Below are 58,616 nucleotides of genomic sequence, written 5' to 3'. Positions count from 1 at the left end.
CTCCAGGAACAGACTGTGTTTGCCTAATCACCCCACTCTGCCTAGGAACGCAGCGGAGGGAACTGCTTTGCCAAAGTGACCCCTTTGGGTGGGTGTTGGGTTACAAATCACTTTAGAGGGGAGTGCAGGGGAATAGCATGTTGTCACCCTGACTGTGTGAGGACAGGGCAGCAGAACTGTGCTTAGCCTGCCCTGATTGACGCTCACTCGCTAAGCAGGTGGGTAGGGATGCCAAATCCCCTTGAGAGTGAGAGAGAAAGAGGGTCGGGACAGGTGTTTAATGGCAGAGCTGATTAGATACACTGGAGAATCTTTGTTTTATTAAGAATTTGACGGTGCACCTCATAAGGCTTTAAGGAAATATGCTTATGAATGTATATATGACGTAACTGGAATATGTTTTATATGACATACGCCATGTAACATATCTCTGCAAGGGTCATGGTCTACTGAATCTATTCATCCTATTTATATGCCTATATCATTTTTTTATTCGAAGTTATGAATATTGGCTGTGTACTTGCTTGATTTCTAAGTAGCCTTAGTAAAGCATTTGGTCAGCTTCCTGAGAAAGGAACGTGCAAGTTAAGTACCAAATCAAGAAGCACTTAATGGGCAATGGATCTTGGAAGGCTCCAATCCACACATAAAGTCTACCTGAGGACGTTCAAGGCAGCATGTGAACCATGGCTCCTACCTGTAAGTTCTTAGTCATGCATGGACTTGTGACTCCAAAACTCCATCTTGGAGCTGGACTTTGCATAGGAGAGAGGAGGGGGTCTCCACCCACAAGAGAAACTCTATTTAAACCCCGGGAGACTCCTCCATTTTGTCTTCAGCTGGCTCAAGCTCTCCACCCCCAAGAATATCTGAAAGAAACTGGAAAAATGGACAGTAACTACAGGGGGTGTGAGTGATTGCTGGACCCAGACTAGAAGGAGACTAGTCTGTAAAAGGAAGCTTATTGGAACACCACTGAGGGTGAGATTTTATCTGTATTAGTTTTCTTACTGTATTAGGTTTAGACTTGCGTGTTTTGTTTTATTTTGTTTGGTAATTTACTTTGTTCTGTCTGCTATTACTTGGAACCACTTAAATCCTACTTTTTGTATTTAATAAAATCACTTTTTACTTATTAATTAACCTAGAGTATGTATTAATACCGGGGGGCAGGGGGGCTAACAGCTGTGCATATCTCTCTATCAGTGTTATAGAGGGCAAACAATTTATGAGTTTACCCTGTATAAGCTTTATACAGGGTAAAATGGATTTATTTGGGGTTTGGACCCATTGGGAGTTGGACATCTGAGTGTTAAAGACAGGAACACTTCTTATGTTACTTTCAGTTAAGTCTGAAGATTTGGGGCAGGCGGTCTGTGTTGGAGCAGACTGGTGTGTCTGGCTCAACTGGGTCTGTGTTGGAGCAGACTGGTGTGTCTGGCTCAACTAGACAGGGTGCTGGAGTCCCAAGCTGGCAGGGAAAGCAGGAGCATAAGTAGTCTTGGCACATCAGTTGGCAGCCCCAAGGGTGTTTCTGTGATCCAACCCATCACAAAGTGATCGCTAGAGCTGAAATCACTGAGAACCAGGTCTAGCCGCTGAGCCTTAGGGCATGTCTGCGCTTAACACACTGCATCTGTACAGCTGCACTGAGGCAATTGTGCCGCTGTGGCACTTTAATGGAGATGCTCTAAGCTGATGGGAGAGAGCTTCTTCCATCGGTGTAGTTAATCCACCTCCCCGAGAGGCGGTTGCTGTGTCAATGGGAGAAACTCTTCTGTCAACACAGCAGTTGTGACGTTCCCCTCTGGTGTTATCCGGACCGGTGATCTGCTAGGCCTCTCCAATCCTCGACTCTGGGAGCCAGCCTTATCCCGCTCTGCTGTGAGAACCCCCACTCCTGGGCTGTTCATGCACAGCCTCTGGCATGTAAGCTGCTCGAAGCTACTTGCAAGCGAATGACACTAGCCAATATCTCTAGTTCCAGACACAACCCTAGGAACCTCCGTCTTGCAGTATCCAGTAATGCCCGCTGGACTCTGCAAGCTTATATGAGTTCATCAATTTAACAAAGAAATTGATATGTACCAGGCTTGTTATCCCAAGAGGAGCCTCTGACACATTTCAAACCAAACGCACTGCTTCAGGTAGAATAAACAAACAGATTTATTAGCTACGAAGATAGATTTTAAGTGATTATAAGTCAAAGCACAAGTCAGAGTGGTTACCAAAATAAAATAAAGTATAAGCACACGGTCTAAACTCTCAACACTATTAGACTGGGCAGCAACTAGATGAAGCAGGTTTTCTCACCCCACTGGATATTGTCGTCCGTAGTATACAGGTTTCTTCCTTAATCCTGGGCCAATCTCCTGTGTTGGAGTCTTGTCTTATTCTCAGTGTCCTGGTTGCTTGCAGCAGAGGTGGGGGCAGGAGAAGGGCCCGTATGTGTCCACTCTGCCCATTTTATACTCTCAGTCCATGTGCTTGTAGAACGCAAGTCCAGGCATGTCTGGGGGGCATTGCTGACTCTCTCCAAGCAAGGTTGAGCAATTCCCCTGGTGTGGCCTCATGTAGATGAGTTGTTACATACATCACATTGTACATCGCATACATCGCATTATACATCTCATACATCACATTGTAGCTCCCTTGCTGGTCAATGGCTGTTGATGGGTTGATTGACACCCTGCCCGGGTGTTGGCTACTTTCCTTGCTGTTGCCTCTGGGGAGCTAATATCTGGCTGATTCCCCCACTTACAGCATGTTTTAGTGACAGCCATACAACACGATTCTCATAACTTCATATGCATTAATGATACACATATATGGATAGAGAAATCACTTTCATCAGAATATAACCTTTCCCCTGATACCTTACAAGGCCTGCTTTATTTGTTAGATTACCATTATATGAAAATGAGGAATACGTGGGTTACACTACTCTCCCCCAAGGTATAGCATGTCACACGTCCCCCCTTAGTTCACTGCAAGAGGGTTAGTCATTGACTAGCTCAAAGGCAGTTTGTTGTTATGGTTCTCTTGGCATCTAGCCATTAAGGCCATGAGGCAGCGTGGCTTAGTTTCCCCATTCACACAGAGCAAACCAGGTTTTTTATGGTTTCTCTGCTGTGATAAGATTTAAATGTGTTTACAAGTAGTAATTGAAAAGTAGCATTGTCATACGGTTTAACATCAGTAACAAAATTTTTATCCCGAAACTTAACATTAATACCAATTTTTTTATCTCAGCTGTGCGTTTACAAGTATCATTATGATACCACACCCTGTGTTCAGATATTCTAGTTTGAGGTTAGTTTGTTCATTGGGGGGGAGGGATAGCTCAGTGGTTTGAGCATTGGCCTGCTAAACCCAGGGTTGTGAGTTCAATCCTTGAGGGGGCCACTTGGGGATCTGGGGCAAAATCAGTACTTGGTCCTGCTAAGGAAGGCAGGGGGCTGGACTCAATGACCTTTCAAGGTCCCTTCCAGTTCTAGGAGATGGGATATCTCCATTAGCCATGGTGTCCTTTGACTCTCTCCCATGTAATCAGTTACTGCCTTTTCCTTCCCTCCAGTGTTTCCCTGTCTGTGGGCTCTTTATTTAATCATGTTTCTGGAATTTTGTTGCCTCAGGTGCTGGCAAGATAGGTGTTCGGGGGATCCTGGCCCTTTGGGGAGTGGTCTCCCAATCCCAGGACTGTACATATGCAGAAAATCCAGCTCCCCTTTTGGGGTTACCCTGTGTTTCCCTCTCCCAGCACTGAGTCCTTCCCTGCCCCCTAGAGGGCTGTGATCTGTGCTCTCTGGGCTAGGTATGTTTACCCTTTCATTAGATTCACTTTTCCCCAGCAGCTTTCCCATAACTGCTCTCAGTGTCTCACCAGCCTGGGGAAAAACATCCCCCTCTCTGTCAGTTTGGTCATTTGTGTTCTCACAAACTACCACCTGACAATTTCCTGGTCTCAACTCCTTTGCTGTCACAGGCTTTGGCGCTGCATCTTGATTTAAAGATAAACAGTTACTTTCCAAAAGCTTATCAGGAACAGCATCCTGAAAAATTCAAATCTGGATTGGGGTACCCTCCGCCACCCCTTTCTCTGTCCCTGAGAAGTCAGCTGTGTGACTGCTCCCCTCCAGGAGGTCAGGTACACAGTTCCTTCTCAAAACCTGGGTCACAGGCTGAGTGCCTGCGTGCACAGATGCTGACCCAGCCATCCTCCTAGTGTCCCGGGCATCCTGCCCTAAATGACAAGTGAGGAGACATTCCTGTACCCCAACTATTCCTTCCCCAGTTTCCTCCTCAGGGTCCCCTCCTAAGACACATTTCTCTGTGCTCCCTAGGAAAGGTTCGGTCTTCTCTTCAGCTGCAGAACTCTGCCAGCTAACAACTGGGACAGTTTCCTTAATCATTGACAACACCTCTCCTGCCCCTGTGCCTGATGGCATGTTGTCTTCTGCTGGAAAGGAGCTAGTCTCAGCCCCTCCCATACTTGGAAGCACCCTGCTTCCCTGTGTTACAGAGTCATGGGAATTCTCACCCACCTCAGTGGTTTCTGAGATCCCTGCCCCTTCTCTGGGCTCTCCTCTGGGACCCATTTCTCTCTCCTCCCTAGAGCCGGGTTCGCCTCTGGTTCAACTGTGACCTGCTGGCAGCTAACAACCTGGACAATTCCCTCCCGAGCAGGCATTACACCCCTACCCCTTCCAGATGTGGTTTTGCCTCCATCTGTAGAAGAATCAGGGAGACTATCTCCCATTCTCTCAGCAATTCCTGAGACCTTACCCTTTCCCTCGGCGGGTCCCAGCATAACACTCCCTCCTGCTGCAGGCAAATACTTTAACCTGTGCTACACACCAAAAAAAAAAAATCATTACCAAAGAGCAGGTTGAATAGGACGTGTTCCATTACCCCCCTACAAAACACTTTCCAAACCTTCCCAGACCCATGGATTTTAGCTAGTGGTACAAGGAATCTGCTTTCGCCCAGCCCCACAATCTCTGCCATTTGGCCAGGCAACATACTGACCTTTGGGACCACATTCTACCACAGGACATTTATTCCTCAGGTGATCAGTGGAATTCCACTGATAGCACCTTTTGGGCTCTTCTACTTTTACAGGAGATTTGGGATCGGAGTTACCGGTAGAGGGATGTTTTGGGGTAAGAGACTGTTTAGGCTCCCAGCCCCCTTCTCTCTTCCCAGGGGCAAAATGGGATCCTCCCTTCCCACCAGTTCTAAACCCCTCTTTCTGTGGCCTGCCCTCAACAGACACTTGAGTCTCCTCAAAGGCATCAGCAAACAAAGCCGTCTCATCCACAGACTTTACATCTTTGTCCCGTAGACACTGCTTGACATCAGCCTGACACATGCCTAGGAAATGCGCTTGAGCAACAAGACCCAAGATTCCCTCAGAACTTGCCACCTCTTTGCCCCTCACCCATTTCCCCAACAAGTCTTTCATTTTGTTTACATATTCCCCATTACTCCTGCCAATAGCCCTCCTAAGATTCCGAAATTTAACTCTATATCTTTCAGGGGTAATCTGAAAACTCCACAAAATGGTATCTTTAAATTTACAATAGTCTAGAGTATCTTCAACAGGCATTCCATTGAATACATTTCGAGCTTTACCAGTTAATTTTGCAATCAGGGTAGGAACTCTCTTATCATCAGGGATTTCATGTATCACACACAGCCTTTCACAGGTAGTCAGATATTCAGCAATATCATCACTGTATGGAGGACATAAGTGTTCCCACTTGTGGATTTTTGGAGTGATTTGAGTCGTTGAGATCGGGGGGTTCTGGTTCTGCTTCTCTGGCAGGTCCAGTTGGTGTTTTCACTCTCTCTCTCTCTCTCTCTCTCTCTCTCTCTCTCTCCCTCTTTTATCTCCAGTTCTTTCAGTTGCAGTAATCTCTGGTGCTCCCTCTCTTTTTCTGCAGACTTAAGCCTAAAAAACTCCAACTTCTCAATCGCTTTCCTGCTTTGCTGCTCTTACTTCCCTTTTCCAAAATAAGCAAACCGAAAATAACAAAACTGTGACCTCCTCCTGACTGTCCTTAGCCACTGCACTTAAGACTCACTTAAAATCACAAATATCAGTGCTTAAAGTGGGAACTTCACTTGGAGTAACAAGCCGTACATACACCCTGCTCGCTGCGCCACTGTAATGTTCCCCTCTGGTGTTATCCGGACCGGTGATCTGCTAGGCCACTCCAATCCTCGACTCTGGGAGCCAGCCTTACCCCGCTCTGCTGTGAGAACCCCACTCCTGGGCTGTTCACTCACAGCCTCTGGCATGTAAGCTGCTCCCAGCTACTTGCAAGCGAATGACACTAGCCAATATCTCTGGTCCCAGACACAACCCTAGGAACCTCCGTCTTGCAGTATCCAGTAATGCCCACTGGACTCTGCAAGCTTATATGAGTTCACCAATTTAACAAAGAAATTGATATGTACCAGGCTTGTTATCCCAAGGGGAGCCGTTGACACACTTCAAACCAAATGCACTGCTTCAGGTAGAATAAACAAACAGATTTATTAACTATAAAGGTAGATTTTAAGAGATTATAAATCAAAGCAGAACAAGTCCAAGTGGTTACCAAAAGAAAAGGAAGTATAAGCACGCTGTCTAAACTCTCAACCCTATTAGACTGGGCAGCAACTAGATTAATCAGTTTTTCTCACCCCACTGGATATTGTCATCCTTAGTATACAAGTTTGTTCCTTAATCCTGGGCCAATCTCCTGTGTTGGAGTCTTGTCTTATTCTCAGTGTCTTGGTTGCTTGCAGCAGAGGTGAGGGCAGGAGAAGGGGCCGTATGTGTCCACTCTGCCCATTTTATACTCTCAGTCCATGTGCTTGTAGAACGCAAGTCCAGGCATGTCTGGGGGTCATTGCTGTCTCTCTCCAACAAAGGAACAAGGAGTCTGGTGGCACCTGTAAGACTAACAGATTTATTTGGGCATAAGCTTTCATGGGTAAAAACCTCACTTCTTCAGATGCATAGAATGAAAGTTACAGATGCAGGCATTATATACTGACACATGGAGAGCAGGGAATTACTTCGCAAGTGTAGAACCAGTGTTGACAGGGCCAATTCAATCAGGATGGATGTAGTCCACTTCTGCGGTCTCCAAGAAAGGGTGAGCAATTCCCCTGGTGTGGCCTCATGCACATGAGTCATCGCATTGCAGCTCCCTTGCTGGACAATGGCTGTTGATGGGTTGATTGACACCCTGCACGGGTGTTGGCTACTTTCCTTGCCGTTACCTCTGGGGCGCTAATATCTGCCTGATTCCCCAACTTACAGCATGTTTTAGTGACAGCCATACAACACAATTCTCATAACTTCATATGCGTTAATTATATACATATATGGATAGAGAAATGACTTTCAGCAGATCATGACCTTTCCCCTGATACCTTACAAAGCCTGCTTTCTATGGAAGATCACGATTATATGAAAATGAGTAATATGGGGGTTATAATACGCTCCCCCAAGGTACAGAATGTCACGGCCCCACAAACACACACCACAGGGAAATGCGGCTAGTGAACATGGGGGTTGGGAAGAGATAAAAGTGGGCGGGAGAGTGTTGGGAACAGAGCCAGAATACAGTACAGCATTTTGCTGAGCTGCTGGTAAATTTAACCCTGGCTCAGATTTCCCCCGGATCTTGAGTTTGTGCAACATGCCAGGAAACCCAAGGAAAACGGAAGCACTTGTTTTCAAGTAAAGCTCTGTGGGGTGTGTGTGTGTGTGTGTGTGTCACTTGACTTCTATCGAAGAAACCCGGGTTCTATTTCTCTGCTGCTGGGTAACCCTGGGCCAGTCCTGCCATCTCCCCGTGCTTCAGTTTCCCCAAGTGTAAAATGGCGTGAGTGATACTCGTCTCCTTTGCAATGTGCTCTAAGTGCTAATTATTGTGCTGCACAAACACCTACTGAGACCCGGTCCCGACCCTGACGAGCTCCCAGGCTAACCAGACTAGCCCAGAATGAGAGGGGGAAGATAAGGTACAATGCGGGGTGGGGACTCAGCCAGCGTCAGTGGCCAAGCCTGAAAGAGACTCCAGGTCTGTGGAGTGCGATGCTGTAACCATTGGACCAACCTACCTGTTAATCGGAGAGGCTGGGCTGCCATTTATCCCTGCGGGAGTTGGCCAGGTGCCCTTTCCCATCCTCCCTCAATCCCCCCCATCGTGTCTTTGGGGCTTTACACAATGAAAATGACATTATCCAGCTGGACCCAGCTTGGTGCACGTTCACCAATGCGTGAAGCCCGGTACGCACCCCCGGCTGCTCTGGCGGCATCTAAACCAGAACACGGGGAGCACTAAGCGAGGGCTCACGTTATTTAAAGGGATACTGCCCTATTCATGTACACTGCCAGCCCCCCTTCCCCCCGCAGCCCCGCTCCCACCCGAGCCCTGTTCCCCAGGTGTAACATCCTGAGCAGATGTCTCCTTGGCCTGAAAAACAAAATGCTTAAACAAGCCCCACCAGGCCAGAAACGTCGCTAGTCTCCTTGCATCCCCCAGGGCTTCCTGCTCCCAAGCAGCCCATCTCTGACACTGGCATCTCCATGCCACGCACAGGGCAGCTCCGAGGGAATGCTGGCACGGCTGCAGCAGGAATTAATATTAACCAGCCTTGATAACTCCTAGCATGCACATGACACTTATTATTTCAAAGGAAGTCAGTCTCATTAGCCCCCATTTTACAGATGGGGAAACTGAGGCACGGACATGCCAAAGGTCACGCAGCAGTGCCAGGAATAAAACCCCAGTGTCCTCCGGCTCGAGGCTGCGGTTGAGCCACCACCCATCCTGCCCCTTGGGCAAGCCCCTTCCGTTCCCCTCCTCTGAGAGCGGCTCTGGGGAAATACTCTGCCCGTGCCTGATTCAGCACTTTTCCCAAGTGAAACTCCCCACGTTTTCTCAGTTTCCCCAGTCGCATGGGCACGAGCCGGCTTGTTCCTCCAGCAGCGATGTCATCCTGGTCCCCTCCCAGCTTTGCATACAGGGCGGTCTCAGAATTGGTTCCCCCCTCCACGCTCCTGCGAATCTCAGGGCTCCCGGCGGAACAGCAGAGGAAAACTGGGACAACCGTGTGCCCCAGGGAAGCACGGAGGGCCCGACCCGGCTTCCAGATCTGAACCCCTCTGCAGGCCGGACGGCTGAACCAGTGGCAACAGACACCTACCTCGCTGCATGTATATCTCCATGGACTGCCTCCATCATCCTGTCAGCTGCCCTCTTGCAGCCCCACAAAGATCTCCTTGAGCTCTCCCTACTCAGCACTCTGTCCAGCCCTCCCGGGCACGCAGAGTATGGAATGTCACAGCGGTGTCTACACAAGGGGTCAGGTTGACCACTGCTGGCAAAGGAAATAAAGTCCCTATTGTGTTGAATCCATTCATTCTCTACTTATTTAAAAAAAAAGTGAGATCACTAACCAGGTAGCCCGGGTGGGGTGGGGAAGGAGGGAAGGACAAGGCCACATTGCTTATTGTAGCCACATTACACATCAAAGCTGTTTGAATGACAGCTTTCTGTTGCTTGGGCCATCCTCTGAAGCGGAGTGGCTGGGTGCCCGGAGCCTCCCCCCCCCACCCGCCCTGCCCTGCCCCGTTCAATCTTGGGCATCTGGGTGAGGAGGCTATCGGACTTGGTGAGGAGGGCAGGCGGTTATACAATGGATGCAGCGGCGGTCTGTGCTTTTGTTGCCTTTCCTGCAGCTCCACCAGACACTTGATCATGTCCATTTGCTCCCCCATTAGCCTCAGCATCTTCTCCTGCATGTTATGATCATGCTCACTGAACGCTTTCCTGGCCTCTGCCACTGAATGCCTTCATGCATTCAGCTGGGCCCTGTCAGTGCAGGAGGACTGCATGAGCTCAGAAAATGTGTCATCGCAAGTGCGTTTTTTTCACCTTCGAATCTGCGATAACCTCAGACGGAGATGTTACAGGGAGCATAGAAACATTTGCACCTGCAGGGGGGATAAAAAGGAAGAGTAGAATTTAAGAAGATACATTTCTGAGAACAAAAGAGAGACTCTTTCACAGTGAATCAAGCGATTCACAGCAGACAGCAATTGTGCTTTAAATATAAGGTCGCATTTTGCCTTTTATATTGAGCATCTGCCGGTATGGTGACACATCACACACGGCTGGGCAACTAAATTCGGTTTCCAGGCAGCCATGGTAAGCCAAAGGGTACATGGGGTTGGCTTCTTCCGCCTTCATGACATGTGGGAATGGTTTCAAACTGCAGCGCCCTCCTTTCTCATAGTAAGCAATGCCGGTTGGGTTTACCGTTTAAAAGGAGGGGCTGCGGTTTTGGGGTGGATGTGCATCACACCCCTCCTCCTCACACCCCTCCCCGAGAGGTGGTAGCTGTGTCGGTGGGAAAAGTTCTCCTGCCAACACAGCGGTGTCTACACAGGAGGTCAGGTTGGTATAACTACTTCGCACAGGGGGTTGGTTTGTGTGGATTTTTCACCCCCCCTGAGCGATATAGTTATACCAATATAGGTCTGCAAAAAGAACAGGAGTACTTCTGGCACCTTAGAGACTAACACATTTATTTCAGCATAAGCTTTCGTGGGCTAAGGTCTGTAGTTCAGACCAGACCTCAGTTGTATACGTGGTGGTGGCAGCATCAGCAGCCGAGGAATTTCTCGATGCCATCTCCCCACCTCCCAGCCCTCCGGTGGGAGTTGAACTCACATGAATGCTCTGAACTCTGGGCCTTCGCCGACCAAGGACAGCAGCTGTGAGTGGGGTGCAGGGGAGGGAAAGGGCAAAGGCAGGAATCCCCACCTCAGAAATGACCAGGGGGTGGGGAGCTCCATAGCCTGATGGGGCAGAAAGGCCATAGGGCACCCCTCCCCCCAGACGCTTGCTCTGGGCCCTACCTGGTGAGGGCCCGCAGCCTGGGCCCATCTCCTCCCTGCAGAGCTTGGCCGCAATGCTTGTCTTCTTGATGCTGTGGAAGGAGGCAGTGTGGGGCATGGTGGCATGGATGAGGAAGGCCATCTCCACCACCAAGGGTCCCCAGCTCCCCTGCGGCAGGTGGTGGGGGACCCTCTGCAGTTGCCCAGCCATGGCAGGAAGAGGGGGGAACTGCTCAGAGCTCTCAGCTGCTGTAGGGAGTGAGGGGACCCTGCAGCAGCCGAGCCCCCCATTGGCAATGGGGGACCCTAGACATCCCACTTGCTGCAGGTGATGGGGAACTGGAGCTCCCTGCTGCTGCAGGGGGTGGGACCCCTCCCCACACAACTGCTCAGCTGCCATGGGGAGCAGGAGACTTTGAAGTGGGGCAGCGGCAGTGGGGGAGCCGGAGCTCCTGCAGCAGTGGGCACTGAGCTGAACCCGCCTCTCCATTTTGTCAGTATATTTTTAGTGAAAGTCAGGACAGGTCACAGGCTTCCGTGAATTGCCCGCGACCTGTCCATGACTTTTACTAAAAATATCTTTGCCTTACTCATGGGCACAAGCTTTCGAATCGTGGTTTTCCTATTTCCCAAATTAATGCCAGATTTCTTTTCCCTTTTTATTAAAAGTTCTCTTTGTTACACACAGACTCAGTGCTTGTGAGAGGGGATGTATTGCCTCTTAGAGGCACCTGGGGTGGTCTGAAGTTTTCCCAGATTACAGGGTTGGAGTGTGTCGGGTTTGGTCACAGAAATCCCCTTGGGACTGTCACCTGATGTGCTGAAATTACCTTTGAGCCTGTTTTCCTTGCCAACTTGGGACTCCAGAACCCTGCCTTGTTGAGCCGGACACGCTAGCCTGCTGCAACACAGACCATGGGACTGGGCCACACCCCCATAGCTGCAGACTTTAATTAAAAACAGCTCAGCAGTTTACCTGTCTCCAGCAACCAGACACCCAGCTCCCAATGGGATCCAAACCGAAAATAAATCTGTTTTACTCTGTATAAAGCTTATACAGGATAAATTCATAAATTTTTCACCATTTATACCACTGATAGAGAGATATGCACAGCTGTTTGCTCCTCCATGTATTAATCACTTACTCTGGGTTTATTAATAATCAAAAATGATTTTATTAATTATAAAGAGTAGTATTTAAGTGGTTTCAAGTAATAACAGCCAGAACAAAGTAAGTCACGAAGCAAAATAAAACAAAACATGCAAGTCTAAGCCTAATACATTAAGAAACTAATTACAGGTAATATCTCACCCTCAAAGATGTTCCAATACGTTTCTTTCACAGACTCCTTCCTAGTCTGGGCCCAATCCTTTCCCCTGGTACGGTCTTTGTTAGTTCCAGCAGACATCTCAGGTGGTAAGTAGGGGTTTTCTCATGACCGGCAGCGCTTTGTCCTGCTCCACCCCCTTTTATAGCTTTGGCATAAGGTGGGAAGCTCTTATCTCTCTGAGTCCCCACCCCTCCTTCTAAATGGAAAAGTACCAGGTTTAAGATGGATTTCATTATCAGGTGACATGGGTACATGTCACTCTAAGACCCCTAGTCTCCATTCCCCATGGGCTGGCCCACACGTACACAGGGAGGATTTCAAGTAACTAAGGCTGTTTACAACTGAGTGTTTCTGGAGCACCCTTAATGGCCTCCACTTAATATGTTTTTCATCAGTGATACAAGGTTATATCTTATTCTCCTAACTCCGAATACAGCAATAATACATGCAAACAAATAGGATGAACACACTTAGTAGATTACAAACTTTCTAAAGACACAATGCAAGGGGTGTTTAGAGTAAAGTATATTCCAGTTATATCATATTCATAAGCATATTTCCATAAAGCATATGAAGTGCAATGTCACAGGGGGCTCCAGCCGGTTCGGTTTTGTATTGGAACCCCTAGGTATTGAACCCGGCCCTGGTGGCTGCCGACTCCGCCTGGCAGAAGGGTTAGTCCTGGCAAGAAAAGCAGAAAAATGACAATAGGTTCCAAGGCCACTGAGAGCGTAATGTGCAAACTGGTGGGTTGTCTCTGGGAGGAGACACACAAAGCCCCTGGTTCCTGACCCATAGGGATAATGGAGCCAAGGGAAATTCTTCACGGTGCTGACTGCTCATTGGGGATGATCCGTCTGCACTGACAAGGATTCAATCCCAGGGGACAATCTGATCTATTCAGATCATTACACTGCAAGAGCCAATGCCTGTCTAGTCCACAGTGAGTGACCCCTGGAGCTCCCAGGAGAGCCAAGGGAAGGGAACACGGAGGTGCCAGGACAGGGCATTCTGTTCTGGTGCCCAAGACATCTAGGATACTCCTCAATAGTGACCGACTCTCACTGACACTTGCAGTGATGTTCCCAGCTGACTCATAACCAATCCTGAGTCATTCGGGGGGCAAAGCACCTTTACAGCAGTGATGAGACCCAGCTAGAGAGGACTGTGTCACAGGCTGATACTGGAACAGAGCACAGAACCTCTTACCGTCTTGGTGCTGGTGGTGGGGACAGCAGACATGGATAGATCGTATGTCTGAGATTTCGTGCTGAACATTCGGAATCCCTTGATCCATCTCCTGTACTCCTCTCTCACCTGGAGAGTGAGGGATACGGTCACTGCACTATGTAACTAACGCTGAGAAGATCAGACATGGCCACCGCGAGGCCGGTGAAGGTGCTGGGTGGGCACATATGGGCCGGGGGCATTACCTGGCGATTGAGGAGACAGTGCACCAGGAAGATGAAGGCTCCCTGCAGGCTGTTGACGATGGTGAATAAATACGCCATGACCGTGGCTGCTGGGCCGACTTGGAGGAGACCAAGGCTCCATGTGCAGCCCAGAATGAAGAGCTGGGCGATGGCTTTAAAGGTCAGTAACCTGGGTAAAGGCAGATGGCGAGATCCCGTTACAATAAGCCTATGGAGAGCGATTGGGTCAGGAGGATCTGGGCAGAGTGGGGTGGAGCTACCGTCCCTGGCTTTCCTGTGTGGGACAGGGTTACTGTCAATGCAAACACACTGGGAATTTGTTCCCATGGATCCTAGATATGTTGTTCCCCTCCTGCAATCCCTCACACCCTCCCAGTGCCAAGGACCCTCCAAACCAAGGCATCTGACCCTCCAGGATTGTTTTGTTGCCGTCTCACCTGTGGTCTCTGAGGGTGGACACATCTGCATTGAGGGAGGAGAGACTGTTTCTCAGGATCCACAGGGTCAGGGCAAAGAACGTTATATTTATCTGTGGGAACAGTGGGAAATATTTCCTGTAAAACATCCCATCTGGGGCCGGTGACTCCAGCAGAGGCAGAGAACGATCCCAGGGGACCGAGCCGAACACTGCAGAACCGGGGACTGCTCATTTCTGGTGGGAATCATCCCCTCTCCTGTAATATCCCCTGGCAGCTCTCGGAGCCTCCCCATGCGTGGAGCTAACAGCACAGCCAGGGCTGAGATGGATCAATGGGATCACAGAGGTCAGATGCTGCTCCAGTGGAGTCAGGAGTTATTTTGGGTTTACACTGGTAACTGAGAGCAGGATGAGGCTCAGAGATTCTAGATTCTGTCTCTAGAATACTTCCTGCCACTTTCAGGCTGTAACAAATTCCCTGCCCCCCAAACTTCCCCAGGTGGTTGGGAGAAATATGTAGGGACATTTGTTCCCCCCCTCCTACAAAAACCACTGCAGAGTTCAGCCCTCTCCCATCCTTGTTCCTTGGGTCATTACCTAGACTAGATCACACTCTTGTTGTCTTTACTTTGCAAAACTCCTGAAGTCCATGGGAGCTGTGCCCGAGTAAAGGCTGTAGGCCTGGGGATACAGCACAGGGATTAATCCCGGGACTGACCACAGCAGTTGAGCCAGGTGGGACCTAACTGGGTCTTTCCTTGTGTTTATGGCCACGTTCTCCTCCCTGCTTCACTGAAATCAATGGGGTGGCAGAGGTGAGAGGAGAATGGGGCCCTGTGGTTCTGGGAGGTACCCACCAGGATTATGACACAGACTGGACCCAGGAAGCTCCAAAGAAAGCCTCTCTCCGGGCTGAGCCAGCAGCTAGCGGGAGGGAGGAAGAAGAAGGTGACGTTAATGGGATTACTGCCCTTTTTCAGCCCCGGGGCAGAGAGGGGGTGTCACAGGGCAGCTGGCTCTCAAAAGGGAGATGGATCTCAGCCTGCCTGGGACATGGCTGACTCTCTTGGCCTCGCTGCACAGAAGGAAGTGGAGCTACCCTGATTTACACCAGCTGAGGATCTGGCCTGGGGTGTCTAGAACACGCCACGCCCTGTTTTAGTGAGTCCCTCACTTTAGAGAGGGGATCCTCAGGGATCTGCACACAGGAAGAAGGTGCATTTGTTTCCTACCCACCAGCCCCACAAACCCAGCCTGGGAGCTGGGAGTCAATCTGGGATCTTTCCCACTTATTCTTCTGCATCATCAGTGGGGTGAGGAGTGCAGATGTCTGACAGGTGGGCAACTCAACTACAGCACTCGGGGCAGCTTAGTGTCCCTGGGGATGGGAAGGGTCCCAGGGGGACATTCAGCTCCCAGGCAGGGTGAGCAGGGAAATCTTGCTCCTATCTCGGGGACTCTCCTTTTGCCCCAGCACCCCCACGAACATGATACAGTTCTGTGGTGATCTGGAAGCCTACTTTCGCCGCCTCCGACTCAAAGAATACTTTCATGATAACACTGAACAGCGCACTGATACACAGATACCCTCCCACCAACAACACAGGAAGAAGAACTCCACATGGACTCCTCCTGAGGGTCGAAATGACAGTCTGGACCTATACATAGAATGCTTCCGCCGACGTGCACAGGCAGAAATTGTGGAAAAACAACATCGCTTTCCTCATAACCTAAGTCGTGTAGAACGCAATGCCATCCACAGCCTCAGAAACCACCCTGACATTATCATCAAAGAGGCTGATAAAGGAGGTGCTGTTGTCATCATGAACAGGTCTGACTACCAGAAGGAGGCTGCCAGACAACTCTCCAATACCCAATTCTACAGGCCACTTTCCTCAGATCCCACTGAGGAATACACTAAGAAACTGCACCATCTACTCAGGACACTCCCTACACTAACACAGGAACAAATCAACATACCCTTAGAGCCCCGACCGGGGTTATTCTATCTACTACCTAAGATCCACAAACCTGGAAATCCTGGACGCCCCATCATCTCGGGCATTGGCACTCTCACTGAAGGACTGTCTGGATATGTGGACTCCCTACTCAGACCCTACGCCACCAGCACTCCCAGCTATCTCCGTGACACCACAGATTTCCTGAGGAAACTACAATGCATTGGTGACCTCCCAGAAAACACCATCCTAGCCACCATGGATGTAGAGGCTCTCTACACTAACATCCCACATACAGATGGAATACAAGCTGTCAGGAACAGTATCCCTGATGATGACACAGCACAACTTATTGCTAAGCTCTGTGACTTTATCCTCACGCACAATTATTTCAAATTTGGTGACAATATATACCTCCAGACCAGTGGCACCGCTATGGGCACCCCCATGGCCCCACAATATGCCAACATTTTTATGGCTGACCTGGAACAACGCTTCCTCAGCTCCCGTCCACTCATGCCCCTTCTCTACCTATGCTATATTGATGACATCTTCATCATCTGGACCCATGGGAAGGAGGCCCTGGAAGAATTCCACCATGCTTTCAACAGCTTCCACCCCACCATCAACCTCAGCCTGGACCAATCTACACAGGAGGTCCACTTCCTGGACACCACCGTACAAATAAGCGATGGCCACATTAACACCACCCTATACCGAAAACCAACCGACCGCTACGCCTACCTTCATGCCTCCAGCTTCCACCCCGGTCACACCACACGATCCATCGTCTACAGCCAAGCACTGAGGTACAATCGCATCTGCTCCAACCCCTCAGACAGAGACCAACACCTACAAGATCTTCACCAAGCATTCTCAAAACTACGATACGCACACAAGGAAATAAAGAAACAAATCAACAGAGCCAGACGTGTACCCAGAAGCCTCCTGCTACAAGACAGGCCCAGAAGAGAAACCAACAGAACTCCACTGGCCACCACCTACAGTCCTCAGCTTAAACCTCTCCAACGCATCATCAGTGATCTATAACCCATCCTGGACAATGATCCCTCACTTTCACAGACCTTGGGAGGCAGGCCAGTCCTCGCCCACAGACAACCTGCCAACCTTAAGCATATTCTCACCAGCAACCACGCACCGCACCATAACAACTCTAACTCAGGAACCAACCCATGCAACAAACCTCGATGCCAACTCTGCCCACATATCTACACCAGCAACACCATCACTGGACCTAACCAGATCAGCTACAACATCACCGGCTCATTCACCTGCACGTCCACTAATGTTATATATGCCATCATATGCCAGCAATGCCCCTCTGCTATGTACATTGGCCAAACTGGACAGTCACTACGCAAGAGGATAAATGGACACAAGTCTGATATCAGGAATGGCAATATACAAGAACCTGTAGGAGAACACTTCAACCTCCCTGGCCACACAATAGCAGATGTAAAGGTAGCCATCTTACAGCAAAAAAACTTCAGGACCAGACTCCAAAGAGAAACTGCTGAGCTCCAGTTCATTTGCAAATTTGACACCATCAGATCAGGATTAAACAAAGACTGTGAATGGCTATCCAACTACAGAAGCAGTTTCTCCTCCCTTGGTGTTCACACCTCAACTGCTAGCAGAGCACCTCACCCTCCCTGATTGAACTAACCTCGTTATCTCCACACTGATATATACCTGCCTCTAGAGATTTCCATTACTTGCATCTGAAGAAGTGAGGTTCTTACCCACTAAAGCTTATGCTCCCAATACTTCTGTTAGTCTCAAAGGTGCCACAGGACCCTCTGTTGCTTTTTACAGATTCAGACTAACACGGCTACCCCTCTGATACAGGGAAATCTTGGTTCAAGTCAGACCCGGGGTGAGCCGGACAAGCGCATGGAAGCCACATCCCAGCTCCCCTTCGGGATGGGCGCTGCACGTACTGTTTGGAAGTTCCATAGCCGTCAGGATTCACCGCTGCAGAAATAGCCACCACCAGGGCTGGGAATCCATAGCCAAACGGGTACATGAATCTCTTCTTGAACCGGCAGGCGCTGGTGTAATTCACGACCTTCATGTTCCTGACGGTGAGGAAGAGAAACAGCCCCTCCAGGAACATCCAGCTGAAGCAGGCCAGGAAGAGGTAGTGTAGGAGGCCAGCAATGACAGCACACGCCACCTGGGGGAGACAGAGAGCCCAGGGACACTGCGGTGGGGAAGGGAAATGCTGAGTGTGGGGGAGACCCGAGATTAGTGGTTAGAGCAGGGGAGCAGGGCTCAGGGAATCCAGGTTCTGTTCCCAGCCCTGCCACAGAGTCCCTGGGTCACCATGGGCAAGTCACTTAGGAGAGGAGTCGAGGGACAGAGAGACTGTGACATAAGGATGGAACTGGCTGAACTCCAGGGGTTGGGGACACTCAGACCACTATGCCCAGGGTGAAGGGGCCTAATGGGATGGAAACATCTCCCCGGGAATCCCCCCTGTGCCCTGCACAGCCCAGAATCCAGGGATCACAAAGGGGTTCAAACCACACACCCCAGCCCTGCCCTGAGGAACAGAGCAAGGGAGAATCAGGCCGTACCTGACTGCCGGTGGGAGTCACCGGGATGAGGAAGAGCAGGTCGGCCAGGAAGAGGCAGAGGCAGAGCTGCAGGTGGAGGGAGGTGCTGACGTTGCAGATGGAGCGGCACAGGAGGAAGGTGAGGATGGCGAGGAAGAGGCACAGCAGGGAGAGGGTCAGTCCCACGTAGGTGATGATGGTCAGTGGGTAACTCTCCTGTAACACAGCAAAGGGACAATCACCAGTGACCCCAGCCCAGCCCCCTCGGTTCCGACTCAGCCTTTTCCCCAACAAAGCCTCCAGTCGCTCCTGGGAGAGCTTTGCCCACGGCTGAGTGCGGAGCTCAGGGTCCAGCCCCATGATCGAGTCTCACGGTGAGATACCGTCACTGTGGTGGGAGCCATTAGGACGGCGAAGCTGGAGAGATGGTCACAGCTGCAGGTGGTGTGAGTGCTGTTCGTGTGCACGCCGGTGCAGCCATCTGGAGACCAACTGCCGCTTTGGGCCTCTACTTTCCAGTAGACGCAGAGAGCCTCTTCCTCCTCTTTTTTGGCCTGGAAACACAACAGAATCATCCTCATCCTCACAGGACCACAGAACGTCATTTCTGTTATCACAAGTCTATAGCAAACCTGGGGTCACCTACAGCTCCACGGCTCTCCCCACGCAGCCCCCAGTGCCCACTGGGGCCATCCCAGTGACAGTAGAGAGAGAACGGAGAACCCACTGCTCCAAAAGCACAGGCCCTGCTATTGGAGCAAAAGGGAAATAAATCCTTGCTAGCTGTTAGCACTATAAGGAACGTGGCACATGGCTGAGCAGTTCTGACTGCATCCAGCAGAGGGCAGTGCTGTGTGCACACATACACATATGCACCCTCACCACTTCATTACTGTATCAAAGTGTTTCATGCTGATTCCCTGAACCCCAATATCTATAGAAAGCGGCTTTCCAGTTATTCCAGCTCAGGGGAGAGCTAGGCGGAGTTGTTACCCTACAGCACTTTGCACGGCCATGTGTCATGATGTGACCCCCGGTAACCTCCTCTCTTAAAACAGCCCCAACGAGTCAGGAATAAGGAGGCCTCCTCTTCTCAGGACCATTGGGAGCCAGAAAGGCAGCACGGTCCAAATGCCCGGCAGGAGATGGTGCCGTCTATAGGCCCCTCTGGAGCCCCAGATATGGAGCAAAGCGAGAGGCTCTTCCTTCACGCACCTGTCTGTGGCGCAGGGTGAAGTTTGCGGGTCTGGAGAGGTGAATGGGTCTCCCATCTCCAACAGCCCCACTCACCACCCTGGAGTTGAGATGACTCTTCTCCAGCTTCCCACCAGCCGGTAGATTTCCCTCGCTGAGACGTCTCGCACTGATGATGGAGTCCAGGTTGGAGTAGGAAATAAAAGCAGCAGCCCCCAAACCTGCTGGGAGAGGAGATGATCCCTCGTTAGGGAGCTGGGGACGCTATGGCAAAGAAGGAGCCGGCCGGGTGCCCAGGGGTCACAGTGAGTCTGTGGCAGATCTGGGAATGGAACCCAGGATCCTGGCCACAACTCTTAAGGTTTAGCCACTGGACTGTGCTACCTCCTCCCTCGGAGCCCCCAGGAACGCGCCCGGCTGGAAACGTCGAGCTGCAGGATGCAGAGATGAAGATACAGATTTTCTCAGTGAGACCAGGAGAGGGGCTGGCCAGGGATGAGCTTCCCCTGGTGCTGGAGGATTCGGGGCCCTGAATATGGCAGCTGAGGTACACGTTACCCTGGTCCCCACATCTCCATTTGGGGGTCTGGCTAGACTAGGGCGTCCCTGCCCTTTCCATTCTCTGGGCCCACTTCATACCAGAGACTCTCTCATGAGCCGTCTCCCCTCTGCCCCCAACTCCTCACTGCTCGGGGCTCAAGCTGTGGGACAGGCAGGAACGAAGGTGTCAGCTCCATGGCCACAGCCTGAGAACCACTGGCTCAGCCAGCAAGGAGCCCTCCAGGGCTAGAGACAGAGGCCAGGGCCCGGCCTGGGGATCCAAGGGGAGGGAGGGAGGAACGGGGGAACCCAGACTGGGGTTCAGTGCCCAGGAACCGCTCTGTGCAGTGGTTTGGGCCCTGGGAGTCTCCATCCCCAGGATGGTACCTTGTGTGGCTGCCCTGGTGACTGTATCACAGGGCACGTCCATCGTCTCCTCGTGAGCTCTCAGTGTGAAGACCTCACTGTCCCGGCTGCAGTTCCCTGTGACGAGCCGCGTCTGGACAGCTGCGGGGGGTGGGGGTGAGGAATGACAGAGCCCCTCGCTGTGAAACCACTTCCCTGGGAATCTGTCCATTCTGGGCCAGATCCACCCCCCTCCCACTCCACTTGGAGCCGGGGGGCTTCAGGGCTCTTCCACACTGTTGGAGGGGGAAGTTTGGAGCTCCCTGCCCGAGTTCCATTGATCACCCCCAATATCCCCTCCCCACATCCTGGCTGTGTCTCCATTGGGATGCTGCGTCCCCAGCAGGGGGAGGAGTGGGAGTGGGGGGAGGTGACTGGCTCAGTGTGGCAGCCACTAGTGGTCGAATGCCAAATATTACATTTAAAGCCTTCTCGGCCATTGCTGTTGCTCCGGGGGCACTGGCGGGACTGGGTTATATTTCCTGGGGCAGGGGCAGTGCTGGTCTGTGTCTGTACTGAACACAGGCTCACATCCACAATGGTATATAGGCTCTAACTTCCAGTGGATTTGGGGCACAGTGTATAACCCCATATCTCACGGCAGCCAGCAGGTGGCGCTGAGAGCCACACGTCCCCCCTCACCCATAGACTCTGTCGTCATATTCTGTGTTCTCCTCTCCGGAGACAGGAGCGCAGTGGCCAGCGCGGCCAGTTCTACGCTCTGCAGCAGGACTGTCAGGGCCAACCCCATGTCCCCCTTGTCTCCGCCATCCGAGAGGGAGGTGCTGTTCAGGAGGGCACTGAAACGGAGAGTTGCTTCCTGCGGACAGGAAAGTAAAAGCTCTGGGAGTGAGGAGCCTGGGGGTTCAGATGCCAAGTCCCGTGTGTTCCCAGGGGGCATCAGGCATCACAGCCTCTCCCAGTTCAGGGGGCTGTAGTGCTCTCAGAGGGGGAGCCCTTTACAAAGGGGGTCCACTGAGGCTGACTCAGGACCCCACTGGGACCTGAAGCCAACTGGGGTAGAACCCTTTGTCCTTCCTTCTTCACTCCCACTCCCCCATTCCTCCATTACAGATGCCAGGGAACAACATTGTCACAAGCCCACGGCTTCCTAGGCTGTCTCTATGCTGCATCCGGCAGCTGCTCAGAAATGTCTGGCAGGGCAGGGACAGAGCCCAGATCCTGCTGCCTGAAAAACTTAGGTCACTGATAGATCAGCTGAGGAGAATCCCCATTAACTGTTAGCAGTATAAAGAACAGGAGTACTTGTGGCACCTTAGAGACTAACAAATTTATTAGAGCATAAGCTTTCGTGGACTACAGCCCACTTCTTCGGATGCATATAGAATGGCACCTCTGATGAACAACAACAGTTCTGAACACTAGAGGGCGCATGTGGGTGGACAAACACAAATGTGCACTCACACCATCAGAGGGCATGTGCGCGCAGACACAGACAAACACCACTAGAGTGTGCATCCCCCTCCCCACAGCAGGAGGGCACAGATCTTTTCTGAAGAGTATCTACATGTCTCCCTCCCCCAAGATGAGACTCCTAACCCGGCACAGCAGCAGGCAGGGCTCTGGGGCACACACAGGGGCACTAGTCTGCAGGGCACATTCAAGAGATGGAGCCTCTCACCTCCAGTGATAACGCCGCACTCCCGTCTCTGCACGTGGACATCAAAATGTCTAATGTTGAATTAAAGAAAGAGCAAAAACTGCTGCTTCTGCTGCTCCACTTTCCCTGCAGAGAGACCCAGGGCAGAGGGTGAGTTCTGCAGGCGCTGAAGGGCGACTGACATTGGGATTTCCCTTATGAAGGGCCTGATCCTGACACACCTCATGAAGTGAATAAAGCTTTTATAGCAGACGTGTCCAGGACATGTACGATGGTGCTGTTGCCACAGCGCGAGGTTCATGTGGCGAAAGGGAACAGTTTCTAGTAACAGCTGGGATACATCAAGGCTTGGGACTAAGCCCCTTTTTGTTCACGTCGGTGCTGGAGGCATTGACAGAAAGCAGCCAGAGAGTGGCCCCTGGCACATGCCTTTTGCAGATGACGTAGTGCTCGTGGGGGAGAGGAAAGAGGAAGTGAAGGAAGATGCAGAGAGACATGGAGGTGCATATTGGAAAGAAACGGCATGAAAATCAGCAGAAGAAATCAGAGTATATGGTCTGTAGAGTCAATGCTCTCCTGCGGGAAGACAATGGGCGTGTAAGTCTGGGACCAGCCACTAGCAAAGCTACAGAAGTTTTAGAAGGTTCGATATCAATTTGCAAACCCCTAGAAGATAATAAGGTGATAGGTAACAGTCAGCATGGATTTGTCAAGAACAAATCCTGTCAAATCAACCTGATAGCTTTCTTTGGCAGGGTAACAAGCCTTGTGGATAGGGGGGAAGCGGTAGACATGGTATACCTTAACTTTAGTAAGACTTTTGACACTGTCTCACGTGACCTCATAAACAAACTAGGGAAATACAACCTATATGGAGCCACTCTAAGGTAGGTGCATAACTAGTTGGAAAACCATTCCCAGAGAGTAGTTATCAGTGGTTCACAGGCAAGCTGGAAGGGGATATCGAGTGGGGTCCCACAGGGATCAGTGTTGGGTCTGGTTCTGTTCAATATCATCATCAATGATTTAGATAATGGCATAGAGAGGACACTTATAAGGTTTGCGGACGATACCAAGCTGGGAGGGGCTGCAAGTACTTTGGAGGATCGGATTAAAATTCAAAACGATCTGGACAAACTGGAGAAATGGTCTGAAGTAAATAGGATGAAGTTCAATAAGGACAAATGCAAAGTTCTCCACTTAGGAAGGAACAATCAATTGCACACATACAAACTGGGAAATGACTGCCTAGGAAGGAGTACTGCGGAAAGGGATCTGGGGGTCATAATGAATCACAAGCTCAATACGAGTCAACAGTGTAATGCTGTTGCAAAAAACTGAAACCTCATTCTGGGATGTATTTGTACAGTAGTTCTCCAACTTTTCTACTGCTGACCCCTTTCACATAGGAAGCTTCTAAGTGCAACCCCCTTATAAATTAAAAACACTTTTTTATACATTTAACACCATCATAAATGCTGAAGGCAAAGCGGGGTTTGGGGTGGAGACTGACAGCTCGCGACCCCCCCCATGTAATACCCTCATGACCTCCTGAGGGGTCTCAACCCCCAGTTTGAGAACCCCTGTATTAGCAGGAGCGTTGTAAGCAAGACACGAGAAGTAATTCTTCCGCTCTACTAGAAGGATGAGGAGGATCGAGTCCCAGCAATGAAAAGACAAACACAGAATTGCCCTGATCTTGGATGGGGTTTATAGGGTTCACCGTAATACCAACAGGAAAGGTTTTTGTCTGGGAATTTCCATATTGGTGGTACAAAACACAGAGCAAAATCCCCAACAAATGAATGATGGGTTCAAACGTACCTGCAAATTGAAATTCCTGCACGTTGCTTTGATTCCCTCGAACTCAGCGCTGCAGTTAATGCTGGGGGCTTGGAGCGATGGGAAGAGAGGAGCAGACGTTAGAGCTTTCATATCAGATTTTCATCTCAACTCACTCTTGCCTGAGGGAAAATCCCCTTCTCTTCCCAGCCCCGATGGCTGCTGTCTGTCCACATGCCAGTCTTGTGCTGCCAAGAGTTTAACATGCGGCTGCTACAAAACTCCCTCCCTTCCTCCCCGTCTCACTCTGTCTCTGTCTCTCCTCCATTTACACTCCACTTTGCCTGTCCCTCCTGCTCCTGTCTCCGAGGCTTCTAGACGTGTTTCCATCTATTCTGCAGAGAGACCTGCTGGGTACAGACACCTCTGCCCACTGGGGAGAACCCACCTTTACACGTGCCTTAGCCCCGCTGCACTGCCGGCTGGGAACCACCCGAGGTAAGCGCCACCTGAGCCCCCTCTGGCACCCAAACTCCCTCCCAGAGCCCGCACCCCGCACCCCCACCCCAACGCCAGCCCTGAGCTCCCTCCCGGAGCCCAAGCCCCCTCCCGAAGCCTGAACTCCACACCCCCACCTGCACCCCAGCCCCATTCCCCAGGCTCAGCCTGTAGCCTGCACCCTCTCTCACACCCCAACCCCCTGCCTCAGCCGGGGAAAGTGAGTGAGGGTGGGAGAGAGCAAGCGATGGAGGGAGAGGGATGCAGTGGGTGAGGCGGGGCCTCGGAGAAGGGGCGGGGAAGGGTGTTTGGGTTTGTGTGATAGACAGTTGGCAACCCTAGGGAAGAGATGCCTGGCCCCTGGCAGCCCTGCTCACCCACTCCCCAGCCTGGCCCTGGAGTGACCCCTGCTCCACTCCCAGAGCCAGACATGGGCACGCTGGTGGCTGTGGCTCTGAGAAAACCGGAAACATCCCAGTGGATGGACAGGCTTGACTGGGGGGACGTGAGAGCCTTGAAGCTAAGCCCTCCCTGTCTAGGCTTGAGACCTAGAGGGACCCTGTCCATGGCGGGCAGGTGCACCATCCCAGACCAGTTCCCAGATCGCTGCCTCCTCGGGCAAGACCTCTGTCTGTGTAACCTCAGGCCCTGCCCAGCCCCCCCAGCTGCCCCCTCCATGCCCCCCACGGCAGGACCCACCTTCGCACATGCTTGAGTTCCTGGTGGAGAGGACATAGCCGGCCTGGCACTCACACCAGTAGTGTCCGTTGGTGTTGATACACGTGGCCTTGGGGCCACAGATACCTGGGTTCTTGTGGCACTCATCGATGTCTGAGAGGGGAAAGCGGGGGAGGGGGGTTACACACACGACGGCTGGGGGCACATGGGGGGCGAAGGACCATGGAGGCACCCCACCGATTGCAGGGGGGCGTGGTCTGTCGGTCCGTCTGTCTGCTCCATCTACCCCCCCCATTCCATTCTCCTTTCTTCCCTGCTATTTGCAGTGCCCCAATCCCTGCAGCACAACCCCTCCCCCACCCACCAGATCGGGGGGCCCAATGTTTTCCAGACCAGGACCCTGCGATCCTCTCCCTGCACCAGCCCTGACAGAGCAAGGTTAAGGCGGGGGGGTAGGGAGGTGGCGATCAGCCAGTTAAGCTGCAAAGGGGAAGTGACTTAGGCTGCGTGCAGGACGCTAGCTAGAAGGAAGCTCGCCTGGGAGGGGACAGGTGGGGCTTCTATACAGCCCGAGGGCTGGGCCCAGTGGTGGGGGCCTGAGGTGAGGGGGGCTAGGGGCCCTGGAGGAAGGGTTTTGATAGCAAGGATAGGAGAGAGGGGTCTGACTTTGAAAGGCTCCCCCAGAATGGGGATCACAGCGTGACCTGGCCGGACGGCCGAGACACGGGGCAGCCACGACTCCGGAAGCGGCAATGGTGGAAGAGAAGAAAGGGGGCGCTGAACTGGAGCTAGTCGTCAGAAGGGGGCGCCACACTCAGCGTTACAGACCCCAGCCCAATGGGTCCCCTCCCCGTTCGGGATACACCCAGCACTACCCCTCCCATGGCGCACTAGGAGAAGGGTGGGTGGGCTGTGCCCAGGGAAGTGCAGGGGAATTGGGTGGTGTCCCTTTAATCTAGTTTCTTTGCTCTCTGGTGGCGCTCACAGGGGTCGATGGCAGAAGCCCGCAGACCCCCAGATGCGGCCAGGCCCTGCACGGCTGGTAAACGGGTTGTTTGGAAGCCAGCTGGATCCAGGGGATCCCCCTACTCCTAACACTGCGCAGTGAGCAGCGGCCCAACAACGTCCATTCCCGGACCCTGCTGTGACCCCCAGGCCCAGGGCCCCGCGGGGCGAATCCACCGAGCCCTCGGACGGATGATGCCAGCTTGACACTCGCTGCCGATCCAGCCTGTGGAAGCCGAAGCCGGAAGAGACCCGCCCAGCCTGACCCCCAGCATAGCCCCAGCCGGAGTCGCCACCCAGCGGGTCACCAATCCGGCCCCAAACGGAGGGGACTTTACTGCCCTCCCTGCCTCCTGGGGCCTTTCACCGCTGTGGAAAGTCTGATCTGACAGACGGGCCCCGCCCTGCCCGGGCACAGAGAGCCCTGCCGTGATCTAGCCAAACGCTGGAGGGCTGTGCATCCGCCAGGCTGCCAACATGGGTAGCGCCAGCTGCCAGGCAAAGGGGGATACACAGGTTTGTCAGGGCTCCATGGCGCAGTGGGGTCACTCACCCCGTGCAGGGAGTTGGGTTTTCTACCTAGGGACCCAGCTTGTGCGGGCAGAGACGCACTCATTCTGGCCAGCTGAGCTCTCCCCAATATTTATCCAGAACGCTTTGCTTTAAAGATTGTCCAACACAGAGTCCTCGGCTCCGTCTCAGCCCAGTTTGCTTTGCAAAGACCTGACCTGCCCCCACCTCAAAGCTCTGCTACGAAAGAGCATCTTGGGCTCTGATTGCAGCTGCAGGTTTTGGGGGGATGTTGCAGCTTCTAATGACATCCCCAATGCCCTACGCTCCTGCCTCAGGAGAATTAAGCACCATGGCAAGAGACATGGCGACGTTCAGTCCCCGGCCTCAGTTTCCAATGTGTAAGACAGGCTGGGAGTCAGAACAGACACTGCCCGGGTGTGGTGCAGAGAAAGAGTGAGACCTCAGGGCAACCTGGTTAGTTTCCCCATCCATGAATGCTGGTTAGTTTCAGAGATCTTGGGTAAGCTCAGTGGCCGTGCATTAACAGCATCGCCAACGCCAACCAATCAATAAAAGCCCCAAACCGTGAGTCAGGCTGCAAAAAAGTCACGAGATTGGATTAAAATTCACAAGATTTTTTAAAAAAAAAAATCCATTTTGGCTTTGTTTTTTTGACTCTGGTTTGGGAGCTGTCGGTCACCCGAGCGTAATGTTTAGCAGTTTTTCCTGCACCACGTGGGCCAGGCCCTAATTTTAGCCAAAAGCGGAATCACGGGACTCTGGGAGGTGGGGCTCTAACGCAACACCACACATTAGCAACTCTGCAGACAAACCAGAAACATCATGCCTTTGTCACGACTGTTTCCAGCTCCTGTTGTACCTGTGCAGATCTTAGACGGATCCTTTTGACTCTTCCGAAATCCCCCACTGCATTTACACATGTAACTCCCTGGCATGTTGATGCAGGTCCCGTGGGGCTCACAGATTGTGGCGTTTCGCTGGCACTCGTCAATGTCTGCAAGGAGAGAGAAAGCGCTAGGTCAGGCTGATCTAGGAGCTGTACCTTGGGCACTGGGGTGATGCTGCTGGGGGATAATCCAAGCGTCCGACATGCACCGTGCTCTGGGAAGACGGGGCTGGTTAGAGCCAGGAGTTCAGTGACTGGGTCAGCGAATGGGAGCAAGTTGGCTATTGTCCGGAATGAGCCGCTCCAGCTGGGAAGGGAAAAGCAGCCCTGCCAGGACACGCGCCGGCTGCTTGCTAAAGCTATCAAGTGGATCTGGCGCTGCCCAGTGCCGCAATACCAGTGCAGACGGCAATGCCTGAATGAGCCGCCTGCCCCTGGAAGGGACAAATGGGGAGCTGCTTTGGAGGAAGGGGATAGAAAATAACATCAGGGCTAGTCTAATGCCTGGATATCAGTCAATGGGGTGACCTCCTCTGCAATCTATGAGCTGCCCTGGGCACCCCCTTGCACACAGGACAGTGCAGAACCAGAGGGGTTCAGAGACAGGTAATGAGAATGATCAGGGAAAAACCCTCTGTGGAGAGAGATTGAAAAGACTGGGACTGTCACCTTAGCGTGAATGTAAGAGGGGACATGTTAAGAGTCTATAAATGACTGATGGGGATAGAGAAGGGAAATAGGGAGCTTCTGTTCTCCCCACCTCATAACAGTAGAGCAAAGGCCAGTCACAAAGTTAGAAGAGGGGAAATTCGAAACTGAGCCAAGGAAAGGCTGTTTCGCGCAATGTGCGATTAGCCTGTGGAACTCCCCACCACAGGAGTCACTGAGGCCAAGAATTTAGCAAGTTTCAAGGAGCGACTGGACATTCCTACGGTTGATGAGAACAGCCGGAGTGATCATAGTTAAAGGGCACAAACGTTTGGGAAGAGAGAAAACCTCCTGCTGTGGGGCTTCAGCCCAGCTGAGTATCAGAGACCAGGAAGTGAGGGCAGATTATCCCCCGGCTGCCACTGCAGGGCTCTTCCACCGTCCTCTGCAGCATCTGGCTCTGGCCCGTTGGAGCCGGGATACCAGGCTAGATGGGCCCCAGCTCTGATCCCGTCTGTGCTGTGCAAGTGCCAGCGTGACTTGTGTCTCAGCCTGGCCGGGGCCACGGTTTTGCCTCTTCAGAGGCTGAGCTGCTCCCGGGGCAGACTGACCCTGTAAGAACCGACCGGCTGCATCCTGCCAAGTGCTGCCTCCTCCGCCCCTCGGCCCTGCGACACTCGCGGGTTCTCCTGACAGCACCAAGGCGGCTCCGCGTTTCCAGAACCTGCTTTATTCCAGAAACGACGTACAATCGGGTTCCGCCCCCGAAGGCTTCTAAGAGTCCATGCGGGATGGGAACGGAGCTTCCAGGACCGAGGCCGGGGTGCCCAGCACTGCAGCTATTCCCTGCCCCCCAGGGCCCAAAGCAGGAAGATTAAGGGCGTGGCTGGGGCATACTGTGCTGTGGCTATTCTCTCCTCCCCAGGGTCCATAGGGGGAGAGCGCACTGTGCTATTTCCATGGCCTATACACGAGGCCCCTTCCAAGGCTCAGAGGGACACTGGAAGCCCAGATGCTGCATGCTGGGGCCAGCGAGGGACCCCTCCCCTTTCCCCAGCGCATCACTGCAGCACAAGGAATTTGCTCCGTGGGTCTGTTTATTCCCCATCCAAGCGCCAGGCATAGGGGTGAACACAGCCCCATGCTCTGCGGGAGCAGGTGAGGGTCACGTCTCATCACAGCCTTGCTGACGGCCTCGGGCCACTGCCAAAGCCGGTAGCAGCACCGGTGCAGCGCCAGGCCTGGAACGAGCATTTGTGTGTGTGAGGGAGGGGTCTCAGCAGATGGGGGGCAGGGGAGAGCTCACCCTGGCAGGTGTTCTCACTCGCGTTCATGAAGTTGGCTTTCCCAGAGCTGGACTCGTAGCCATCGATGCAGCTGCAGTAGTAACTCCCATCCCTGTTGATGCAGTTTGCGTAGCGTCCGCAGTCTGGCGGGCTCAGCCCCAGACACTCGTTAATATCTGTAATGCAAGAGGGGACGCTCTGTACAGTCCTGGGAGGGAGACTTTCCCCGTATCACCCCCTCCCAGCCCCCCGCACTGAGCTGGGAGATGGGATCCAGGCAACTGGGGCCCTGAGCGGTTAGTGATTAAGGGTCTGATTCTCAGTTACCCATTTCTGCTGCTGGAATGTCGGAAACAACCATCTGAGCCTCTTGTCCCAGGTACGGGGGGTTCGGCCCCACAAACACCCAGATCTCCCATGTGAGGGGAGGGTGGGGAGACTCCCTCTGGGGCTCTAGGCTCCCTGTGTGTTGGGTGGGGGGGGGATGATAAGCTGCCTCTCCTCTGCCCCCTCCCTCCTTGGATCCCTGCGTGGTGGGGGGTGGGGGGAAAGTATAGCCAGGGGTGCCCCATTCTGCTCCCGTGGGGCCCCTCTGCCCCTGGACACCCAGGGGCTGATGAGGGCCCAGGCTGGGGTTCAGACGGGTCAGTGTGATGGGCCCCCCCACCCTGTGCCTAATCCACAGAGCCCAACACTCCTGGCTCCTGCTGCAGCCGCTCCTGCTGCTCACTCTGGAGGCCCCGGTTCGATCCCCAGGAGGGCGGCACTCACCCGTGCTGCTGCCCCCCCCTCATTCCCCAGCCGGGCTGAGCCCCCCCAACAGGCCCTGGAGTCAGTGGAGTTGGCTGCTCCGGCCCTTAATGCCCTGCTCTGTCCCAGCCCCCCCAGGACAATGTGGGAGCCCCGTTACCATCACAGATCTCCGTTATGTCGGTGAAGAAGCGATTCCCATGTGACTGGTATCCATCCAGGCAGGTGTAGTGGGTGTTGTTCACACACTTGGCGTTTTCTGGGCATAGCATATGGTTGTTGCAGTCCTCAGTGGTACCTGCAGGGGCGAGAACAGCTGGGCAGGGTCAGCCAGTGCAGAGCAGCTCCCCCCCCCACACACAGTGGGATCGACTCCTTTCACACACCCCAATCGCTGATTTTCGTCCCTGAGCTCCTGGCAAACAGCTCCGACGCCGTCCACCGCCTGGCAACAAACTGTCCTCGGCTGCACAGGGGCCTTGGCTCTCCGGGGTGCCCCCGGCACAGACAGGCAGAGCCGCCGAAGCCGGGCGTCGCTTCAAGTGAAACATTTTCGCTCTCGCTCAATTTTTCTCCTTTTTGTTGCTGCTGTCGTTACTCTCGTTAGCGTCAATTTCAAACCCAAAACCTCACTCCAAACCGGAAAACCGGAATTTTTTGTTTTGAAAATTATTTCATCTTCCCAACTCCCACACACAATGTTTTCCCGAGTAAAACCAAACATTCCTCTGAACCGAATTGGCATTTCCTGGCAAAAAATGGTTCCTTGGGAAGTTCCTGCCCGGCTCTGCTCTGGATTGACTGAGAGCGGAATCGGGCGCGAGGCTAGTTTGGATCCTGAGCTGCCTCCCATGACCCAGATTGTGACCTGCCTACGGGGGCTCCTGGATCCTTTAGCTGCCCGGTGTCTGGGGCTCCGCTGGGATCTGTCCCTCTGGCCAGCGTGAGGGGAAGGATCCCAGCGCAGCTTAGCCGGCTGCAGGGTTGGGATGGGAGCAGACGGAGCAGGGTGGGAGCAGCACTGGGGGACCCCAGTGGGTCGATGGGAATTTGCTCGAATCCCATCTTGGGATTCGCAGCAGAGCTGGGCTCGGGGTGCAGAGTCCGGATCCCAAACGCCCCATAGATGGGCACGTGGGTCCCAGGTTTCAGTTCAGCCTGATTTTAGAGGGACGGAGGCACCTACAAATGCGACTTCTAACGTCTGAGCCATCAGGGGTTTGATTAGGGCTGGTCAATAACACAGCCCTTGGCTACAAAGGGGATCTGCCCCTCACTCCAGCCCCCAGTGTAGAGCCCTGAGCCCCAGTGTCTATTCTCTGCTGGCCACGGGGCTGGGAAGGGAAGAGGAGGGCTACAGAGGGGCCTTCTCCTCTCCCCTGCATGCACCCATTGTGTTCTATAAACCCACCCCAAGACGCCCATGCCAAGGGGCTGCTCCCAGCTTGCCAGACCCTAACTCTGCTCTCCTCCCACAAGGGAAAGGGACCAGAGGGGGCAGAGGCCGGAGACCCCGGGCAGCCGGGAGCATTCGGGAAGGTTAGCCAGGAGGAGTCAACCTTACCTTGTATGATATCAGTCTGGGCCACAGTGCTCCCCAGGCACAGGGCGATGCAGAGCCCTGGAAGGCAAAGAGACAGGGTAAGTCACCATGGGCAGCCGCCCCAGTCCTGCCAATCCTGGGCCAATGGCCAGTCAGTGCCCTGACGATGGTGGAATTAAAAATGCAGAAACCTGTTCTCTGGGAAATCAGCCCGAACTGATTTACCAGATGATAAAGGACCCGAGGGCCGAGTGCCTGAGGTGACGTGAAGAGGGGAAGCAGCGTGCTGTGGAATCCCATTCTGCTTTCCTAGGAAGGGAGCTAAAAAGGGGGCGCGGCTTTGAAATTCAGCTCTGGTCGATCTCCCCCCGGGAGACTCCATGGAGGACGAGGGAGCTGGGGAGGTGACGGCATCACAGTTCCTGGGGAGCGAAGGCCGAGCCATTAATTCAAAGATTCTAAGGCCAGGAAGGGAGCAGGCTGATCCGGCCTCTCACGCTGCACAGGGCAGAGAATGACCCAGGGATTCCTGCATCCAGCCCATAGCTGGGGATGGAGCTAGTGCAGAGCTCGAGAGAGGACAGCCCGTCTGTTCCACTCCACGTGATGGAAACCGCTGTTGTGTGTTCACACTGTCAGCTGTCTGCGCAATAGCGTGTTCACACTTGCGGCACTTGCAGCGGTATTCGGAGCGGTGCACTCTAGGCAGCTATCCCACAGAGCACCTCTTTCTCTTCTGCCGCTCAGAGTTGTGGGAAAGCAGAGAGGGTCTGGGGGAATCTTGGGTCCTGCCCCAGTACCCCGTTATGCATTGCTTTGCATCCCAGCAATCCCTATGCTTCTGTCTGCATTTGGTGTCATCTTTCAACAATTTGTGTATTGCGTGGCCTGCCTCTTTGGGCTGCAGGAATTAATCCCGAACTGTTGACCAATATGCGGCTTGTTTTGACCAATATGTCAAGACTGGCAGTGAAGTTATTCCTTAAACTACAAAGGCAAGAGGAGTGCGACATGGATCTCGCCACGCGTAGTAGCTACAATACGAGGTTGCTTGTGGCATTCACAGAGGTGCTGACCACAGTAGAACGCGACTTTTGGGCTCAGGAAACAAGCACTGAGTGGTGGGATCACATCGTGATGCACGTCTGGGATGACGAGCAGTGGCTGTAGAACTTTTGGATGAGGAAAGCCACATTCATGGGACTGTCTGATGAGATCGCCCCAGCCCTGCTGTGCAAGGACAGGAGAATGAGAGCTGCCCTGCCGTTGGAGAAGCACGTGGCGATTGCACTGTGGAAGCTGGCTACTCCAGACTGCTACCGTTTGGTCGCTAACCAGTTCGGAGTGGGAAAGTCGATCGTTGGACTCGTGTTGATAGAAGTCTGCAGGGCCATTAATCGTATCATGCTCCAAAAGACCGTGACTCTGGGCAACGTGCGTGACATTGTGGACGGCTTTGCACAAATGGGCTTCCCTAACTGCGGAGTGGTGATAAATGTCGCGCACATTCCAATTCTGGCACCAGACTACCTAGCCACTGAGTAGATTAATCGCAAGGGGTATTTCTCAATTGTTCTCCAGGTGCTTGTGGATCACCGTGGGCGTTTCACAGACATTAACACAGGCTGGTCTGGAAAGGTGCATGACACACACATCTTTTGGAATACCGGCCTGTTCAGGAAGCTGCAAGCAGGGACTTTCTTCTCAGACCAGAAGATCACCATAGGGGAAGTGGAAATGCCCATTGTGATCCTGGAAGACCCAGCCTACCCCTTAATGTCGTGGCTTATGAAGCCACACACGGGGTAACTTGACAGCAGTATGGAGCGGTTCAAGAACAGGCTGAGCAAGTGCAGAATGACTGTTGAATGTGCTTTTGGGCATTTAAAAGCCCGCTGGTGCTGCCTCTATGGGAAGCTGGACCTGGCCGATGACAATATTCCGATGCTTATAGCCGCATTCTGGACACTCCATAATATTTGTGAAGGGAAGGGTGAAAGCTTCACTAAAAGCTGGATCACAGAGTTTCAGTGCCTGGAAGCTGAGTTTGAATAGCCAGAGACCAGGGCTATTAGAGGGGGGCAATACGGGGCATCAGGCTCAGGGATGCCTTGAGGCAGCAATGTGAAGCTGAAGGCCACTTATATTTCTTGCTATGCTCAGGAGTGCAGTGCTTGTAATGCTAGGAGGTGATTGCTGCAGATGATGCAATATGTGGGTTTAACATAATTGTATGTCGCTTTGCAGGGATCTTTTTGCTTTCAATAAATAAAATAAAGATTGCTTTCAAACCCGCACAATTGTTTTGTTAAAAAACAACAACTGGAGGAGAGAGTCAAAAAACATCAGCAGTGGGGGGGATGGGGGAAGAGAAGGTCCCAGGAGGAGGAGGGGTCCGGGGCGGCTAAAGATTTGTGTATGTCCAGGGATCATATCCAACCTTCTCCTTTGGAGTGCAATGCAGCGGGTCCTGTACTTCAGCAGGGCCACACTGCAGAGGGATGGGTGTTGAGTGGAGCGGGCAGTGGGAGTCGGCAGTGCTGGACTGTGACGGGGAAGGAGTGGAAAGCCGCAGTACAGACTGGAGCCAGGAGGTTGATAAGAGTGTGTTGGTGGTGTCTGGGGGGCGCATGGGAAAGAGTTTTGCGACAGCGGCTGCAGGGGAGGGCGGGTGCGGAGCTGCTCAGTTTGAAGAGCTAGTATCGCCTGGAGCGTGTCTGCTTGGCGCTCCATAACCTTTAGGAGCCGCTCCATGGCTTCATTCTGGCGCGCCGCGTTCTCCTTCGGTCCCTCTTCTCGCTGTCCCACCACTCCTTGAATTCCTGTTTCTCGGCGGTAGACTGCATCATAACATCACACAGAAAATCCTCCTTAGTTTTTCTTGGCCCCTTTCTAATTCTGCACAACTGTTCAGCCGCCGATAACCAAGAGGGAGGCTGGGCTCCCAGGGTCATCTCTGTGAAGTTTAAACACAACATTTTACGAAAGCCATATTGTTTGCAACACAGAGAGCACTGATTCAGTGCTTTAAACACAGCCAGTACTCACACACCTGGCACTAACTGGCTGACCCCAGGCAAGCAAATATGAGCCACAAGATCCCCAAAATGGTGAGTAGCCACAGAGGCAGGGGAAATCACTCTTCTCGGACCCTGCTGTACACTGGGCACGTGGCTTTTGGGGAGAGCCAGCACAGTAGGGAGGGGTTGATCATTCCTTTCCCCACACTTTCCACAGGATGTGATCATTATGGAAGATACCTCGCTGCTGAGGGTCAGCAGGGAATCAAGGGAGGGTCTTCTCCAACACTCCGGCTTCTGCCCTGGCCCCTATGCAGCTCATCTGTGTGCAGCAATGCCCCCCCCCCCCCGATGGCACAGTGATGCGGGAAAGTTAATGTTAATGGGGCAAGAAACAAAGCAGCTGTGCCAAAGAACCTGTAGCAGTGGATTGCCCCGTATCTCCACTAGAGTTTCCTGGAGATCTCCGAGGGAGATTCCCGTGACGTGAGGGAGTCAATCAACAGCCTGTTCCTCCACTCAGACTAGGCATGTGGTGGGCAACAAGCCTTCTTTCTGCAACCCTCCTTCCCCCAAGAACTCACTTGAGTGATTCCCAAAATCAAATCCACTTACCAGGGGCCTCCTCTCTTGTTTGCACTTCGCCAACATCTGTGACTGGCTAGTCTCCTCCGGGGTAGAAAAGAGCTCCTGGCTGCATGCATCTCTGACCTCCGAGTCATCCTTTGCCTCTGTATTCCCCTCCCCCTCCACATCCTCATCCAAGATTTCCTCCTCCTGGCTCAGTCCACTTTCAACTGGCACGCGAGCCACCAAGGTATCCACAGTGGCTTTTGCAGTGGAGGTGAGGTCGCCGTCGAGTATTGCGTCCAGCTCTTTGAAGAACCGGCAGCTCGAAGACGCAGCACTAGAGCGGTGGTTTGCCTCCCGTGCCTTCTGGTAGGCTACCAGCAGCTCCTTCCCTTTGACCCTGCACGGCAACGTGTCCCGGTCATGGCCCCTTTCTATCATGCATTGTAAAATCTGTCCGTAGATATCATAATTCCTACGGCTGGAGCACAGCTGGGACTGGACAGCCTCCTCTCCCCAAATATCGATGAGGTCCAGCAGCTCGGCATTGCTCCAAGTGGGAGATCGCCTGGTGCGTGGAGCAGGCATGGCCACCTGGAAAGATAAGCTGAGACCACTGCACACGTCACCGAGCAAACAGGAAGGGGACTTTCAAAATTCCAAAGGAATTTACGGGGTGAGGATGACGGTTGGTCACCTGAGGGCAGGGTAGTAGAGTTCAAACCGATGACCAGAGAGGCGAGACCAGGCATTGTGGGACACCTCCCGGAGGCCAATTGCAGCGCTGTAATCAACCAGGGTGTCTACACTGGCACTGTGGCACTGTAGCCCTGGTGCAGAAACCTCTACGCCTCTCGTTGGGGTGATATTTTTACAGTGCTACAACTGTGCAGTTTCTGCGCACTAAGTGGCCTGGCAGTGTGTAACCTTGGGAGTTACAGCGCAGAAAGCTGCTTTATTGCACAGAAACTTGCCAATTTAGACAGAGCCTAAGATGTTTCCAGCAGTCATCCTGGGCAGGGATTCAGTGATTAACTCACTTCCCTGCCTTAAATAGGATTCAGATATGGCGGGAATCTTTGTTTCCTAGTTTGATCCCCACCACCTATTAGTGGAAATATACTGGTAGTCCAGTACCAGGTGACATGATCACATGACCCTGCGGTGTCAAAGCAGCATCCCAGGAAGCTTCTCAGGAAGGTGGGAGATTAGCATCTTCAAAGTTCTATTGTCCGTCTTAAATGGCCCATCCAGGCTGATTGCTTATTGTCTGGTGGATGTTCCCCAGGTGCAAACCCTCTAGTAACTGTTACATAGTCAAATTTCCTAACTTCAGATACAGAATTGATACATGCATACAAATAGGATAATCATATTCAGTAAATCATAACCTTGCCAATGACCCATCTTGCATAGAACACATCTGTTATGCCAGATTCATATCATAACAATATCCTATGAGGAATATCAGGCGTAATGTTACATCTGGGTTTTCCCTTCTGTTGGTAAAGCGTGTGGTCAATTGTTTGAGCACACTTTGGTTCGTTATGCAGTATGCCCAAGAGACCAAATAACTAATCTCAGTCTGCTTTATTGCTAAAAGTCAGTAATAGCTAAGGCTGGGTGTCCGTCACGAAGGTCTTGGAAGTCATGGATTCTGTAGCTTTCTGTGACCTCCATGATTTCTGTACCGGCTGGTCCTGGGAGGCCACTGCTGGGGCAATGTTGGGCCACCACACACCCCCAGCTGCAGCAGTAGTTTGGGTGTGGGAGGGGGCTCAGGGCTGGGGGTTGGTTGTGTACCTTGGGGGGGTGGGGGGGGAGAGGGACTCCACGGAAGTGGCCAGCATGTCCCTGCAGCTCCTAGGCAAAGGGGCCAGAGGACTCTGTGTGCTGCCTCTGCCTCCAAGCACCGATCCCGCAGCTCCCATTGGCTGTGGTTCCCAGGCAATGGGAGCTGTGGAGCCTGTGCCCATGGCAGGGGCAGCACACAGAGGACCCCTTGCCTTCCCTCCCACTAGGAGCTGAAGGGACAGCTCTGGCTAGCCCTGCCAACTCTCCCTCCCCAGTACAAGAAAGGTTCCTGGGCCATGTGCCACCTATGCCCCCCAGCACCCGACACGTGGTGCACCCTAGGCCACCTCCCTCCAGCACCCACAGTGCTCCTGGGCCACCCCCAAAGAGCACTTAAAGACCCCCAGCCCAAGTTTTAGTTAGGGGTATATAGTACAAGTCATAGACAGCTCATAGGCTGTGAAGTTTTGTGTACTGCCCGTGACCTGTCCATGACTTTTACTAAAAATACCTGTGACTAAACCTAGCCTTAGTAATAACATATTACAGGAACAAAGGTTCAGTACAACTCCAATTTCCGGGAACCCGTCTCCTCCAGCAGTGCTGAATTCACCTTACAAAGAAGGCTTGTGTCCAAAGTCACACCCCTAAAGCCGTCCTTTTTATACCCAACCTGTTTACAAGGAAAGAGGTACTGTATGCATCCTCTGAGGCTAGTCTTCACCTACCATCTTTCTACCAGTGGTGAGCTGGAGCCGGTTCGCGGGAACCGGTTGTTAAATTTAGAGGCCCCCGGGACAACCGGTTCTAAAAGGGCATTTAAATTTAACAAACGGTAAAGCTCCGGCAGCTCCCCTCCCCAACCCTGGCCCCAGCTCACCTTTGCTCTGCCTCCTGCCCTGAACGCTCCGCCCTGCTTCTCCTCCCCGCCCCTGCTTCCCGCGAATCAGCCCGGCGCGGCTCCAGCCTCACGGCGCGGCCTGGCCCGGCCCAGCCCAGCTCCAGCCATGCAGCGCGGCCCGGCTCCAGCTGCGCGGCGCGGCTGTAGCCCCGCCAACCACCTCCAGGCAGCATGGTAAGGGGGCAGGGAGCGGGTGTTGGATAGAGGGCAGGGTAGTTCGGGGGTTTGGATAGGGGTTGGGGCAGTCAGAGGGCGGGGAACAGGGGGATTGAATGGGGGCAAGGATCCCGGGGGGACAGTCAGGAAGGAACAGGGGTTGGATGGGGTGGTGGGAGGCAGTCAGGGGCAGGAGTTCCAGGGGCAATCAGGGGACAGAGAGAAGGGGTGGTTGGATGGGGCAGGAGTCCCGGGTGCCCATCAGGAATGAGAGGAGGGGTTGGATGGGGTGGTGGGGGCAGTCAGGGGACAGGGAAGAGGGATGGGTGGGGCAGGGGTCCCGGGGGGCCATCAAGGAACATGGGGGAGTGGATGGGGCAGGAGTCCTGGGGGGCGGGCCACGACCCCTTTGTGGGGTGAGGAGGGAACCGTTTATTACATTTTTGGCAGCTCATCACTGCTTTCTATCTTGTTTTTTTGATACCTTAGGCCTGGTCTACACTAGGCGTTTATGTCGAAGTTAGCGCCGTTAAATCGAATTAACCCTGCACCCGTCCACACTGCGATGCTATTTAGTTCGACATAGAGGTCTCTTTAATTCGACTTCTGTACTCCTCCCCGACGAGGGGAGTAGCGCTAAATTCGACATGGCCATGTCGAATTAGGCTAGGTGTGGATGGAAATCGACGCTAATAGCTCCGGGAGCTATCCCACAGTGCACCACTCTGTTGACGCTCTGGACAGCAGTGCGAGCTCGGATGCTCTGACCAGCCACACAGGAAAAGCCCCGGGAAAATTTGAATTTGAATTCCTTTTCCTGTCTGGCCAGTTTGAATCTCATTTCCTGTCTGGACATCGTGGCGAGCACAGCAGCACTGGCAACGATGCAGAGCTCTCCAGCAGTGATGGCCATGCAGTCTGGGAATAGAAAGAGAGCCCCAGCATGGACTGATCGTGAAGTCTTGGATCTCATCGCTGTGTGGGGCGATGAGTCCGTGCTTTCCGAGCTGCGATCCAAAAGAAGGAATGCAAAGATCTACGAGAAGATCTCTAAAGACATGGCAGAGAGAGGATACAGCCGGGATGCAACGCAGTGCCGCGTGAAAATCAAGGAGCTGAGACAAGGCTACCAGAAGACCAAAGAGGCAAACGGACGCTCCGGATCCCATCCCCAGACATCCCGTTTCTACGAGGCACTGCATTCCATCCTCGGTGCTGCCGCCACCACTACCCCACCAGTGACCGTGGACTCTGAGGATGGGATACTGTCCACGGCCGGTTCCTCAGACATGTTAGGGGACGGGGAAGATGAGGAAGGAGATGAGGAGGGCGAGGCAGTTGGCAGCTCTCACAACGCTGATTTCCCCGACAGCCAGGATCTCTTCATCACCCTTACAGAGATCCCCTACGAAGCGTCCCCAGCCATTACCCCGGACACAGAATCTGGTGAAGGATCAGCCAGTAAGTGTTGTAAACATCTAAACATTTATTTTTAACAAAACAGGAATATTAACAATTAAAAGAATGGGTTGTTCATGATTAGTGTGCCCTAGGCGCTTAACGGTTTAGTAAGGGGCAGTGCAAGTTTTGAAAAGAAATCTAGCAATGTCCGGTTTTCAGTGATTGTCCTGCACAAGCCGCTCTACTGTGTATTCCCTGCTACTGCAGCTACAGTAAAATGCGGTCTATATGTGCGGGGATAGAGCAGTAATCCTCCTGGGACATCTCGATGAAGCTCTCCTGGAGGTAACTTGAAAGCCGTTGCATGAGGTTCTTGGGGAGAGCGGCCTTATTGGGTCCTCCGAAGTACGACACGTTGCCGCGCCACGAGATTATCAGGTACTCGGGGATCATTGCTCTGCACAGCAGGGCGGCATACGGCCCTGGTCTTTGGAGGCTTTCCCGGAGCATTCTCTCTTTGTCGCTCTCGGAGATCCTCATCAGGGTGATGTCGGCCATGGTGACCTGCTTTTAATTAGGTAGGGGAATGTTAGTGTTGGGACTGCTTTCCCGTTCCTTTACAGAACTGTCACCGCTGGTTTGCAGCCACGCGGTGGAGGCGGGAGAGGGGCAGCCGAAAGGGATCATTCCCGGGGACAGCCGCGAGGGGGTGGGACAGGGGCAGAGTTCCCACTTGCCGGATTGCTGGCAGCAGGGACTGACATTGATTTAAATGTGAAATGAGGCCAGTGGTAATATAAAAGTTTTAAACTGCCACAAGTGTACGGCTTACCATGTCTGCCTGCAACAGAAATTCCGTTGTGCTGCCTCGCTTCTCAAATGTGCTGTTCAAGACCCCAGGCACTGAATGCGAAGGCCGAGAATTCGACCTTGTGCTGAGTGCGCATGTGAAAGGTGCTGTGCATGGTCTTGTTCACAGAGAAAGACTATGTTCTTTGTTCACAACTACATTTATCTTTCAGAGGAATTCACTCCCTTTTTCCCATTTCCACAGCCCCGTCTGCGACTGTCTCACAACCTAGCCTGGAATCACACTCCCAGAGGCTAGCGCGGATTAGGCGTAGGAAGAAGAGGACACGGGAGGACATGTTCTCTGAGCTTATGGCCTCTTCCCAAGCCCAGGCAGCACAGCAGACCCAGTGGCGGGAGAACTTGACCCGAATGCACCAAGCCAACATGGATCGGGAGGAGAGGTGGCGGCAGGAAGACCAGCAGGCGACTCAAACGCTGCTTGGACTACTGAGGGAGCAAACGGACACGCTCCGGCGCCTTGTGGATGTTCTGCAGGAACGGAGGCAGGAGGACAGAGCCCCGCTGCAGTCCATCTCTAACCGCCCTCCCCCGCCACCAAGTCCCATACCCACCTCACCCAAAGTGCAAAGAAGGAGAGGCGGCAGAGTCCCTGCTAACTCTCACTCCACCCCTGCAGAGAGCTCTAGTAGCAGAAGGCTCTCATTTCCCAAAATTTGAAAAGTTCTTTCCTTCCCGCCTGACACAAGCCCACGTCCAAGTTTCACCTCCCAATGCCATGTGTAGTTGATAATAAAAAATTCGTTTCTGTTAACTACTGTTTCAATCATGTTCTTTTGGAGGAGGAGGGGAAAGGGGGTTGGAAATTGGACAGGACAGTCTCCTTTGGCAGGGTACATAGTCGGGGGCAGGCACAGCAGCAGGGCACATACACAGTGCAGTGATGCAGTGACTAGTTGCCCCGGTTAGTCTGGGAGGTTGTTTTGATGTAATGTTGGGGGGGGTGGGTTGCTCTGTGACTTTGTGGCGGGGGAGGGCAGTTACAGATCTTAAGCGCCGGTCCTTAGACAGGATCACAGAGCCACACAGCATGGGATCTGTAACCGTCCTCCCCCTGCCACAAAGTCAAATAGACCTCCCATACACACAGTCCCGATCAGGAGGGGTGACAGGCTCCGTTGAAACAAGCATCCCACCGCAGCGGAGCCTGTCAATCCTTGAGTTTAGAAGCTGCATTCGCATCACAACACTAGACCCGCCCCGCACCACAGTCTGCGTCCCAGTTTTAAAAAATTCCCGCTAAAACAGTATTAAAGAAAACGGTGTGCTTTAACAAAGTAGAACTATTTTTATTTCGACACGTGTGTTGGAGGGGGGGTGAAGGGGGTATGTAACTGGATAGGATAGTCAACATTACCTGGGTAAAGAAACGGGGGCAGGTTTAGCTTCTCAGTACACAAACTATAAAATCACAGGTTACCCTGCTCACTCAGGAACTTTGCTTTCAAAGCCTCCCGGATGCACAGCGCTTCCCGCTGGTCTCTTCTAATCGCCCGGCTGTCTGGCTGTGAGTAATCACCAGCCAGGCTATTTTCCTCAACCTCCCACCCCGCCATAAAGGTCTCCCCCTTGCTCTCACAGAGATTGTGGAGCACACAGCAAGCTGCTATAACAATGGGGATATTGGTTTCGCTGAGATCACAGCGAGTCAGTAAGCTTCTCCATCTCCCCTTGAGACGGCCAAAAGCACACTCCACCACCATTCTGCACTTGCTCAGCCGGTAGTTGAAGAGTTCTTTTTCAGTGTCCAGGGCGCCAGTATAGGGCTTCATGAGCCAGGGCATTAGCGGGTAGGCTGGGTCCCCGAGGATGACTATAGGCATCTCCACATCCCCAACAGTTATTTTGTGGTCCGGGAAGTAAATACCTTGTTGCAGCCGTCTAAACAGACCAGAGTTCCTGAAAACACGAGCGTCATGAACCTTGCCCGGCCATCCCACGTAGATGTTGGTAAAACGTCCCCTGTGGTCCACCAGTGCTTGCAGCACCATGGAAAAGTATCCCTTTCGGTTAATGTACTGGGTGGCCTGGTGGTCCGGTGCCAGGATAGGGATGTGAGTTCCATCTATGGCCCCACCGCAGTTTGGGAATCCCATCGCTGCGAAGCCATCTATGATCGCCTCCACGTTTCCCAGGGTCACTACCTTTGGCAGCAGTACATCAACGATTGCCTTCGCTACTTGCATCACAACAACCCCCACGGTAGATTTGCCCACCCCAAACTGGTTCGCGACTGACCGGTAGCTGTCTGGCGTTGCAAGCTTCCACAGGGCTATGGCCACTCGCTTCTGTACACTCAGTGCAGCTCGCAACCGGGTGTCACTGCGCTTCAGGGCAGGGGACAGCAACTCACAAAGTTCCAGGAAAGTTCCCTTCCGCATGCGAAAGTTTCGCAGCCACTGGGATTCATCCCAGACCTGCAGCACTATGCGGTCCCACCACTCAGTGCTTGTCTCCCGTGCCCAGAATCGCCGTTCCACGGCATCAACATGACCCATTGCCACTGTGATGTCCTCGGCGCTGGGTCGCCTGCTTTCTGACAGGTCTGTGCTACTCTCAGACTTCAGGACATCACCGCGGTGCCGTAGCCTCCTTGCCTGACTTTTCTGCATCTGCCTCAGGGAAACCTTTATGATAAGCTGCGAGACGTTGAGAGCGGCCACAACTGCAGCGATGGTCGCAGCGGGCTCCATGCTCGGAGTACAGTGGCGTCCGCGCTGTCAATGACTGGAAAAGCGCGCGAACTGTTTTCCCGCCGGCGCTTTCAGGGAGGGAGGGCGGGAGTGATGGACGGATGACGACAGTTTCCCAAAAGCACCCTCGACTCATTTTGTTACCCAGAAGGCATTGCCGGCTACACCCAGAATTCCAATGGGCAGAGGGGACTGCGGGAACTGTGGGATAGCTGACCACAGTGCACCGCTTCGAATGTCGACGCTATCACCGTTAGTGTGGACGCACAAAGTCGAATTACTGTCCTTAGTGTGGACACACACGTTCGACTTTGCAATATCGATTACAAAAATTCGATGCAAGTAAAATCGAACTACTCTCGTAGTGTAGACAAGGCCATAAAGTCCAGGTACCAAGATGTACCTCCTTGACTTGTCATGTATATATTGTCCTTATCTTTGGGACACTCCTACTGTAGTAACAGGCAGGAAGTTACTGTCACTGAACACCCATATGTGCTGATCCTGACAGTTTTCCTGGCTAATGCAAGGTGTTATGGGATACTTAGCATAGGTGAATAAGACTATAGGAAGACACAGGCCACTATTCCAGGCCATGTAACTGCTAGAAGTGTATATACACAATATAATGGTATATGCATTAAGCACATACTATCCAGATTAATATATGTAATGTGAATCATATCTATTGATCATGTGATATATTATATTAGCCAGGCATATATTGGTGAACACTCCAGAAATAGATTTAACCCCCACCTAAACAATTCAGCTAGTCCTAATGACCCAGATCCAATGACCCCACCCCTCATTACAGTGCCAATAACCCCTTTGAGAGCTGCCAAGCCTGTGTTAGCTTCATGGCAGAGACACATTGTGTGTGGGACTCTCATGATGGGCACAAACGCGGCACATACAGCATTACGTTCTGCCAGCCTGGGAACTTAACGCTTGACACTTGAGTGCTCCCTGGTGGTAGAGAGGAGAACAGGACAAGGAGGAGAAATACTTGAGAGAAATAAAAACTAAATACGTGTTTTAAAGATGTTATACACAGAAATAAGAAACAGAGAAAGAGCAAGAGACAGAGATGTGTCTCCTGGCCCCATCTATGGACCAAATTTTGCTTATTTACCCCACTCTGATTCTGGTGTAAATCCAATGAAGTCAATTCTTTCATTAAGAACTATTATTACTGTAGTGATATTTCGGAACCCCAGCTTTGTGCCCCTACAGAAATCTGGCTCAACCAGCTACCTGGAAAGTCCCCTGGTGCACTGGCTCTATGTTACAGCCCCAGGCACAGTGGGCATTCCCAGAGGTGAGTGTTATGGCCAATGTACTCCTACACTCTGGCTATTGCCAGCTGCTGGAATGGTCCCTTGGGGCTACAGACAGTTGAGGATGAATCAGAGAAGGCTTTGGGCTGCTCTGCTTCCAGGGACCAGACTGACCCGCAGTTATCCCCTGGGATTCAGTAGCGGTGAAAGTGGTGGAAAGCCATCTGGGACCCTCCACGCTCTGGTCTCCTAGTGAGCCCGTCTCAGATGAGCTCATCTCAGCCAGCCCCAGAAATCTGGCCCACTAAATCTAAGGGCATTTCAGTGAGTCTGGATGGAGTGTCAGTTGGTGCAATGTGAGCACTGGAGGGAGCAGAGGAAATAGCACGTGACACCAATGTAGCGTATGCCTAGGTGTAAATTCTAGCTCGAGGAGACATACCCGGGTTTGCTCTGACCCAGCTGGCGTGCCAAAAATTGAAGCTTGTCCACACTTGGTACAAACAACAGGAGAAGTTACCTGCCCTGACTACGATCCTGTCCAAGACCACAGGTATGCACTCAGGCTGGCCAGCCCCAATGGTGACATTTCTATTTCTAGCTAGATTCATAGATTCTAGGACTGGAAGGGACCTCGAGAGCTCATCGAGTCCAGTCCCCTGCCCGCATGGCAGGACCAAATACTGTCTAGACCATCTCTGATAGACATTTATCTAACCTACTCTTAAATATCTCCAGAGATGGAGATTCCACAACCTCCCTAGGCAATTTATTCCACTGTTTAACCACCTTGACAGTTAGGAACTTTTTCCTAAGGTCCAACCTAGACCTCCCTTGCTGCAGTTTAAACAGATGAGAGCTAGCGCAACTATGTCTTCTCGAGCTGAAACATTCACCTTCCAGCCCCAGTGCAGACAGACCCATGGGCCCCTCTGGACTCTCCTAGCCCCACCCGAGTTCAGCCCATGGACTTTGTTCCACTCACCCAATGGATACGCGTCACCTCGGGTTCCCATGGTGGCTCAGACGCTGTCAGGGCAGGTCGAGTTCTGAGGATTCTGAGCTTTGCAGCCTCCTTATCTCGGAGAAATTAGACAGGAAGCCAAGTTGACTCATGTCCTGTTGCATTATATCGTATCAACCGACAGTACTGCAGACAGGAAAGCACTGTCTTCTCAGCATGCCCTGCTCTCCTTCCTTCTGCCCTACCACTTCTCCCAGCCACATAATCATTTACCTTGCTGAGTACCTATGGGGCAAACTGACCACAGGGCAGAGGGCCTAGCACCATTTCACAGAATCAGACATGTGGAGTTGCAAGGGAGGTGAGGAGATCAAACAATCCATCCCCATGCGCTGAGGCAGGACTAAGTGCACCTAGACCATCCCTGGCAGCTTTTTGTCCAACCTGTTCTTAACCCCCCCCCCCGCCTCCACAGACTCCCTAGGTCACCTGTTCCTGTGCTGAACCATCCTTAGAGTTAGAAAGTTTTTATTAATATCTAACTTAAATCTCCCTTGCTGCTACCCTTGTTGGACAAGGGCACCAATTGATCACAGTCCTCTTTATAACGACCTTTTGCATATTTGCAGATTGTTATCATGTCCCCCCTCAGCCATCTCGTCTGTGGACAAAACATGCCCAATTCTTTCAATCTTTTCCTCACAGGTCATGTTTTCTAAACCTCTGATTTCTTCTGCTCTCCTCTGGAATCCGTACAATTTTTCCTCATCCTTCTTGAGGTGCAGCACCCAAACCTGGACATGGTTCTCACACGCCAAGTAGAGGAGAACAGTCACCTCCCATCTCCGACCCACCCCACTCCTGTCAATACATCCTAGAATGACATTTGCCTTTTTTCAACAGCATCACACTGTAGGTTCACATTCCATTTGTGGTCCATCAGAAACCACACACCCTTTTCTGCAGTGCTGTTGCCAAGCCAGTGAGTCCCCATCCCTCCCCTGTGAGTAAGGACTTCCAACTAGCTTTGCACCGACTTTGTGGTAGTTTCATCTAGTTCATACTTCCTTAGTTTGAGTAGGAAAATGTCATGTGGGACTGTGTCAAAAGACTTACTAAATTCAAGATACATCATGTCCATCTCTTCCCCCCATGCACTAGACTGGGTACTCACTCAAAGAAGGAAATTATGTTTGTTTGGCATGACTTGTGCTTGACAAATCCATTTTGGTTATTACTTATCACCGATTATTGTGATAAATATAAAGGGAAGGGTAACAACCTTTATGTATGCAGTAACATCAAATCCCTCCTGGCCAGAGGTACAGAATCACTTACCTGTAAGGGGTTAATCAGTTCCATTAACCTAGTTGGCACCTGGCCACAAGGACCAATGGGGAAAGAAGATACTTTCAAATATGGGGGAGGGTGGGGGGAAGGTTTTGTTTGTGCTTTTTTTGTGTGCTCTCTTGGGACAGAGAGGGACCAGGGCAGGGAAAAACAAACAAACAAACAAAAAAAACACATGCCTGAAATAAGCATCTAAGATTACAAAAATTGTAAGAAAAGCCAGGAAATGTGTTAGATTGTCTTCTGTTTTAGCTTGCGAATTTTCCCTATGCTAAGAGGAAGGTTTATTCCTGTTTTTTGTAACTTTGGAGTTTTGCCTAGAGGGGAATCCTCTGTGTTTTAAATCTTATTACCCTGTAAAATTACCGTCCATCCTGATTTTACAGAGGTGTTTCTTTTACTTTTTTTCTTTATAATAAAGTTTTGCTTTTAAGAACCTGATGGGTTTTTAGGACACTAAAAATCCAAGGGTCTGGTCTGTGCTCACCTTGTTTACCTATTTGGTTGTTATATTATTCTCAAGCCTCCCCAGGAAAGGGGGTGAAGGGGCTTGGGGGGATATTTTGGGGAAACAGGAACTCTAACTGGTCCTTTTCCTGAATCTTTGTCTAACTCACTTGGTGGTGGCAGCAATACCGTCCAAGGACAAGGAAGGATTTGTGCCTTGGGGAAGTTTTTAAACCTAAGCTGGTAGAAATGAGTTTAGGGGGTCTTTCATGAAGGTCCCCACATCTGTACCCCAGAATTCAGAGTGGGGAGGGAACCCTGACAATTATCCTCTAGGTTTTAATAAATTGGTAGTTTAATCATTTGTTCCAGTATCTTTCTGGGTATTGAAGTTAAGTTCTCTGGTCTGTACTTCCCTAAGAGCTCCTTTTGACCTTTTTTTGACGTTTGCCCTTGGTATGAACCTCACCCATTCTCCATGAGTTCTGGAAGATAATCGCTAATGGTTCAGAGATTGCTTCAGCTAGTTTCTTAAATACTCTAGGGTGAATTTCATCAGGTCCTGCTGAGTTGCATAGATCTAACTTTGCTAAATATTCTTTATCTGTTATTTACCTATTCTGGCCAGTGTTCCATCCCTCTCATTTAAATTAACTGGTGCGAAGTATCTGGTCACAACTAATCTTGTTAATCCTTCATTCAGTAAAACTTAAGAGGTGCCCATACTGAATGGTTGGTTACTAACATAATGGTCAGAGATGTCAGTGGCCTGGGGTTGTTAATGAGTCTTGCTGTAAGTAGTTGTCTAAGGTGGTGCAGCTGTAATGACGAAGTCACTTTCTGAGAAGTAGCTCTTTTTAACAGAAAACAGAAGAACAGATCTTTATCCAGATCACAATATGGCTCCTTTAACATGAGATGGTGCTGTCCAAGTCTCAGCTGTGATCATAGCTCTTGTCTGCAGCTGTTGTCTTGGAGATGCAGACAGAACATCAGTCCTGTTCAAGGTGGTGTCCTAGTAACAGGATTAACATGGGAAGAAGATGAAATAGGTGGCTAATGACTATCCATGATTGATGGTGTCAGAGAGCGAGATGTGCGTGGTCTAGTGGTCAGATCAGGACCTGGCAGCCAAGAACTGGAGCCGCGGGTCAGAGCCAGGGGCCAAATGCCAGTGCCAAGGGTGAGAGCCAGGGGCAGGAACCACAGGTCAGAATCGGGGTCAGAACCGAAGCTGGAGATGAGGAATCGGAGCTGAGGGTCAGAACCAGTTTACCTGGAGAGAGGCAAGGCAGGAGCTGAGCTGGACCAACGCCCGAGCTATCATAGCTGTGGGCAAAAGTTTTGAGCAGCTACTGAACTGCTACTGCTGGGCTTAAGAGCCTGTCTGCTGACCCTTCCCACCAATCACACAGCTTAGTACAGGCCAGCTGCACTTGTTAGGTTACTTGGAGACTGGCTCTGCTGCAGGCCCTGATTCCCAATAGATGGTCCTTGTTGAAGGTCCCATACGGCAGGTTCTTCTAGAGAGGGACTCCTCAGGACTTGGGGCTCTCCAGTCCTCCCATCCAGGTGTCCGTGAGCTCAAGGTGAAGAGAGGCAAAGAAATACACTCAAGCTCCTCCTCCTATGGTCACTATCATGTGGGGTCTTACCAGGTCCCCTTTTCTTGTGGCCCCCTCCTAGAGGAACAGCTCTGGTCCAATCAGTGTCACACACATGCTTCTTCCAAATAGATCAACCTTCCACTGAGGAAAAGCACTGCACACACATGAGTTTTGCCCATATAAAGTCAGTTTCTGTTCAGTGACTTCCCCTTTCTCAGATATTTCCTGGTGGTTCGCTCTGTCCTCTCTGGATTGTGGTGAGCAGTGGGGTGTGGTTCACCTGCCTTATTTCCTCCTCGGTCTGCTTTAGATCAACACATTCCCTGTGGCTAAAGAAATTACTTTGCTCTCCTGTTTGCCATTGGCCCCTGGACTCTATAATAGAATCCTACAATATCAGGGTTGGAAGGGACCTCAGGAGGTCATCTAGTCCAACCCCCTGCTCAAAGCAGGGCCAATCTCCAACTAAATCATCCCAGCCAGGGCTTTGTCAAGCCTGACCTTAAAAACCTCTAAGGAAGGAGATTCCACCACCTCCCTATGTAATGCATTCCAGTGCTTCACCACCCTCCTAGTGAAAAAGGTTTTCCTAATATCCAACCTAAACCTCCCACACTGCAACTTGAGGCCATTGCTCCTTGTTCTGTCATCTGGTACCACTGAGAACAGCCTAGATCCATCTGCTTTGGAACCCCCTTTCAGGTGGTTGAAAGCAGCTATCAAATCCCGCCTCATTCTTCTCTTCTGCAGACTAAATAATCCCAGTTCCCTCAGCCTCTCCTCATAAGAAACGTGCTCTAGCCCCCTAATAATTTTTGTTGCCCTCCGCTGGACTCTTTCCAATATTTCCACATCCTTCTTGTAGTGTGGGGCCCAAAACTGGATACAGTACTCCAGATGAGGCCTCACCAATGTCAAATAGAGGGGAATGATCACGTCCCTCGATCTGCTGGCAATGCTCCTACTTATACAGCCCAAAATGCTGTTAGCCTTCTTGGCAACAAGGGCACACTGTCGACTCATATCCAGCTTCTTGTCCACTGTAGCCCCTACGTTCTTTTCTGCGGAACTGCTGCCTAGCCACTCGGTCCCTAGTCTGTAACAGTGAATGGGATTCTTCCGTCCTAAGTGCAGGACTCTGCACTTGTCCCTGTTGAACCTCAGGATTTCTTTTTACCCAATCCTCCAATTTTTCTAGGTCCCTCTGTATCCTAGATATCCTCCAGCATATCTACCACTCCTCCTAATTTCGTGTCAGCTGCAAACTGAGGGGCTACCTACACTATCCTCCAGATCATTAATGAAGATATTGAACAAAACCAGCCCCAGGACCAACCCTTGGGGCACTCCGCTTGATACTGGTTGCCGTCTAGACATGGAGCCATTGATCACTACCCATTGAGCACGATGATCTAGCCAGCTTTCTATCCACCTTATAGTCCATTCATCCAGCCCATACTTCTTTAACTTGGTGGCAAGAATACTGTGGGAGACCATATCAAAGCTTTGCTAAAGTCAAGGAATAACATGTCCATTGCTTTCCCCTCATCCACAGAGCCAGTTATCTCCTCATAGAAGGCAATTAGGTTAGTCAGGCATGACTTGCCCTTGGTGAATCCATGCTGACTGTTCCTGATCACTTTCCTCTCCTCTAAGAGCTTCAGAATTGATTCCTTGAGGACCTGCTCCATGATTTTTCCAGGGACTGAGGTGAGGCTGCCTGGCCTGTAGTTCCCCAGATCCTCCTCTTCCCTTTTTTAAAGATGGGCACTACACTAGCCTTTTTCCAGTCATCCGGGACCTCCCCTGATCACCATGAGTTTTCAAAGATAATGGCTAATGGCTCTGCAATCTCATCCGCCAGCTCTTTTAGCACCCTTGGAAGCAGCTCATCCGGCCCCATGGACTTGTGCTCGTCCAGTTTTTCTAAATAGTCTCGAACCACTTCTTTCTCCACAGAGGGCTGGTCACCTCCTCCCCATATTGTGCTGCCCAGTGCAGTAGTCTCGGAGCTGACCTTGTTTGTGAAGACAGAGGCAAAAAAAAGCATTGAGTACATTGGTTTTTTTCCACATCTGTCATTATGTTGCCTCCCCCATTCAGTAAGGGCCCCATACTTTCCCTGACCTTCTTCTTGTTGCTAACATCCCTGTAGAAACTCTTCTTGTTACTCTTAACATCCCTTGCTAGCTGCAACTCCAAGTGTGATTTGGCTTTCCTGATTTCACTCCTGCATGACTGAGCAATATTTTTATACTCCTCCCTGGTCATTTGTCCAATCTTCCACTTCTTGTAAGCTTCTTTTTTGTGTTTAAGATCAGCAAGGATTTGACTGTTAAGCCAAGCTGGTCGCCTGCCATATTTACTATTCATTCTACACATTGGGATGGTTTGTTCCTGCAACCTCAATAAGGATTCTTTAAAATACAGCCAGCTCTCCTGGACTCCTTTCCCGCTCATGTTATTTTCCCAGGGGGATCCACCCATCAGTTCCCCGAGGGAGTCAAAGTCTGCTTTTCTGAAGTACAGGGTCTGTATTCTGCTGCTCTCCTTTCTTCCTTGTGTCAGGATCCTGAACTCAACCATCTCATGGTCACTGCCTCCCAGGTTCCCACCCACTTTCGCTTCCCCTTCTAATTGTTCCCTGTTTGTGAGCAGCAGGTCAAGAAAAGCTCTGCCTGTAGTTGGGTCCTCCAGCAATTGCACCAGGAAATTGTCCCCTACACTTTCCAAAAACTTCCCTGATTGTCTGTGCACCGCTGTATTGCTCTCCCAGCAGATATTGGGATGATTGAAGTTCCCCATGAGAACCAGGACCTGTGGTCTAGTAACTTCCATTAGTTGCCTGAAGAAAGCCGCATCCACCTCATCCCCCCTGGTCTGGTGGTCTATAGCAGACTCCCACCACGACATCACCCTTGTTGCTCACACTTCTCAACTTTATCCAGAGATTCATGGGTTTTTTTGCAGTTTCTTACTGGAGCTCTGAGCAGTCATACTGCTTTCTTACATACAATGCAACTCCTCCACCTTTTCTGCTCTGCCAACCAAGACTTCATTCTCCAAAGCTTCGTTGTTTGAGTGTCTTCCTGAAGACAAGCGTAAACTCAGCGGTCCCTGCCTGAATGATCATCAGCAAAGCTGTTCTGAGCAGGCGCCGTTAAGGGTTAGATTCACAAACACAAGTTACCAGTGTAGAACTACAGATATTCCCAGATCCCCAACTGGTATAAATCAGCATCAGTCCAAAAGAGTCCAAACACCCATTTACACCACCTGAGGTTATGGCCCTATATTATGAATGGACAACTGCTCTGGGGTGGAGTCGTGTCCAAAACTAGCCCGTGGATTAGAAATGGGGAGTTTATCAAAAATGAGGAAGCACAACAGAAACTACCCTACATCTATATTGAGGAAACTGAGCTCAGACTCAGTGCGGAGGCTGCTGGAACCAGACTACCAAGCAAAGGACGGAGGCAAATCCCAGACACCAAGAGCTAGCGGGGCTCCCTGCTTACCCCTGGCTGAGTTACACATCCCCATACGCCACAGACTGCGACCTGCGACCTGAACTCTGCTCCCCTCCCCAGCTCAGTTCTTCCCCACCTCTAGTGGCTGTGGCTGGTTGGGGCAGTAGCTGGTGCTGTTGGCAGAGTCACTTGGTGAAGGGCTGAGCGCACACGGCTGAGGAAAGGCTGGTGTTCCTGGGGGGCAGCGCTAAGCTTGCTGTGTGTGGCGCAGTAGCGAGGGTGACAGTGCAGCCTGCCTGGAGTGGAGACGTTGAGGGCATGTGCTGGTCGCTGGCCCAACTTTTTATTTCCTTTCTTTTATGAGTTTCATTTTCTAAGTGTTTTTCATGTTTCGCTGGAGGTTGCAGTGGGGGAGGGGGAGAAGAACAGCTGTTGATGGAGAATGCTTGATCCAGCAGCTGCACGAGCTCTTCTCTGCTGGAGGAGACACGGGCAGAAAAGCCCTGAACAGAGAAGATTTTATATGCCCAGGGCCGGAGCAAGGAAGTTTTGCGCCCTAGGCAAAACTTCCACCTTGCGACCCCCCCCAGCCCTGTGGCAGCTCCCCGCCTCCCCTCCACCCTGAGGCACCCCCCCGTGGCAGCTCCCCCTCCGGGGAGCCGTGCGGCAACTCCCCACCCCAGCACATCTCTGCTCCACCTCCTCCCCGAGCATGCCGCCCCCTCTCTAATTCTTCTCCCCTCCCAGGCTTGCAGCACCAAACAGCTGATTGGCGCTGCAAGCCTGGGAGGTGGGAGAAGTGGAGCGGCGACCGTGCGCTCGGGGAGGGGGCATAGGAATGGTGTAAAAAAAATTTGGGGCACCACTTTTTGGCGCCCCCAAATCTTGGCGCCCTAGGCAGCTGCCTAGTTTGCCTTAATGGTAGCCCTGTATACGCCCCCTTCCCTCTCCCCCCCCCCCATCTCCACAATCAGGCTTCAGTGAATCTGCTTCCCCCATCAATCAGGTTTTGAGCACCCAGCCTCCAATCACCTAGTGATGTTCGTGCCCGCCTGGCATCCATCCATAAGGTTTCCGTGCACAGTTCCTGTTACAACCAGTGAGAGTGAACAGGGAATAGCAACCATATTTGCAATATGCCCTGCGGGTCTGAGCCTCTGACCCACTCAGCTCTCTTTGTACAGACACTGACTGCATGTCCCCGAGGGAGGGGAGGCCCCAGGAGGGTGGAGTTAGCGTATCTGGCCCCTGAGCCAGCCTCCCCTCCAGTTCCAGCAGAGGAGACAGGCAGAGACGGACTGTAGGGACCATTACCAGCTGCTGAGTTTAAATCAGCCCCTCCCCCCAGGTGCTCCAGCCCCCAACAAGGCTGTGTAGTGCCTGTCAATGAGGTTCCCTGAGGGCCCCATTCCCAGGTGGGGCACAGCAGAGAATTGGGGCCAAAGCTGGTTAATTACATTTCAGCCTGAAATTTACCAACCGTTTCAAACCTGGATAAATGCTCTAGTCGGCTTCTGAGCAACTGGGGGATGGAAACAAAGCAATGGGATTAGATGTATACATTGACCACGGGAAAATACTCACTCGGGTCTGACAAGCATCTAAGCCGTTTGTATGCAGCCGTCCATTTAGTGGGGTCCTTAGGCTTCTGGAGGGTTCCAGGGACCTGGTAGAACAGTCCCACCCCCGCTCCAATAGCCTCTGTGTTATTGAGGAGGATGAAAGTCTCAGGAAAAGATAACATCAAACTGGCACAGAGGGGAACGATCCCATAGTTGGGACCCTCCTTCCAGAGGATGCCATGGTATCCTCTCTCACTGAGGATACCTCTCCAGGGGAGAGAACTCCAATTATTAGGAAGAGACAGGTAATAGTAAGGGGGATTCAATCACTAGAAACATATTAGCTGGGTTTGCGATGACCGGGAGAACCTCATGGAAACTTGCCTGTCTGGTGCAAAGGTTGCAAATCTCTCAAGACATCTAGACAGACATATGTGTAGTGCTGGGGAGGAGCCGGTGGTCGTGATACATGTAGGTACCAGTGACATAGGGAAGGATGGGAGAGAGATCCTGGAGGCAAAATTTAGGCTGCCAGGTAAGAGATTGAAGTCCAGGACCTCCACATGTATGGCCAGTTAGACAGGCAGAACTGCAGGGTCTCAGTGCATAGATGAGACGATGGTGTAGGGAGGAGGGTTAGATTTATTAGGAGCTGGGGAACCTTTTGGGAAAGGGGGAGTCTATACAGGAAGGATGGGCTCCACCTAAACCAAAATGGAAGCAGATTGCTGGCACTTAAAATTAAAGAGGTCATAGAGCAGTTTTTATACAAAGGGCTGAGGGAAAGCCGACATGTGTGGAGTTGCACGTGGTTCGGACAAAGACATCCCTTAGGGGAGGATCTATTAATGGAGATTCTCTGTGTCCTAGTAAGGAGGAGAGGACGGAAGATGATAAAATACACGTAGGATCTGATGAGAAACAACCAAATAAAAAAGAGTCCCATTCAATTACATCATGTAAGGCAGACACCTAAAAAGTGTCAAGTTTTTAAAGTATTTATATGCCAATGCTAGAAGTCTAAATAATAAGATGGGTGAACTAGAGTGTGTTGTATTAAATGAGGATATGGATATAATAGGCATCATAGAAATTTGGTGGAATGAGGATAATCATACTACTGACCACCTGACCAGGATGGTGATAGGGACTGTGAAATGCTCAGGGAGGTTAGAGAGGCTATAACAATAAAAAACTCAATAATAATGGGGGATTTCAACTAGCCCATTATTGACTGGGTACGTGTCACCTACGGCGGGAGCCAGAGATAAAGTTTCTTGACACCTTAAATGACTGTTTCTTGGAGCAGCTGGTCCTGGAACCCACAAGGGGAGAGGCAAATCTTGATTTAATCTTAAGTGGAGCACAGGATCTGGTCCAAGAGGTGACTATAGCTGAACCGCTGGTAATAGCGACCATAATATAATTAAATTTAACATCCCTGGAAGGGGAGGAACACCACAGCAGCCCACCACAGAAGCATTTAATTTCAGAAAGGGGAACTAAACAAAAATGAGGAAGTTAAAGAGAAATTAAAAGGTACAACGCCAAAAGTGAAATCTCTACAAGATTCACCTTAATAGAGGCTCAATTTAAATGTATGCCCCAAATTAAAAAAAAAACAACAGTGTGACAAAGTTCCTCCTCTATCTTGGTGGGTCCTGCGCTTATTGGCAGATTTTCTTGCCTCAGAGATTCACCATGTGGGTTGGGGAACAGCCCAGAGACCTGCCCCTCTGGAAGAACCCACAGTCCAAGTCAATTGGGAGGTTTGGGGGGAACCTGGGCCCGCCCTCTACTCCGAGTTCCAGCCCAGGGCCCTGTGGACTGCAGCTGTCTATAGTGCCTCCTGTAACAGCTGCATGACAGCTACAACTCCCTGGGCTACTTCCCCATGGCCTCCTCCAAACACCTTCCTTATTCTCACCACAGGACCTTCCTCCTGGTGTCTGATAACACTTGTGCTCCTCAGTCCTCCAGCAGCACACCCTCTCACTCTCAGCTCCTCACACTCACACCACAAACTGAAGTGAGCTCCTTTTAAAACCCAGGTGCCCTGATTAGCCTGCCTTAATTGATTCTAGCAGCTTCTTCTTAATTGGCTCCAGGTGTCCTAAATTGCCTGCCTGCCTTAACTGGTTCTAGCAGGTTCCTGATTACTCTCGTGCAGCCCCTGCTCTGGTCACTCAGGGAACAGAAAACTATTCATCCAGTGACCAGTATATTTGCCCTCTACCAGACTCCTGTACCCCACTGGTCTGGGTCTGTCACAATAGTAAGAGAGCCAAAAAAGTGCCACCATGGCTAAACCACAAAGTAAAAGAAGCAGTGAGAGGCAAGAAGGCATCCTTTAAAAAGTGGAAGTTAAATCCTATTGAGGAAAATAGAAAGGAGCATAAACTCTGGCAAGTGAAGTCTAAAAATATAATTAGGAAGGCCAAAAAAGAATTTGCAGAACAGTTAGCCAAAGACTCCAAAAGTAAGAGCAAAATACATCAGAAGCAGGAAGCCTGCTAAACAACCAGTGGGGCCACTGGACGATCGAGATGCTAAAGAGGCACTCCAGGACAATAAGGCCATTGTGAAGAAGCTAAATGAATTCACACCTGTTCTTCTATTTTCCACCCATATGTCTCACAACGATTACGGTGACCAGTGTGACACAGGCTTTCATTAGCACCCTCACGTGGCATGCTTTGATGGACTAGTATGTCCAAGGGGATCCATGTAACCCCAATGTGCCCCTGTGCCCCCTACTGGTTGGCATCAGCAGGGACTTAGGTCACAGATAGATTTCTGGATTACATGGCAACCTGCCAGGAAGAATTTTTCCCTATTATTCTGTGTGTAGGCTCTGAGCAGAACACCCTGCACAGGGGCGAGGGGTCGGGGGTGGGCTTGGGCTGGGTCTTGCCTGGTGTGAGAGATCAGGGGGGGATGCAGTTAAGTGAAGCAGCGAGTTCCCAGCGGGCACTCTTGAGCATTTATTTTAGTTGCACTGAGCAGTCACTTTACAACATTGGTGATGAGGAAAAACGTAAGACTGGCAACTTATAGGAAAATGGAAACCTGGAGCCAGTAATTTCCTTGCAAATGAGATTATAAATAAAAGACAAATGGAGGGATATTCCTCAGGGGCTGCTTAAATCAACCTACTCCCTCTTCAGGAGTTTGTTACGCTCCCAGGAAGCAGGAGGTAAAACTTGGGAAGATCTGCAAGAGATCTGAACAGAGCAAACACAGACACCACAGCCAAGCGTTACCGTAGAACATTGCAAGTGTCACGGCAGAGTGAGGAGGTGAAACCGTAGCTGTGTATGTGGAAGAGCTAAAACTATTAGCTGACTAGCGCTCAGTTGGAAATGTCCTATGTGCTGCAGGGCACATTAGTAACACCACAAACCAATGGGGGAATTCAAAGCTGATTGCTGGCAGAAGGGGACGTAACTTGGCCCAAAGCAACAGACTGAGCAACAGCAATGGAGGCAGCAGTGAAAAAATGTACAATCTTTGCACCTAAAATTGAGGGACAATCACAGTGACTCAGACATCAGTTTGTAACTTTAAAATGGCAGCCTCTCAAACCCCGGAGGGCAGGGCCTGATTTACAGCTTATGAGTCCCTAGGCACAGCATCTTCAGCGATTGTGACGTTCCCCTCTGGTGTTTTCCGGACCGGTGATCTGCTAGACCTCTCCAATCCTCGACTCTGGGAGCCAGCCTTATCCCGCTCTGCTGTGAGAACCCCACTCCTGGGCTGTTCACGCACAGCCTCTGGCATGTAAGCTGCTCCCAGCTACTTGCAAGCGAATGACACTAGCCAATATCTCTGGTCCCAGACACAACCCTAGGAACCTCCCTCTTGCAGTGTCCAGTAATGCCCGCTGGACTCTGCAAGCTTATATGAGTTCACCAATTTAACAAAGAAATTGATATGTACCCAGCTTGTTATCCCAAGGGGAGCTGTTGACACACTTCAAACCAAATGCACTGCTTCAGGTAGCATAAACAAACAGATTTATTAACTATAAAGGTAGATTTTAAGAGATTATAAGTCAAGGCATAACAAGTCCGAGTGGTTACCAAAAGAAAAGGAAGTATAAGCACGCCGTCTAAACTCTCAACCCTATTAGACTGGGCAGCAACTAGATTAAGCAGTTTTTCTCACCCCACTGGATATTGTCATCCTTAGTATACAGGTTTGTTCCTTAAACCTGGGCCAATCTCCTGTGCTGGAGTCTTGTCTTATTCTCAGTGTCTTGGTTGCTTGCAGCAGAGGTGGGGGCAAGAGAAGGGGCCGTATGTGTCCATTCTGCCCGTTTTATACTCTCAGTCCATGTGCTTGTAGAACGCAAGTCCAGGCATGTCTGGGGGGCATTGCTGACTCTCTCCAAGCAAGGTTGAGCAATTCCCCTGGTGTGGCCTCATGTAGATGAGTTGTTACATACATCACATTGTACATTGCATACATCGCATTGTAGCTCCCTGGCTGGACAATGGCTGTTGATGGGTTGATTGACACCCCACCCGGGTGTTG

General features: G+C 51.6%; 2 protein-coding genes across 4 annotated transcripts; one reads left to right on the top strand and one right to left on the bottom strand.

The window, feature by feature from the left end:
* Positions 1–12,057: 12,057 nt before the first annotated feature.
* LOC101943492 (adhesion G protein-coupled receptor E3-like) lies at positions 12,058–45,806 on the bottom strand. Of its 3 annotated transcripts, none has more exons than XM_065576110.1 (19): positions 45,666–45,805; positions 32,017–32,073; positions 30,613–30,750; positions 29,723–29,878; positions 27,742–27,876; positions 25,365–25,496; positions 24,210–24,277; positions 22,407–22,511; positions 21,407–21,584; positions 20,747–20,866; positions 19,841–20,043; positions 19,009–19,179; positions 18,647–18,841; positions 18,008–18,243; positions 14,946–15,012; positions 14,108–14,199; positions 13,671–13,839; positions 13,447–13,554; positions 12,058–12,918 (listed from the first exon to the last, which is right to left on the bottom strand). In XM_065576110.1, exons 1-19 carry the CDS (start codon positions 45,694–45,696, stop codon positions 12,913–12,915), a joined length of 2,367 nt encoding a protein of 788 aa, XP_065432182.1. In that variant the 5' UTR covers positions 45,697–45,805; the 3' UTR covers positions 12,058–12,912. The 3 variants fall into 3 exon arrangements, with proteins under 3 accessions (XP_065432182.1, XP_065432183.1, XP_065432184.1); XM_065576111.1 differs by having other exon boundaries at positions 19,841–20,040; XM_065576112.1 differs by lacking the exons at positions 12,058–12,918; positions 13,447–13,554; positions 14,108–14,199 and having other exon boundaries at positions 13,677–13,839; positions 45,666–45,806.
* Positions 38,918–41,461, top strand: LOC135977087 (uncharacterized). Its single transcript, XM_065576135.1, has 2 exons — positions 38,918–39,897; positions 40,892–41,461. Exons 1-2 carry the CDS (start codon positions 39,321–39,323, stop codon positions 41,365–41,367), a joined length of 1,053 nt encoding a protein of 350 aa, XP_065432207.1. The 5' UTR covers positions 38,918–39,320; the 3' UTR covers positions 41,368–41,461.
* Positions 45,807–58,616: the final 12,810 nt, after the last annotated feature.

The sequence above is a fragment of the Chrysemys picta genome, chromosome 22 (assembly GCF_011386835.1).
Source record: "Chrysemys picta bellii isolate R12L10 chromosome 22, ASM1138683v2, whole genome shotgun sequence".
NCBI lineage: Eukaryota > Metazoa > Chordata > Testudines > Emydidae > Chrysemys > Chrysemys picta.
This window is presented reverse-complemented; position numbering and strand designations above follow the sequence as displayed.

What these genes read in the sequence shown, in the direction of transcription:
- LOC135977087 (XM_065576135.1), top strand. Translation starts at nt 39,321, where the DNA reads ATGCAGAGCTCTCCAGCAGTGATGGCCATGCAGTCTGGGAATAGAAAG. An exon ending in ATCTGGTGAAGGATCAGCCA is followed by an intron (nt 39,898 to 40,891) that starts GTAAGTGTTGTA and finishes CCATTTCCACAG; the next exon opens with CCCCGTCTGCGACTGTCTCA.
- LOC101943492 (XM_065576110.1), bottom strand. Translation starts at nt 45,696, where the DNA reads ATGGGAACCCGAGGTGACGCGTATCCATTGG. An exon ending in GAGTGAGAACACCTGCCAGG is followed by an intron (nt 27,877 to 29,722) that starts GTGAGCTCTCCC and finishes CTCTCCTTGCAG; the next exon opens with ACATTGACGAGTGCCAGCGA. An exon ending in GCAGGAATTTCAATTTGCAG is followed by an intron (nt 22,512 to 24,209) that starts GTACGTTTGAAC and finishes GTCTCTCTGCAG; the next exon opens with GGAAAGTGGAGCAGCAGAAG.